The sequence below is a fragment of the Spea bombifrons genome, chromosome 3 (assembly GCF_027358695.1).
Source record: "Spea bombifrons isolate aSpeBom1 chromosome 3, aSpeBom1.2.pri, whole genome shotgun sequence".
NCBI lineage: Eukaryota > Metazoa > Chordata > Amphibia > Anura > Pelobatidae > Spea > Spea bombifrons.
In genome coordinates this window covers 61,856,081-61,928,169 of record NC_071089.1, presented here as the reverse complement: position 1 = coordinate 61,928,169, position 72,089 = coordinate 61,856,081, and the positions used below count along the sequence as shown (strand labels likewise).

At 37.4% G+C, this 72,089-nt stretch overlaps 2 protein-coding genes across 2 annotated transcripts in view; both read right to left on the bottom strand.

The window, feature by feature from the left end:
- TUBE1 (tubulin epsilon 1) overlaps window positions 1–3,427 on the bottom strand; it is a 7,219-nt gene extending 3,792 nt beyond the window's left edge. Inside the window, exons 1-6 of the mRNA XM_053459931.1 lie at window positions 3,276–3,427; window positions 2,715–2,788; window positions 2,050–2,102; window positions 1,435–1,492; window positions 523–638; window positions 1–81 (exon numbers count right to left, since the gene is read on the bottom strand). The exon at window positions 1–81 is cut by the window's left edge and continues 41 nt beyond it. Of these exons, the coding sequence (XP_053315906.1) occupies window positions 1–81; window positions 523–638; window positions 1,435–1,492; window positions 2,050–2,102; window positions 2,715–2,788; window positions 3,276–3,300 (407 nt within the window). The 5' untranslated portion in view covers window positions 3,301–3,427. The remainder of the gene's footprint in view (window positions 82–522; window positions 639–1,434; window positions 1,493–2,049; window positions 2,103–2,714; window positions 2,789–3,275) is intronic.
- Window positions 3,428–13,831: 10,404 nt separating this feature from the next.
- Window positions 13,832–65,221, bottom strand: LAMA4 (laminin subunit alpha 4). Its single transcript, XM_053459014.1, has 40 exons — window positions 64,782–65,221; window positions 56,701–56,802; window positions 49,841–49,968; window positions 47,683–47,763; window positions 47,026–47,240; window positions 45,783–45,883; window positions 43,497–43,677; window positions 42,578–42,670; window positions 41,669–41,820; window positions 40,980–41,090; window positions 40,257–40,368; window positions 38,260–38,427; window positions 37,223–37,419; window positions 36,141–36,257; window positions 35,183–35,331; window positions 34,710–34,851; window positions 33,031–33,127; window positions 32,398–32,514; window positions 31,659–31,844; window positions 30,548–30,687; window positions 28,889–29,053; window positions 27,687–27,832; window positions 26,646–26,808; window positions 25,404–25,537; window positions 23,893–24,064; window positions 23,616–23,747; window positions 22,528–22,667; window positions 21,835–21,970; window positions 20,574–20,711; window positions 20,348–20,481; window positions 19,709–19,867; window positions 19,018–19,174; window positions 18,668–18,861; window positions 17,625–17,814; window positions 16,994–17,149; window positions 16,425–16,584; window positions 15,865–15,995; window positions 15,668–15,761; window positions 15,006–15,125; window positions 13,832–14,027 (listed from the first exon to the last, which is right to left on the bottom strand). Exons 1-40 carry the CDS (start codon window positions 64,977–64,979, stop codon window positions 13,882–13,884), a joined length of 5,754 nt encoding a protein of 1,917 aa, XP_053314989.1. The 5' UTR covers window positions 64,980–65,221; the 3' UTR covers window positions 13,832–13,881.
- Between the last annotated feature and the right edge of the window lie 6,868 nt (window positions 65,222–72,089).

Sequence of the window (72,089 nt, the reverse complement as noted above, 5' to 3'; positions counted from 1 at the left end):
TCACACTGTTCTGCGGTTCTTCTTAAATTTTCCACTATCTGCTCACGGTACAGACTGCCATAAAGTCTGTTGCCTACCGCCCTGGACAAAAGAGGTAGGCTTTAAATGTTACACATGTTAACATACAAAAAATGTAAATACAGTCTATATCTATTTACCAATGGTATGCAAAGCAGTTGGAAGATAAATTTAAAAGCATGATAAGAGAACAAGCACAATTACTTTTTGCTGGTCAGTCATGGACAGCAAGAGAAGAAACCACGCAAAGAGAGATAGGTTTAGAACATTTAGACAAAACTAAGTTTATTTAGCAGGTACTTCACCACATGACATTGTGCATAAACCTTATCAAAGGCATATGTGATAATAAGCAAACGAGACTAAACGTTAATAGTACTACCCATAACTGCTTCTGAACAGACTTAACCAGGTGTCAACATTTAGTATAATACATGATGGTATTAGCATATAGGGATTGCTTTCTAGATGCTCTGATTTAAAGGGTTATAACGGTTTAGTTACCAATTGTTTCCTGAGCCTGAAACATCCGTGATAAATTGCTTAGTATCAAACAAATCTCGGAGTGGTCCCTGCAGCATCTCTTTTACTACTCCTTCTTCCATATCGATCAGAACAGCCTGGTAAAAGGGTTATATTTTATTGTACGTGAAGCAAAAACAACTGGGGTAAAACATAAGAATGGCGTTATCAACAATATCTTAACTATTATTTTTTTAATAAACATAACATTAAATGCTTATATAAAGAAACCATCAAAAATAAAGACAAGCATTAATTTTTTGTGGGGTACTTAAGTAATACTGTTACTACTGCCATGTACATTACCTCATTGACAATTACCCCATAACATATCTATAACAAGATTAAATATAAAAAATGAATGATGGACACCACTTTCCTCTCTATGTGGTTTACTGGGTAAGGACAGAATTGGCCAAAAAGTAGCTCACAGATGGAAATTTGGGGGTATTGGTTTAATTGTTTATAGAGCCAATCTGGTCCTCATGGAGGGGTTCATGTTATGTATATTTATTTGTGCCATTTAAATAGAAATCCATGTAAACATTTCAATGTTTGGAACCTGGTACTGGTGGAAAAATCACATTTTATTTTCACTCCAACATGCTAAATTACTAATAAATAAATAATTCGGAAGATTTACTTCCACATGAGAAAGAAACTTTATTCTTAATGTCTTTATTTCAAGACTGGGAAAAAAATGCTGATAACTTTCAACTGTGTTGCTAGATTATTGTAAAGTATAAATTATTGCAAGTATTGAAAGTCTTCATTAAATACTAATCAGTATGACACCGATTTTGTTCATGTATATCCTCAATTCAAAAGCGACAGCAATGTCTAGGTAGTGGAGACTAGAAACCACACTACAATGCAATCAATGTTATTTCTTACTCTTGCTTTAAGGGAACAAATTTTGCCTTTCTGAATCTCTGCTCCACCAGATCCGGCTCTGAAAACCAAAAACAGTGGAAAGGGAATTAAGGTATTAGTGTATAAGAATTTAAAATTATGTAGATGGAAGCTAACACCAATATGTCTAATCTTCAATGTTGAAGAGAGGGCTGTGAGCAATTCAATAATTAAAGTAACCTAAGATTGTATTCCTATACAATTCCTGTCTCCAATGTAGACAAACTGCAATCTATACACAAATTTCATTAGAAAATCAGGCGTGGGTTTTCACCTTAAAGATACTGTAACAAAATATTAATTGAACTCTCTAGCGTGTAAAGCAAATAGACCACAACAGATTTGCCATTGTATTCTTTCTTCTGACTTTTTAATCACATACAACCAACACAGAAAACGTTCCTAACTTTAAGTGTCATTGCAAGCAATCCTTGGCCAATTCTACATTGATAGAAAAACCTGTTCCTATGATGAAATTGTGTATTCATCAGTAGTATGAATGATCCTACATTTAGTTGCAGTAGTAACAAGGAATGCCACTTTTAATATAAGCTTATACGGTGTTACTATTTGAACAAAATCAAAATTAGACCTTACCTTGTATCAACATTTCTAAAGAAGCTGCAAAGCGCATCATCATAAATTCCTTTCTGCAAAAGCAAACCATTTTATCTGAGTAAGTAACTTTCATCCAAGTGACAGCTGAAAACTACATATGAAGTATGAAGTGTTTCAATTAGGATGAAATACACTAGTAAATATTTAAAGTGTACCATAATTATTAAAGGTGGTTCTCAAATACATTTCAGGTGCTGTTCAACATCCTTAAATGAATATAAAATCACTAGGGAATCTGTCTCCAACAATACATATGTTAATCAATACAAGCTAATAAAGCTGTAAGAAAGGAAGGGACAGGTTAGCTGAATTTTGGGATATATCAGCCACAAAAGTGACATGAAACCAAAATGTTTTTCTTCTCAGCTAGGCAGGGTAAGACCAATTAGCTTGTGTGTTCCTCTTGCATGAAAAGCTTGGTTGGCCCTGTCTAATGCATAGGTAAAAAGTGTGCTTTCACCTTATTGATAACCTGCTTATTATGCAAGGCCAGCTTAGCCCTTCATGCAAAAGACATTCACTGGGGTTGGCCCTTCATAACGCAAAGCAAGGTCAATACTTTCATTCAAATTCCACTGTAAACCTCTGCCTGAATGACTAAACTCCATATACATCTATGTGCATATTATGGGTAGATTACTTACCTTGTTGACAGAGGCATGTTCTCTTAAGGCCAGATCCCAGAACCTACAGCCAATCTGGTTGCCACATTGACCGACTGCAACAAAATCAATCACATTAACAGATTACAATATATGTTTCACATTCAAGAACATAGAATATACATTTATCTATACACCCTTATGACTTTTATCATTATATTGTGAATTAGAACCTTTATGAGATGGGGCAGTTGTAGGTCTTGGAGATGCTAAGTTGAAATAAAAATAAGTCAGTTACAGTCATAAGAATGCTTTCTGCAAGTGACCATGACCACATCTATCATACCCAAGATGCTGTAGTGTTTGCTTAGTTTATTACCACAAGGGACACGCATCTTTTCCCTCATTGTTTGTAAAGAAACAAAATAATAAAAAAATGAAAGCATTTCATTTACTGCTTTAAGAATTAGCTATAGCTAAACCTAGAGCAAGCTTGTAGTGCTACTGTCTAACAAATATACCTACATTTTAAACTTACAAATTAAGGACTCTAAACTTTCTGCTCTGTTATTTTTCAAAGCAATGTCAATGTTGTTTTCTCACCTTGCACTACAATGGACTGCGTCATGTCGCCGTTATATTCAAACTATGAAACTGTTAGCTGCCAAGACACTAAACTGCAACCGGAACCTTTGTAATAGCTCCGAAGCAAACGCACGGAGCAAATTCATTAGTCGAACCAATAGACACTGAAAACATTACTCCCTAGTTCCCGCTTCCTCTTTCGTCGCGCGGCAACGCTGACTGACAGGGCTGTAAACACCAGAAACACAACACGGTTTTCCAATAATATCATCAAATCATGGAATCATCTTGTTTTACACAAAGGAAATTTACTTAGTTGAATATTAGTCGCCGGACAAATGGTGGTTAACTTAGATATCTGCCTGGCGATTGAATCAGTTCTATTTATGACAAAAGTTTTTTGGCAGTTGAGGAGTTATTGTTTAGAACTCAGTTTACCGTTTCGCAGCCGAAGAGCGGCGTAACTGTGTTCTCTCTCTCTCTATTATTAATGCACTATATATATATATATATATATATATATATATATATGAACACACATACATATATATATATATATATATACACATATATATATATATATATATATATATATTTGTATGTATGTATATATGTATATACACTGCTCAAAATAATAAAGGGAACACTAAGATTACACATCCTAGATCTGAATGAATAAACTAATCGTATGACATACGTTCTTCTTTACATAGTTGAATGTGCTGACAACAAAATCACACAAAAATTCTCAATGGAATTCAAATTTATCAACCCATGGAGGTCTGGATATGGAGTCACACTCAAAATCAAAATGGAAAACCACACTACAGGCTGATCCAACTTTGATGTAATGTCCTTAAAACAAGTCACAATGAGGCTCAGTAGTGTGTGTGGCCTCCACGTGCCCGTATGACCTCCCTACAACGCCTGGGCATGCTCCTGGTGAGGTTGCGGATGGTCTCCTGAGGGATGTCCTCCCAGACCTGGACTAAAGCATCCGCCAACTCCTGGACAGTCTGTGGTGCAACGTGGCGTTGGTGGATGGAGCAAAGCATGATGTCCCTGATGTGCTCAATCGGATTAAGGTCTGGGGAACAGATGGGCCAGTCCATAGCATCAATGCCTTCCTCTTGCAGGAACTGCTGATACACTCCAGCCACATGAGGTCTAGCATTGTCTTGCATTAGGAGGAACCCAGGGTCAACCACACCAGCATATGGTCTCACAATGGGTCTGAGGATCTCATTTCGGTACCTAATGGCAGTCAGGCTACCTCTGGGAAGCACATGGAGGGCTGTGCGGCCCCCAAAGAAATGCCACCCCACACCACACCACCAAACCGTCAAATCGTCCATGCTGGAGGATGTTGCAGGCAGCAGAATGTTCTCCACGGCGTCTCCAGACTGTCACGTCTGTCACATGTGCTCAGTGTGAACCTGCTTTCATCTGTGAAGAGCACAGGGCGCCAGTGGCGAATATGCCAATCCTGGTGTTCTCTGGCAAATGCCAAACGTCCTGCATGGTGTTGAGCTGTAAGCACAACCCCCACCTGTGGACGTCGGGCCCTCATACCACCCTCATGGAGTCTGTTTCTGACCGTTTGAGTGGACACATGCACATTTGTAGTCTGCTGGAGGTCATTGTGCAGGGCTCTGGCAGTGCTCCTCCTGCTCCTCCTTGCACAAAGGCGGAGGTAGCGGTCCTGCTGCTGGGTTGTTGCCCTCCTACGGCCTCCTCCACGTCTCCTGATGTACTGGCCTGTCTCCTGGTAGCGCCTCCATGCTCTGGACACTACGCTGACAGACACAGCAAACCTTCTTGCCACAGCTCGCATTGATGTGCCATCCTGGATGAGCTGCACTACCTGAGCCACTTGTGTGGGTTGTACACTCCGTCTCATGCTACCACTAGAGTGAAAGCACCGCCAGCATTCAAAGGTGACCAAAACATCAGCCAGGAAGCATAGGAACTGAGAAGTGGTCTGTGGTCACCACCTGCAGAACCACTCCTTTATTGGGGGTGTCTTGCTAATTGCCTATCATTTCCACCTGTTGTCTGTTCCATTTGCACAACAGCATGTGAAATTGATTGTCCATCAATGTTGCTTCCTGAGTGGACAGTGTGATTTTACAGATGTGTGATTGACTTCGAGTTACATTGTGTTGTTTAAGTTTTCCCTTTATTATTTTGAGCAGTGTATATATATATATATGTATGTATGTATATATATACATATATACATACATATATATATATATATACATATATATACATATATATACATATGTATATATACACATATGTATATATATATATATATATATATATATACATATATATATATATATATATATATATATATATATATATATATATACATAGACACACATATATATTGCATACAAGTATTCACTGGGTTTTTGTTTTTGCTGTCACTTTTTTAGAGACACAAGCAATGTGCTAATTCAGTGGGTTGACCACATTTCATTTTGTGGTAACAGTAGGTAGGGTAGCCATTTATTGTAATTGAGATTCAGGTCCTTAAAATAACTGATTTGTTGTTCACCCCTCCCAAAACTGGTGGGAATCATGTTCACACTTTCTGTGTTTTGTTTTTGTGCATGTTTGATTTTATTTTGATACAGAATTTTCTGATATTGTTTATGCACTGACAACAACACAATGCCTTGAAGCTCAGCTGTTTGGTGTTTGAAGAAGAGCACTTGTTCACTTCCACACTAACAATGGGAAGCACAAATACCTCTGGCTTCAACAAAAAAGAAAAAAAAACATTTTCATCCAGCAATCTCATCCGCTTCATAGTGTATTGTATTTATCAGTGATATATTTGGCATATCACTAGGGAAGCACATTGAAAAGTGAAGCAAGCTGCGCACAAAACGCTGCCCAAGAGGCAGCAGAGATCTATTCCGCTCCAACATAGATTAGGGAACCATGATAGAATATCAACAACAAACCAGTTTGTCAAACTTGCTAAGGTGCCCTGGTCAACTGTGCTGTTATTGTAAACCTGAAACGTCTACAACAGCTCATTTGTGAAGTGGTAGGGACACAAGTTAAGAGAATGGAGCCACAGAGTGCAGAAGTGTAAAGTGTGTGTATATGGTTGCATTGATGCCATTGAATTTCACGCTACCTCTGGAAGAAACATCAGTACAAGATGCGTTTTTTGGGAACTTCATGAAATGGGTTTATGTGGCTGATCAGCTGTGCATAAGCATATCACTATCTCTGTCATCCATCATGCTTCACTATATGGCAATCTGATGGATGACCGTGGCTTTGGCGGATTCCTGGAGAACACTGTTTTATTGTATAGTACTAACTGTAAAGTTTGGTGAACGAGAAATAATGATCTTAGCTCCTGGCACATGTTAATGCTACAGCATACAGTGAAAAGAGGATATATTCTATGCCTCTAACTTTGTGGCAATAGTTTCTAAATGCCCTTTCCTGTCTCAGCATGACAATTCTCCCCATGCATAAAAAGAGGTCATCACAGAATTAGGATTAGTGTAGAAGAATAGGTCTCTCCTGTGTTTTGTCCACAACCCCATCAAACAGCTTTGGGATTAACTGGAAAGTCGCAATGACAAGCCAGGTTTAATTGCCCAATGTTGGCACCTGACCTTGCTATGCTCTTATGCCTGAATGGAAGTAAATGCCCACAGCACTGTGGACTGTCACAAATGGAGCTTAAAAAAGAAGCCTTACAATAGCACCCCTTTTGAATATATTATATTGTCCCTTTGCCTTGCTTTATTTGCCAATTGCACTTATGCAAAAGTTACTTGGTGACAAAAAACATGTGCATGAGTACCCCATTGGTGATAGGTGTACCAATGGACCTACTCAGGGGATATAGAGGAAGTCAAAAGAACCATGCAAAAGTTGCGTCCCACTATGTGTGACCTAAACGCTGCCCCAAATCTTCTTACACTTGTGCTCAAAAGTTTGCATACCCTGGCAGAAGTTGTGAAATGTTGGCATTGATTTTGAAAATATGACTGATCATGCAAAAAAACTTTTATTTTTATCTTTTAGGTTAGTGATCATATGAAGCCATTTATCATCACATTTAAATCATAATGATAACAGATATCACCCAAATGGCCCTGATCAAAAGTTTACATCCCCTTGAATGTTTGGTCTTGTTACAGATACACAAGGTGACGTACAAAGGTTGTGGCCACACTTGTTGCTTTTTAAATTGCAGTTGGTGTCAAAAGACCTATGTAACAAGGCAATGGAACTTTATAAAGATGGAAAAGGATATAAAAACATATCCAAAGCCTTGAAAATGCCAGTCAGTACTATTCAATCACTTATTAAGAAGTGGGAAGTTTGAGGAGCTCTTGGTACCAGGCCAAGGTCAGGTAGACCAAGAAAGATTTCAGCCACAACTGCCAGAAGAATTGTTCAGGATACAAAAAAAAATCTACAGGTAACCTCAGGAGAAATACAGGCTGCCCTGGAAAAAGACGTTATGCTTGTTTCAAGCAGCACAATACAGCGATACTTGAACAAATATGAGCTGCATTGTGGAGTTGCCAGAAAGAAGCCTTTACTGCACCAACGTCACAAAAATTGCACATTGTAATTTGGAGTGACGAGACCAAAATAGAGCTTTATGGTCACAATGTTTTGAGAGGGGGTCAACAAGCGAATAGAATACCATTCCCACTGTGAAGCATGGTGGTGGCTCACTGATGTTTTGGCGGTGTGTGAGCTCTAAAGGCACAGGGAATCTTGTGAACATTGAAGGCAAGATGAATGCAGCATGGTATCGGAAAATACTGGCAGGCAATTTGCATTCTTCCGCACGAAAGCTGCGCATGGGATCCTCTTGGACTTTACAGCACGACAGTGACCTTAAGCACTCTCTGGTGGTTACAGCAGAAAAAAGTGAAGGTTCTGGAGTGGCTATCACAGTCTCCTGACCTTAATATCATCAAGCCACTCTGGGGAGATCTGAAACATGCGGTTCTTGCAAGAAAACCAAAGAATTTGCATGACCTGGAGGGATTTTGCTATGACAAATGGGCAGCTATACAACCTGTCTTATAGGCAACTATTACAAAAGACTGCATGCTGTCATTGTTGCTAAAGGTGGCAATACACAGTATAGAAAACTAAGGGTATGCAGACTTTTGAACTGGGGTCATTTTATTTTTTTCCTTGTCATTTTTTGTTTTATGATGCCATTTTATTATAACCTACAGTTGAATATGAATCCCATAATGTGTTTTGCCTGCTCAAAATGGTACATCACCAATTCTTCAAGGGTATGCAAACTTTTGATCAGAACTGTATATCGACATGCACTTAAGCACTTTCCTCAGCCCTCGCAAAAATACTGCAAACTTCCTGGATCCTCTAAAGAAGGAGTAGTAAAACCCCTCATAAAGAAACCTCAATTAGACCCAGACTGTATGGAAATTACAAATCATTGAAAAAGTAGTGTCAACTCAACTGGAGGCCCATCTGTCAAGCTATAACATCTTTGATCCTTTCTAGTCGGGTTTCTGATGCCGCCACAGCACAGAAACAGCAATGGTCTGCATGCTAAATGATCTCCATATGCTGAGACACAAAAGTGATTACTCTAGCTTAATCCTCATGGATATCTCTGACACTATTGACCACTATAGCACATCTTTAAAACATATCGCCTACAGGCAGTACAAAATGCAGCAGCCAGACTACTGACCAAACTCTCCGTGTCACATAACATCTTTTATCCAATCTCCGCATTGGCTTCCAATCAAACGACGAACATTTTAAAATTGGCCTGCTGACCTACAAAGCCTTAAAAGAGCGCCAGACACCCCATATTTCATCTCGATCACTTCTTTAAGCCAACGTTTTCCTCTTGTCAATGCCCAGAATAAAGACAAACTCTGGTTCCCAGGCATTGAGCCACGCTGACCATATACCGTATTTTCCGGCGTATAAGACGACTTTTTAGCCCATGAAAATCTTCCCAAAAGTCGGGGGTCGTCTTATACGCCGGGTGCTGAAACTTACCGAGCCGGAGAATCACGATTCCCCACGAAGCCACGTATCTCTAGGGGAGGGGCGAGCTGAGAAGCCGCCTCCCCTGGGCCGGTCTTCAGGGCTGCGCCGAGGTAGGTGCAAGATCGTGATCTCCCCAACTAGCCCTGATCAGCGGGCGCCCGATGAGCAGGGATGGTTGGGGAGATCACGACCTCCCTCTAACTAACCCAACATTAGGGAGCTCGAGGTCTGGCACTTCAGACCTCGGCTTCCGTGCTCCCTAATCACTATGCGCCGGCTATTGATGCCGAGCGCGGGGATGGCGTCATATCCCGGTGCTCGGCATCAATTGCCGGCACGTAGTGATGAGGGAGCAGTAAAGCAGAGGTCTGAAATGACAGACCTCACGCTCCCACAACTGGATGGAAGATAGAAGATGAGAAAGGTAAGAGATGGGCAGAAAGGGGTGTAAGTGCAGTGTATGTGTATATATGTGTGTGTGTAAGGTCAGTGTATGTGTATGGTCAGGTGTGTGTAAGAGCAGTGTAGGTATTTGTGTGTTTGTAAGCTGGTGTGTATATATATATATATATATGTGTGTGTGTGTAAAGGCAGGGGTGTGGGCAGTGTATAAATGTGTATGTATGGACAGGCGTATGTTAGTACGTGTAGATATATATATATATATATATGTGTGTGTGTGTGTGTAAGGGCAGTGTATGTATGTATATGTCTGTGTATGGGCAGTGTATGTGTATGGACAGCTGTGTGTAAGGGCAGTGTATGTGTATATGTGTGTTTGTAAGCTGTGTACGTGTATATGTGTGTAAAGGAATGGATGTGTGAGGGCAGTGTATGTCTATACATGTGTGTGTGGACAGGCATATGTTAGGGAGAGCTGACCCACCCAATCCAAGCAGGCTTTGTATACAACAACCAGCCAATCACCGGTAAGGTACATCGGTTGCCGTGATTGGCTGGTTGTTGTATACTGGGTAGAGGGGTAGTCTTATACGGCGAGTATAGCCCAAACTCTAACTGGATTTTAACTGGAAAAGTTGGGGGTCGTCTTATACGCCCAGTCGTCTTATACGCCGGAAAACACGGCACATTCTGGAACTCTTTAGTATCATAGGGAGCAAAGATTTCTAAAAATTTGCAAAAAATAAAAATGATAATAATAAGTATTATTATATTACTCAGAAAACCCTAAACACCTCAGACTTTAAACTATTTCCAGCCCCATAATCAGACCAAACATTCCCCCTTCTCACAAGTACTTACCTATTCTTTAATAAGGATCCAATATGCCAGCTTAAGTCCTAAATAAACAAAATGTTACTCCACCTTTGGAGTGCTCGATCAATGGGACTCAGTTACCTAAACAATGTAGCACCAGCTAACACCAGTAAAAAAGTAACTAAACTTTACTGCAGTTCGTAGACCAAAACAAAAACATCATAAGACAGGCAGCACACGGACGATGTGTTTGGCACAAAAATGTCCTTATTCGTAAGAAGCCCAGTTGAAGTACAACCATTCACCCTATTTAAAGGCAATAGTCAAAACTGAAAATCAATCAATTAAGACATAAATGTGCGTTGGAGGAAGGGAGAAAGCAAGGAACTCAGAGGTAGTATAACAACTCCATCAGAAACTACTTGATAAGTCTCTCCCTCTGACACAAAAAATATATCCACATCATAGAGGATGCCCTCTCTTTCCCCCTTTTTTGGCGTGTGTGTGAAAGAATTACACCTTGGCGAAAACCCAGATTTGAAAAGCCTCATTTTTTATATATTTAAAATATTTTTTTTTTTAAAATTAAAAGATATATTTATTTATAACTACTTGATTGATTTTTGAGCTTTGATTTATTGATATACATTTTTTATTTATTGGTCATTTATGGATTAAGTATTGATATTTATTTCAGGAGGAATTTTTGACCATTTCTCCTTATAGAACTGCTTAAGCTCAGCCATATTCTTAAAATGTCTGATGTGAATGGCTCTTTTGCTTATGCAAATAAACAATCTTAAATGTCTTCTGAGATTTCCTTTTTGTAAAGCAAGTGATTAGCCTAGAGGTTCACATACTTTTTCCAACTCACACTGTGAATGTTTGAATGATCTATTTAATATGGACAAGAACAATCCAAAAATGTGTGCATTATTGGTTAAAACAGATTGTGATTGTTCATTATTGTAACTTAGATGAAGATCATATATTTATTTAAACATTTTAAGGCACATTTATACATAAATGCTGGTAATTCCAAATGGGTTAACTTACTTTTTCTTGCCACACTATATAATTTTGCATTTCTTTTTATAATTGCATGTGTATTATTGTTATTCTTAGGGATTATTATATCCCCTATGATTATATTTTTTGTATAAGAGACAGGGACTTGAGTAATCACGTGTTGAGTTGTTATACTGAGTTTCATACTTTCTCCCTTCCCCCCAACTATTTTGACTATTGCCTTTAAATAGGATGTATTATTGTACTTCAACTGGGCTGCTTAGGAATAAGCACATTTCTGTACAAAATGTGTCAAGCGCCTAGTCTAGGGTCTTTGTGCCGACTCTCTGTCTCTCGATGCTTTTATTTTAGTCTATGGACTGCAATAAAGTTTGTTACTCTTTTACCTGGATGTCCCCTTGTGTGCTTCTTGTGTCAGCTGGCATAACAAGCGATCGGCCAGCAGGAAGCCAATGATGCTGGCTTCTGCAGACAAGGGGGAGTCTAGGCTGTCAAATGAACATGTTCAAATAAGGCCTTTATTGAATGCTTTTTTAGGATGTACATGTACTTCTGCAGGGGACTGAAGAGGTTCAGTTGGCTTTCCGACGGTGAATCCCTACATGGGAAGCCCTCAGGTTTTAGCTCGCTTGTGATATTACAAAGGATCAACATATCAGTCTGATTCAGCAGGCAAAGTTCCTCTCACTAAGGGAAGCAACAACCCAAAAAGTAATTTTCAGTCAGACTACTCTGATATGCTGATGGAGTTTTTTTTCTGTAATGGCAAGCATGAGCTAAAATTCGAGACTCTCCTTAGCAAAGACTCGCTGTAGGACAGGTTATGTAGGGCTGAACTACTCTCATGCCTTTATATATATATGTTCTCCCTTTAAGGAATCTCTGATGGGTCTTCTCAAGTGTAAAGGTGAATCTAGATATGGACCTTCTTGTTTAATGTGCCTAGAGGGATACCACCTTCATCTTTGATATTTTCAATAGTAAAAAAAATGATCAATATTCAGCATGACAAGCATTTAACAAAGAGTGAGATTATGGGTGTAGATGAGCTGGAACAAGAGGAGGTGCCATTGTAAAGTCACCAAGTGAATTGCAGATTACACTGCAATTGAAGACTGAAGCAATGCAGATTTCAGGAGACTGTGCCCATAGAAGACTATTTGGTTTTGGAAATTTGCCTGAAACATTTGAGGTTGTGGTTGTTTTCACGGCAAGCATAGAGTCTTACAATGATTTGTTACGGTTTAACATTTCCCCATTTGACTCAGAAGTAATCTGGTACTCTTATTTCGAATCTTCATAGCAGGGACAATTAGGGACACAAAACACTTCATCTTTTTTCTCAATGTACTTCTCTTCTAGGAATGTTTAGTAATGAATGCATCACAAAGTTGTACAACATAAGAAGTCATAATAATGTCATTATAATGTGTATATAAGCAGCAAAAAGTAATTGACATTGTGTGGATAACTTAATTTTTACCTTACTTAGTTATGTCAGTAGCTACCACAAGGTCACATACAAAGTCTTGGTAAACTTCTGTTAATAGTCATTAATCGCACCTCTTTGTTTTTAAAAAGTTGGGACTCTTAAAGTTCAGAACTCAGGTAGCGACAGATACCATTTTTAACAGTAACCTTGAAATACTTAAAAAATGGATTGACAAACTGGGACCAAATGAAAGTAATTGTTTAGGTAGGGAACTAACACAGTGATTTGCATAATGGCATCTTTTTTATTGTTAATTGTTTTTATTGTGAATGCATATATGGAACTTGAGAGAAATGTGTTAAGACATGTTTTGTCTTCTGACTATAAAATATTTTGAAATCTTCACAGCTTTGGATAAAATCAAAGGAAACAAAATAAAAAGTACTTGCTTTTTTTAGTATACTCCATGAATAACTATATGTTTATGGAACCATATGGACGAACATAGATCTGTATTAAGATCTCTATTTACCCTGCTTGCATGTGCCAACAATGTACATATATGTGACAATGAGCATACCCAAGTACACAGATTGTTTATTAGAGATTATACAACACAGAAAGCCTTTATTTCTGTTTGATCTGTTGAATTGCTCTATGTATTGACATTTAAAACCACTATAGTTTATATGACTGTGAGAAATACTCACAGATTGTACAGCAATTATTAATTGATAAATGGAGCCTTGTTGCTCTGCCTCAGGTTGTGTACGTGTTGATAGAATTAATCCATTCAGAAAGCACTGCATTGAGTCTCACATATATCTCACATACATAGACATTGAAACCAATAATGTTAAGTACATTTTATATTTATTGTAAGATTGTGCAGTACACTGTGGACATTTACGCTGCAGGGCAGGTATTGATGCTGACTGCCCCACTGACGAGGGATGCTTTGCTGAATCTTACAGGCCGGCGGTCTATGACGAAATTGCGCAGGCATCCAGTAAAGGAGTTGCGCAGAGTCAGGCTTGGAGGAAGTAAAGAATCTAATATTGGAAGAAAAATAAAAATGTGTGACTATTTAAATACCATATATTAAAACTAAAGAAGCTATGAAATATGAGAAGTATAAACTTATTTTTATGAGATATAAAATGGCATTTGATCACCCCTTGGGTTTTATCAGAATAAAATCTCATTGGCAGAAGGTTATTGCCTTCTTAAAGCATGTTCTTAAAGCATAGAAAAATAAAATGAAAAAATATCATCATAATAATGTTTTCAGATTACCTTTTAGAATTATACATTATGAATTTAAAATCTGAAATACCAAAATTGATTCCTTTGCTTTTTATTTTTTCAAGTGACAATATACTTGCACATAAAATACATATTTAAAAAAGATCTTTATACGCACCCTCACCCCACATCTATCTATACTGTGTATATATATATATATATATATATATATATATATATATATATATACACAACTCAGATTTACAAATTTTAGATTTACAGATTTTATTGTTACTATTGTTTAAAAAATAAACTACGGTTTGGTTTTCGTCGCACAGAAGTGAAAGAATGCTTTTTTTAAATTAGCATATATGAGCATAATTTGAAGGTGCAGTTCCTAAAACCTTGCCATAAGTGATTATTTTGCAAAAATGTTTACATTATTCAGAATATTTGCAAGGAACATCTAATTGCCACGTGGCACAATTGATATAGGTTGTTACTACCTATTCTGAAAATTATCGCTAAATGTTTTAGTGTTGTTTTTATGTTATTAAACCGTAAGAAGAATAAAACAGCACAGAAGAGCTATGTTTATTTTTGCAACACACTAGAGAATATGATTTTATTTAAGTGGAATAGTATCTCTATGGTGAGCACGGATACATCTTTGTTTGTAAAAGCTTTATCTTGCTACAAAAATACTTTCTTACATGTTTCTTTTGTATAGTTTATTTATGTAGCTCTGTTCAAATAAAGTATGACATTATGTAACTAGCCCTTACCTGGCACACCTCCAACAAACACAGGTTCTTTTAGGTCAAGGCCTTTGCTGTTAAGAGGACCCACCACATGGTTTATCTCAGAATCTACACCCAGCTGCACAACATTGGAATCTCTTATCACTGAAACAATAAGACATTGGATAATACAAAATGAAAACATGCTAGAACATAAATGAATAAATCAAGGATTAGAACAAATAGAGAGCTAATAATGAACCCAAAGTATGAAAATAGGGAGAGGCAACTTAAGAGTGGTACAATGGATGCATAGTTTTTGTATGAAGCTGGAGAGTTTGAGCAAGGGACATTTTGATGGCTCCTCTACTCGAATGTTTTTTTGTTCTTCAAGCTTTCCAGTTTCAAAAGAAATACTAATGATTTTTAATTGAACAGTAAAAACATGAATATTTTTAAGTGAAAATCTTTAAAAAATAATCAAAACTGGAGATTACAGTAAATCTGGAACAGTCACTCTTTCTTGCCAAAAGCAAAAATATTTCTTACCCTTACCAACCTGTCCTGAATTTCTTCTGGAAAACTACATATGCAAGTGTTGATAAGGAAACCCATATACATAAAAAAAAACTATATTTGTGTGTAACAACAAATACCATGTATGTATGTATTATAGACAAATTATGACATTGTAGGTATTTACACACCAGAAATCCGATGCCATTGTCCATCACACAGACCCTGTTTAGGTATGACATTGGTAGAGAACTCATAATCTGAATTTTTCACCTTCACAAAGACCTGCATGAAAACATGAGAAATATGTCACTGACAGCAATATCTCTATACATTCTGAAGACTTTCATTTCATTAGCATAGGGATTACGTATTTTGTATAAAATACCTGTCCTTGCTTCATATGCACATTTAGATAATCTCCATTGCCATTTTGGATGTGAATCAGAACTCCAGAGCTGCTTCTGGGACGCACTTCAAATACTAGGTCAAACTTCACCCCTGTGTTGAAAGACTCATCTGCAAACACACAGGAATTATGAAGTACACGACATTGACAGTTGCTATTGACTGAGAAACTGGAAATGAATACTGTCATTTACATGTATAAACCTCTCAGTGAAGTAGTACTTTAGATAGCTGAATGTTTCTAATGATGATATTATCATATAACCATATCATATCAACCCAATATACTAAAGAGTAAAAACATTGGAACGGTATCTATAGCCTATACTTTTCATTTTGTGTATGTATGGTGTTTTGACCAAAACTGAATTCCTCTATGGTTTTTCTGGACCCTTTCCCCTTGAATGGATCATACATCAAAACAGCAAGTCATTTTGTTCTGCTGTGTACACTATGTTTCTGTAAAAGATATGCTTTTGCTCAAGCATTTATGGCAAGGCCACAGACATAATACAATGTTTTCATTCTGTAGCTAATTACCAAGAATGATGTAACCTCCTTCCGATGAAATGTAGGTTCCGGATTCCATGGGACCTTCAAAACAAGGAGTCACACTGAATGATTGAGACGGGGAGGTTACAGTGTGTCCATTCAGACGCAAGTTGCTCAGGCAGCCATTGAAACTGTACACAGAGTTGATCTAAGGAAATGAAATATTTTTTTAATAAAATAAGCATGTTTGAGAGAAGAAGGATCAGTTCCAAGACCCAAGCTTGTTTGAAATTTTGGAGTCCCTAAGACATAACCCTAAGACATGGTCCCAAGTTCTTCTAACAGAACACATAGCAGAAAAGAAACCTTAGTGCCTGAGGGCAGGCCCATTTGTAAGAGGTCAGGATAGATCATTCGTAAACCTCTTCTCCAGAAGATATACTTAAAGGTATGAGGAAGCAGGAGGGGAAGAGAGAGGAAGAAAAAAAATCTTAATTCTAATACCAAATTTTATATGTCTACAACTCTATGTCTGTTATCTTGAGTTACTCTGATAATGGTAATAATATAGTATAATGCAACATTGATGACTTTCTTAAGAGTTAAAAGTTGATTACCTGTATATTCTTTATTGCTTTTCCAGGTGCCACTCCTCCTACGTAAAGAGGGGCCTCTACTTTCCACTGTGCATCAGTTGCAAAACCACTGTCTTGTAATACTCGAATGCCATTAATTATTAGTCTACCCTTGTTATTTTCACGGGTGCATATAATCTGAGGAAGAAACAAATGGTATAAAATCACTAGAAGGAACAAGCTATGTATATATATTCATGTCACATTTAGTACTTGGATTCTACGTTTTGATGTCAGGTCAAATGAAAGAGTAAAGGTTTACCAAATTCTATATCAAAATGGTTTATTCCAGATATCACATCACATTTTTTTTGAATATCAAAACATTTTGCACAATTAAGAAGATGCTTGCACCTTTGTTGGCCAAATCTATCGCTACACATATTTCAAGTAATCACCTTGTATTATTATTATTATTATTTATTATCTTTTAAGTATATATCACCAACAATTCATGCAGCGCTTAATACATTACATATATTCAAGGGGTATGACAAGACTAAGACAAACCGATGCCTTAGGTAGAGAGGGCCCAGCTCGCAAGCTTTCAATCTTGTACTTAAAAAAATCCTATTAGATCTTCACACCAGTTAAAAAAAGTAATTGAACTTACATTGTGCCACATGCCATTGTCATATTTTTCCTGGCTTGTGATTCTTAGCTTTTGCTGCCCATTGTTGAACATGTACACAAGATGGCCATCAGAGAGAAACAAACTCATAAAGTCATTCTCTTCTTTATCAGATATATAGAAAATCATTCCGTGGGATGAATATGTTTTTAAACCAAGAGACAATTCTGACCTGCAAAACATAATTAGCCATGCGGATAATCAGAATACATACATTTGACAATCGCAGATCAAAAATATATTATACAGACAAAAAAAAGGAAAATTGCTTAGGACATGAGGACTATTTTTATTTGCATAGTTTACTACAATGAAAAACTCCTTTATGACAAAACCTTTACTAATTTTTCATCAATTATAGCATATGTGGTGCTTAAACCATATCAATTTAAATACTATTTTCAAGTTTGTGACATATCTTAGTAGACCGAATAAGGTAATAAAGTAAGAAATTCTTCAGATTTAAGGGACCTATGAGTTCTAAATTGTAAAAATCCTATGAGGAATCAACTAAAATATAAAAGAGATATATTAATAGGAACTGTTGCTGACAGGAGTTTGTAAGAAATAGGAATATTTAGTAAATATTAGTAAATGATAAAGATGAAACCATATGAGAGCGATGGGCTCATTCACTTATCAACATCACAGCCTAGTTATGTAATAATAATACATTTTGTATTAATAATAATAATACATTTTAATCTATCGCACTCATATTATTGTAGTTTTGGGCACCACTAAAAGAGCTTTCAAAGAGATTTAACATATTTCTGTACATATATTGTACAGTGCATGAAATCAGGAGGTAGTAAATGCTGAGAAAAATATTTATGTGTTTCCAAAATGTAAAAGCAAGTCTCACTTGTCCGCCTTAAATTAATTCACTGGATTCTGCTACTTTAAATAAATGCCCTTCTTGTAACGGAATAAAAAAAAATCCCACTGACTACAGAAACTGAGATTTACCATGCAAAATGCATTTTAGCTCATGTCATATAATCAAATCCTGTTACACCACTCACTTTTGGTAGAACCCTTTAGGAATCTGGTTGAATTCCTGGCGGCTATTTGCTATCCCGCCAAAATGATAAGCTCCCATAACTGAAGTTGGTCTTCTAGACAGAGAGCACTGAGCATTTTCCTCCACATTATGTTCTTCTTTCAATGCCTTGGAGTCAAATATGGGCATCGGTAGCACTGTTTTGTCTTTTCTTTGCTTTAAGAAACAAAAGCAAGCATGAAAAGTAGTTGGTATCAAATTCACATAAACTACAGTGTGTCAGTGTTTCTAAAATGTGTTTAATTGTTGCACTGTCCAAAATGCTTAACTAGTTGTTTTCATTTGAGGTGTTGCCAATTCAGTCTTACTTACTCTCTTTTTTTGTCTTTCCTTGGCTTTGGAGGAATTTTTGCCTCCTCTTTTGTGAAACAAGGCCATAGGTGGGGACTCAACAGGACAGCCATGAAGAGATGCTTGGATTTTCTCTGTGTATTTCTGGAAATCTTCCACTTCTACATCTCTGTCAACTCTTTAGAGTAAAGAAAACATGGCAATCAGTAATGACTTTTACCATGAAATGGTGCTATGCATCTTCTCCTTGAAAATGCTTTGCTGGTAATATATTTGTTTTTGCCAACCATTAAGCACCATCAACATGAAATACACTTATGCCAATATGGGCATGCTTAAAAATAATTATAAAGGGTTGTCATCTTTTGATCCTTTGCTCATTGTTACCAAAAACCATAAAAGCAAAGTTCTTGTGGACATCTCAGTTTTGGGTTTCAAGACTTGGTGACCCAGAGCTACTTTGTTACACGCAACAGAGGTCACGCCATTTAACTGCTGGCCCAACAGTGTACATCTACAGAGTCTGACCGTTCCAGTTCTGTGACGACTGGATATGAATGTGCAAGTGACATCATATATTTACCCAGCTATTCAAAAGCTATGAATTTAATGTTATCAAAGAAAATATGTATATAGCATTTGGAGTACATTTAACATTATCAACACTGCTTTTAACATCTCCTCATCCAATAAGACAGCAGGGACAACATACCTGGCAAAATATGCATTACTGATACACCCTGTTAAGTTGGCCTGTGACATATCAGGAGGGGAACCACCAAAATAGAATTTTCTTGCCATGGGAGACTTGGCATCTGTTTTTTCCCTTTCTTGAAAGCTTGCATCATTCTCATCCACCATCAGTTGATACCTGCGAGCATAATACATCTCATTTTCACTTTCATACAAAGGTGACTAGCCACATGTCATGCTAACAGACAAGAACATTAAGAAACAAAAGTGTTAAGAAAGAACTCTATAGCAGTTATACTTATAGATTATTTAACTGCAACTCTGTCTCCGTCCTACCTTAATTCATTTTTTTATGGTTTTTTAATGTAACATCAGATTTGGCAGACTAATATGCCAGAAAGTGCTTGTGCTTCTGGTCTGAAGGCGTTTTTTACCTCAGTCTCCGGTGTCAAAAATATTCGTAAAACTTTCTTGTCTAAAATGGAGGCATTCTTGCACTTTGATGGGTTTATGTAGAAAAAGTGATTCAAGAGACAAGCTTTTTAAAAGTGGTTTTACCATAAAAACAAAGGGTTTCAAATTCCCATAAAACTATTTAGGAGGTTTAAATGCTACTTTCTAACCATCAATGTGTTTTGCAAGTTTTTGCAAGATTTACCTTGTTGGTGAGATCGTTGCAACAAGAAAATGACTTTGTCCATCATTGTATTGTTTATTTTTGGATTTAACTTTGATGTCTTTTATTTGTAAGACCACCGAGCCTTTATCCATGGACACAGAAAACACATCATTCTAGAACAAACATAGAAAGAATTTATATCACAATGTAATCCCCAGCATGAAGACTGCACTTTAACCATCTGCAAAATGAAAAATGTTCTTACCCCATCCAAGTGATAGAGCAGCAGGCCACTGGGCTGTAATGTCTTGAAACTAAAACCACCTTCAAAAGCATCAAAGGGAGCCAACTTATGACTGGAAGCAATGAAGCTCTGTCCATTAAAATAAGCTTTCCGGGACATCTGTAGTGACATTAAAAAGCGTATTAGTAGTTTCCAATAGAGTCTTGGAGTGCGTTTCTTAAAGGGACACTCCAGCCACACATGTGCATATGACAGCTGAGTGTAACTTAGAATCAACATTTCTTTCCCTTGCAAATGCATGTTTTCCTCAACCTTAGTCCTTGTCTTGCAGATTATGTATTTGGCTTGCATGAGAGTTCCAGTAAGCGGGGCCAGACTGATAATGACGAGGTGGCCCGGGCACTTTAAGGCCAGCGGCCACCTGGTGATGTAAGTGCAGCCGCCGGCTGCATATGATAGGTGGCATGATATGTTTTTATGCTCCCATAGTGTGCGGCTGGAAATATCCAGCCACTGGTCGCACGCTACAGCACCCGATCTGCCAGCTGTATGGTGCTGTCCGGCCTGCCATTAGGTCTAACAGGACTCCATTGTACATTTGCATAAGGCACTTCAAGCAGCCAAAACTGTAACCAAACAGACAGTGGAGGAGACCTTAAAGTACTTACAATAAAACGATAATATGGCTTTTTAATTGGTGCATTGGTGTGTCCCTTTAATACAAAACATAACCCTCTATCGTGCAGAATACTGTTATTTTGGTAAGAATTATAGTAACAACAAAGTTCAAACCATATTTTCATTTCTGTATATTTGGTTCCACATTAAAGCATTAACAAAGGTTCTGGAGAGATGTTATTTATATAGAGATATTAGCTTTGATTTACAGGACTGTATACACAACATGACAATCCATTCTGGAAATATGTACGCCAAATAAAAAAAAAAAATGGTATGATTAACTCTCACATTTTAAGTGATTTGTTACAATGATCAATATACATATGGTTAAAGATCTCAGAATGGTTTTAAATAAATCCTCATGCTCCATGTGTCCCTGTTTCATTTGTGTATCAAACAATTATTTGGTAAACATGTAGACAATTTAACTTATTGGAAATATACACTCATCACATCCCTTCACTGCTATGGAATACCGGATATAAGAGAAGGTAGCAGAGCCTCATAGTTCCTGAGAGCTCCATCTCACTGCATTGCTAGGTTCCTAACAAGTTTCAGCTGAGACAGAACCGAGTGATTCACGGTGAAGCTGTGAACATACCAGTGATTCTTCAGGGCAGCCGTAACTAATGCCAATAGTTTCTGGCTCCTCCAGCAGATTGAAATCCTTTTTCTGAAACTGGAAACCTTTCATGCATCCCTTGTAGGAAATGTCAGCAGCCAGATGACTCCTCATACTGGAGAGGATAAAGGTCACATTATCTTGTGGGCACTATGTATATCAACAAGTTTATCATCTGCAACTTTCAGTGACTATTATAGTTTAATTCATTCTTTATGCAGAATGAATATTAATGACTTTTAGCATTCATTTTCCCCCCCCAAGGCCTGGTCAATGGAGCTGATACCGGGGAGAAGCGGACAAAGACAGAAGAAAAAGAAGAGGCAAGAGAAGAAGCCTGCATTAAAGCTGCGGAGCTGCATTAAAAGAGACAGGTACACGGAAGTGGTGGGTGGAGAAGGTAGGAAAACACTGAGAGAGGGTGTGTGTCAGGGATATTCGTGAATGCATTTTTCGAGAGGCTTGGGACCTTTGAGACAGCACAGGGGAGGTAAATTTGCACTGCTCACCATCCTGAATATCCAAACCTTGACTATAGGCCATTCCCCTAATTTGAAGATTTAAATTAGGGGAGAAAAGGGTGGCCTATAATTGGAGAATATGGTAATATAAAAAAGGAAAACATTACGACTTCATATGTGATTAAATGGTTGTGACTTGATGTAATCTTACTTTCGCAGAATCTGTGATGGAGCCCCTCCAATATATATGTCAGAGAAAGGAATTGATGTCCTGTCATTGTCCACACTTTTCACATGTCTTCTGTCAACGAGTAAGATCATCTTCTTGGAATTGTGATAAATAACAGAAATCTGAAAAAAAGGAAATTGTCTGTTTTCATGTAGAGAAGTTTGTTTACACAAAATGTTTAGTTCACTGTCAAGAGGTAGGAAATAATTTTAACATTTGTTGCTAGTGCAAATACAGAGATTGTATTTATTTAAAAATGTATGTATGATGAAGACTATTGTAGCAGTTTTGTTCTAGTAAGATACATTTTCATTTTTGCTATCATCATCATTTTATGTAAAATGGGACTATTTTGTACAAATTATATACACATACACACTATATGGACAAAATGAATGGGACACCTGACTATTACACCAACAATGACTGTAATGGAGCTATAACAGTTTCTTGGAAGACTTTCCACAATATTTCGGAGTGTTTCTGTGGGAATGTTTGCACATTCATCCAGTAGAGCATTTGTGAGGTCAGGCATTGATGTTGGACAAGAAGGCCTGGCTTGCAATCTCTGTTCCAATTTATCCTAAAGGTGTTTGATGAGGTTGAGGTCAGGGCTCTGTGCAGGCCAGTCAAGTTGTTCCATACCAGACTCATCCTACCATGTCTTTATGGACCTTGCTTTGTGCACTGGGGAACAGTCATGCTGGAATAGAAAATACTATGCTTCCCCTTTTGTGTTAACAGTTTGGGAAAGGTCCTTTCCTATTCCAGCATGACTGTGCCCACAAAGCAAGGTCCATAAAGAGTTTTAAACACTGAAATAGTTCTTTATTATACTAAATACATGACTGGATGCTTGGTATTTTTTTTTAATTATTAGATATGTATTAAAAGTGTCATTTTATAAAATCAACATGTCCACTGTCCTGTGATCCTAGTTAAAATAATAAGACTGTTTAATACCATTTATCTTTGTAATACATTATGTTTGGACAGGCTTAAAAACATTTGACCATAGTATAGTAAACTGCCCACGGTCCAACTCAGGGTTTGTTGAGTAATTACAGTACCTCATGGTATTTTGCATCGTTAATTTGGAATTTCTTCATAGAATCCTCCAGAACAATAGGCCCCTGATTGAATCCAAAGTCATACAGCAGTTTTAGGAAGCCATCCTGAATCTCCAGACTGAAGAACTTGGTCTAGAAAAACAAATGAGCATTTACAAAATTATTAGTGCCAATCAACAGACACAAACTGGATATTTGGTAGCTCCCTGTTTTACAACATATACATATTAACATATTGCTATGCTTAATTGTGCTGAAAGAAATTAACCATACTCACTCCATTCACCATCAGGAAGATAAGGGCATTATCAGCTGGTGTTCTAACTTCAATATCAAAGCGTGTGACTTGGGTGAACCGACCCCTCCTTTCTATGTTCCGCACAAGAGCATAGCCAGTGCCATCAAAGAAATAGCTTGCTGCACGACTTTGGGTGAAGGCCAGCTTATTCCTAAGGCAAAATGTATGCCCATTATTGAAGATGTAGAATATAACCATGTATTGAGTGAAATATAAAACTATGGCAAAAGACCACACTAAATAGCAATTTAGATAGATCTTTACCATATTTCCCATAGTCCTGACAAAGAAAAAGGACTGTCCTATATTGGGAAACCTGGTCTGGCTTTGGTCAGTACAGCTAAGGAGTTGGATATCGTCAATGAGGACAGAAATGTATTATTCTGAGCAAGGAAGGCAGGGCCATTTTTAACTTTATGTCCGAATGTGACAATAAAGCCACTGAATAAAGGATCCAATTTCATATGCAGTCTTGGATGGACAAGTCCGTAATGACCATATACCTAATACAGTTGTGCCAGAGCTAAAGTGGACCTACATATCAAAACATACAAAATAGCCCATATCTCCTGCTTGAATTTCACATTACATATTCCTGTATTTTTTAAGGCTTTGTTATAAATTGAATTAAATACACGTAATGCAGGGAAAACAGCCAGTTATAATAGGTAAAGTATTCATATATTTTCATTAACTTGTTTGAAATTTACCATGAAAGTCATGGTACATGTGCATGGTAATGCCACTGGGAAAGTAAGTAGGACTGTCTGTACATCACATATACAGTACATTGTGTTGATATGCAGCCTGTAACATGATGTTGGTTTTAGATCCTGAGACCAGGAGAAACTGGTTAACATCTCTAAACCTCAGAGAAACCATGTGATAATCATTACCATGCCAAAAAGCACTTTGGCCAAATTTGACTCAATCTTCATGGGGTAGTCTGCTAGTTTGACGGAACGTATGTAACATTACAAATCCAACCAAAATAAACCACTCTCTCAGCTAGGATGCAACAAGTTATCCATTAATTCCGAACTGTAGCCAAGCTGAACACTTATATTAGCTACTCAGTGAATAGTATAGGTGCTGAGTGCTACTCCTCATTGACTGTTATGAGTTTGTCAATTTCATTTATGTATTTATTTTTGGTTAGTTTTGTGACTTTTGTTACTAGAAACCATCTTAACCAACATCTCTATAACATAATGAAACATTGGACATTTTCAAGAATATATTTTGGAGTAAATGACAAAATTCATAAGGACATTCTATAATGCTTTATCCTCATCAACAAAAACAAAACGATGCTACCTGGGCATAAACTATCACCTATATAGATGTTATAGAGCGAAAGACTAGAGTCTGGTGGAGTCTGTTGTCGGCCACCATTTCCAGCGCTATCCGGATCTGGTTATTTATATATAAAAATAAAGAATAGATGTCATTACCCGTCATGTAAAATGGCTGCAGTGGATTCTCCTTACCTGACACAGGGTGGTGCTGTTACCGTGTTTATGTTGTAGATGTTGTGAAAATTGTATAAACTAATCACATCGTTGTTCAGAGACGCCAGCTCCAGACAGCCAACAAAGCCTGGTAGGTTTAAACTGGCAGGGAGCTGATGAAACATCACAAGCAAGCAGATGTAAATCACATATAAACAGTGTTTGACACACAGCCTAGCATGATCACATTATTTACTAATAAAATATGCCATATCGGCGTTAGCTGTGACCTATATAACAGCTTTGTTGCTAAGCTGGCATGAGATGCATCAGTAATAGTTGCAGTGCCAGCAACTGCACGATTTAAATGATGTTTTACCACTTAAAAACATTTACTTAGCTTGTAATTGTTTTATTATATAAAGAAATACCCTGGTATGTTTTTCTAAAGGCTGAAAGCAATTTACTGTAAATGATGCATCATGTATTTTAAACAGCATACAGCGGGATAGTAATTCTGGCTGTACATTTATACTACAGAATTCAGCGCATTATTTCAATCGTTTGCACATGTTCCCATTTTTATTTAGAAAGTCAATCAGGGGAACACTTATTTTCAAATTCCTGGAAATGGAGACTTACTGACTGTTTCTTGGAATTCTGGTGAGGAATTTCTAGTTATTTTTTTGTAATCAAACAAATAATTGAGAACAAAAGATTGTATTCACCCCCCAAAAAATAATCTAAGCATAAAAATACCAAAAATACTTTGGACGTTATGTACAAAAAAGGATTCTGGTGTATAGTTTTGAAAAGTGATTTTATCACTGTAGCTTCCAGTGAAGTGATCCAACCAAGGGCATTGCAAAGAAGGGACAATTATTTTAATATTCTGGTGTGGTATTAAGGTTTTATTTTGTGATGTAGTATTAAATACACAATTTCAAGGCAAGATGAACAAAGTTCCCTGTGGCCAGGCCAAAAGTCCAGAAGATATATTACTTAGGCCCTGTATAACGCTGATGTTAAAGATAAATGGGGTAGAATGATATCAACCCTTTGCTTTTGTTATAGCAATCTCCATAGCTTTGCCAAGTTATAGGTATTTATATAACCCTAGCTTTATGATCTTTAGAAGTTGTATATTGTTGAACTGGTAAAGACTCAGCTGTGCCAAAAATTTCAATAATGGGACTTTAATCACATGAAAGGTGGTTTCATTTAATTCATTAGTCCATTTAACAGATACTATTGTGGCTGTTTACACATTTGTACACTTACATTAAAATCCGCAGGCACTCCTCCAACTAGTAGCACGGTGTTGGCAGGGTCTAGGTCCAACAGAGAATCGCTTCCTGGAGCTTCACCCTTCTTAATGAATTTTTCCTCTGCTGTGCTACTTGGGCTAGGGACAGTTAAAAGCACCTTGCCGTGCCGTCCAAGCCTATGGACAGATTAGAGAGATTTAAAAACAAGTACTGAGCAACACCAAACAGTTGTGAAAAGTGAACCTTGACTAAAAACATCTATTGATTTATACATTATATACTTATTTGGCTGGCAGAAGGTACAGGTCAAATAATCTGCACTTTTTTTGTGGCAGCCGATGGCACTAAAGCTGCTTTTGGTTATAATTTGGTTGAGGTAGAGGATTAGTTAGACTAACAGATGTTGCTTATCTTTGGCATAAAGTTATACAGATTTTTGTAAAATGTTAATTTTGTACCTTGTCAGTGACATGGAGGTAAGTCCAAGCCATCACACCATGCCATGTATTTAAATATATTAGTGAATTATTACAAATATAGACTTATGTTCAGGCTCATATAAAATGACTCATTTATTAGTAATACCCATTCAGGAGATCTTCTGAATGAGAACATACTGTATAACATGGAGAAGCCCAATTGTATTGGTTAGGTCCAGTCTTGCTGCCTCATGCAGCCCTATGCCAGCAAGCATGCATAAGGAAAACACGCTAGAAAACCTAGCTCATCGGCTTTACACAAGGGTAGTGAAGAGCAGAGTGTACAGAGCACATGTGCACAGCTCCAGTCCCCAAGGGCGACACACAGGTCACAGTTTTGGAAATTACAACTTCAGCACAGATATTTCAATTAAAAATCAATTATACTTCTTGTTTTCAGGCTAGGATACACATAACTAAGAAAAACTAGAGTTGTGCATCCCTGATATAGCACCATTGGGTCCCTTTGGACCTGGATGTTGCACTGTATCCTATGTAGTTAGTTATCTGAGTACAAAGCATTTTCAAATATGCAGCGATCTTACATCATAAATGTTTTTGGCTCGATAAATTACCTTTCAAGCTTGATTAGACTAAAATAACTTGGCCAGGTGCTGACAGGCTTGGAGTCCAGGGGAATCTCAACATCTCCACTACCCAGGTTGTATATGTATACCAGATTGTTGCTTTTAATTGCAAGTCCCATGTAGTCGGATTTGCCCTGAAATAAGGAAACAGATGAATCTTACATTATCATGGGACATTCAGACTGCTAGCTACAGTTACATACTCAGCATATTAAAGATAAATATATCATCAATGCTTTCTTTAAAATAAAATTGACGAGTTGCATAACATCCTCTGCCTCTGGTGGAAATGCCCCAAACTAAAACAATTCTGCACACAAATAGATCATCTTCTCAAGAAGATTTTGCACCTGATTATCACTCCTGCGCTTGGTCTCTCAGGCGTTAACCTGGAGGAAGCTCCCCATAGGGTATCAAAGCTACTTGTTCATATTATGTTAACAGAAAAAAACTGCAATTACCAGAAAATGAGTAAATCTGGGTAACATGGCCTGTAAGCATCTAGAGGGGCACAATTTACAATACAGAATTTGAGTGACTAGAGAGCAAGACCTTTAATAGCAGAAGTAAAGGTGTATGCCGACTGTTTGCTTCTGTACGACAAATATCTTTCATATACTTTCAAACTTTGACTTCCTTTTTATGTTGAACATCGACATAATTGAATATTTTTTTTCTTTCTCATTTTTATTTAATTGTTTACGCCTATGTTCTGTTGTCATAGCACAGTGTAAACCTTTAGGTGATATGACTACGGTAGTTGTGACATACTCGTGTATAATTTAAACATTTAATAAAAATAATCTGTTTAGTTGTCTTAGATTACGCAGTATGTTTAATATTGCTGTATAGTGCTCTCTGGACTGTATATCCTTTTTCCTGTTTACATAATTGATTAACACTGTATGCCTGGCCATTTTTAAGAACATTAGAGCATAGGTAGAAAACATAACGTACTTGTTTCAATGTAAAAAACTGACTTAGCTTATATCTCCTTTCCTGGAAGCTAACCCAACCTAAATGTACCTTTTAGAATATAGGTATATAGAGCAGAGTATTAAGGTTTAAACATCTGATCGCCTAATTGAGCATGTTTATGTGGCCTTGCTTAATTACCTCCCAACTGTTCACCAAGGCAGCAGAGAAACATTATCAGAGTAAAGTTTTCATTACACATACTAGACACTTACGTTTTTATTTCCTAAATACATGATAAATCTGTCTTGTGGCTGGTTCTGGTGTGCAGCTGGGTTAATGTACAAGCTTATTGATGAATATGCCTTGAGATCAGCCATATCTGTTTTCAGATTCACATCCACAGCTGAATTCCCTGCGAACTTCATAGACACTTGGACCTGGTGGTGAAATACAAACAAAAGTCGACTTGGTTCTCATATGTAGTCAAATTCTATGTCCTATCAGAAACATGCTGAAAAATGTCAAATTCAGTTGTTCACAGAACATAGGCTCATATTACATGCATGTAGTGAAAATAATATAATTGTGATGTATTCATTTTGATATTGGTTTGCACTAATATAATACTGTGCAATCAATGCTTTCTTTCTATTTTTATATGAGCAAATACACATGCTCTATGTTTAATTCTCTTATTTCCATTGTTTTATACGTAAAATTGATTTCATACATTTATTTGATGTATTTCTTCTTTTTTGGTGTCACCGGATAGGCATCGTTAACAGGAATACACATAACAGGTAATAAACAAAAATATACATCATTGCACAGTGTGACAGCTTGTATGGATTGAGTAACACGAGCAATGAGACAGGGTCATCTTTGGAGATGGTAAGGTTATAACAGCACATGTTACTTCTCAGTCATCATCATGACATGTGCCATGCAGAATAACAATGACTATAACAACAGAATAATAATAAAAACATCATATAGTTTGCTGGCTGGTTAGCTCGTCACACTTTGCAGTTAAAATACAAGGAAGACTGATCAGTGTAAAGAATATTCTACAGGGACTCCCTATCGTATTCGTTAAGAATTGCCCGATTATGAGATGACCCTCCAAACCTTGGATCTTAATGAAAGAAAAAAGAAAAAGCCTGAATATAAGATGACCCTATTGGAAATAAGATTAAAACCACTCACTTATATGCACACTTACACTCCTCCACACACCCGTACTGTATGTATACTTACACATACACACATTTGTGTAAGCAAAGGATGTGCAGGAGTGGTGATAATAAAGTTCTTGTAAGAGCTAGGAAGCAGCTATTGACGGCGGTACCCTCTCGGGGTACAGGGCGTTCCATCAAAGCTCAGTCATAGGAGCCCTGGCGAAAGCGTCGGGTAGCAGGAGAGGTTGTCTATGCGCATTGCGCGATATAGGGTGTATAAGGAATATCAGGGTGCAGAGTGGCAAATAGGGGGTATAAGGCATACCAGGGGGGGGCAGAATGGCAAATAGGGGGTATAAGGCATTTCTGGGGGGCAGAGTGGCAAACAGGGGGGTATGAGGCATATCTGGGGGGCAGAGTAGCAAGCCGTGGGGCAGATGTGCATGACTGGGGGCAGATGTGCATAACTGGGGGGGGCAGGTTGGAAAATAAAAGTAAATAAAAACAAGAAATGCATTTTTCTCAATCATAATTACTAGTTAACCTTTTTTTCCTAAAGGGTAGTCTTATATTCAGGCTTTTTCTTTTTCCTAAATTAATATTCACATTTTGGGGGGGGTCGTCTTATAATCAGGGTCATCTTATAACCAAGCAAATACGGTACATCTGTACAATCTAAACTGTGGAATTAGACTGAAATAACCCCTAAGTTAATTACTTATTTGCATAGAATAATTTCGATATCTTCCTTACCTTACTGGCCACACTTCTTGTCTGTGCAATCAGCTCCCGGATGCGACTTATACTAGATGAAATGTTGTTTGAAGGCCATTTGTATTCCACAGTGCGCAGCTTATTCAGCAACAAGGGGACCACTTGTGTTAGGTTCTTCACTGAAATATGAATTAAAAGGAAATAGTTTTATCACTCTGCAGGGTATTCAGCTAATCATTATTCTATACGACACATTTTATTGGAGTCTGCTGCAGCAACAGCTTAAAATCTATATCAAAAGAGCAGCAACAGCAACAATATTTTATAAAGACTGTGTATGTAAGCTCATAAGCTTTATTATTAACATCAACAATAAAAGAAAGTTGTTACATCTGTAAATGCTTTGAAGGAGATTTAACAATATGGCGAGTCATTGGGAATATATCTAGAAGTTGATTAAGAATTAAATAAGATTTACAATTTAATGAGGACCTAAAGTCTCCCTGATGCTGTGAACAACCACAAATGTGCTTGTCCAAGCAGTAGTGGTACTCAACATGAGGTAATCAAGACATATATCAGTTGAATTAAAAAAAAAAGTTATAGAAGTCCCACTTGTGTTTCAAAACGGTTAGAGGGACACATACTTTAGGGCAGGGCCGGCCGAAGACTTAACGCCGCCTGGGGCGAAGTTTAAAACGCCGCCCCCCCCCCCCCCGCCGACGTCGGGGGGGGGCATTTTAAACTTCGCCGACGCCATAATCTACGATTCCCCCCCCCGGTACTTACCTTTAAACAGTCCTGCGGCGAGTCTCCCTGCTCTGCCACGGTGCCGGCTTGTAATGCTGAGCGCCGGAAATTGACGTCACTTCCGGCGCTCTGCATTACAAGCCGGCACCGGGACCGAACAGGGAGACTCGCCGCAGAGGAGAGAGAGAGAGGGGCGCCGAGCGGGTAAGCGAAAACCACTCGGTGCCCCTCTCTCTCTCCTCCGCTTCAAAAGTGCCGCCCCTTCTAAAGTGCTGCCTGGGGCAATTGCGGTAAGGGATACAAATACCACCCAGTTTTTGAATGACTCCCATGAAAAAGCAGACCCAAGTGGATGGAGTTTGCATTGCATCCTCCATTTAGTTGAATGGAAGGTACTTACCAGCTTCTCCTGCTGAGTTTACAACTGTGTTGTATGCAGAAGTATCATAGTCCGAAGTGTTAAGATTTTGTGCCCAAATATGTGCATATTGTGACATTGGACCAGTCACTTTAGACACCATATCAGTGATGTTCAAAGCTTCTTCTGCCATTAGTTTAGACATTTCTAACCTCTTTCTGGTGGCATCTGTCAAACACATTAAAAGTAGTGTAAATATACCTTTCAGCGCTATGAACATTTATTAAGCATGAAGCAATCAGAGAATGAAAATATATCTATGCATAGTGTATAAGTTGGAGTATAAGTCAGTCAAGACTGCAGGTTCTTCTCAGGTATGGGGCTGTACACATTTACTAATAGTCTGCTGGCAAGTCCTGTATTATTATTATTGGGGAGGCTGTGCGGTTTGCAGGCAAGTGCGTACAAGAAGGGACATTTATAGACTAGGGTACTGGACACCTTAGTGTAGGCCCTGGAGCACAGAGAAAAATGTTGGGTGGCACTGGATCAGGGGGCACTCCGTACACAGCCCCTGCGGGTTGTCAATACTTTACTTTATACATATCATTTTTACATCTGATATGAACTTTACTGTCCATGACTGTTACATTTGTTTCACTCTTAGAATATCTTAGTGTGTTTTGAATAATGGTATTAATAAAACACGTTCTGGTGTGTAGAGAACGAAAATTCCCAGTACTAAAACAAATAATAAAATAAAAAAGCAATATCTACTTACCATCTTCTGCCTTTTCAAGCTGATTAATAGCATTGGCCAATTTTTCATTTAAAGCATTTTTCCTGTACATGGCAGCATCAACACGCTGCTTGGTCTCGGTTACACCTAATTCACTGCCTTTGAACAAATGAAAACAGGATATTATCATTCGATACATGCTGTTTTAAAGGGGTGATTGAGCAGTTTATCAAAGTGGGGAATGTGGCACCCCTGCATTAATGTTAAATTCCTTCCTTGTGTTGGAACCTACATTACGTCAATGCACCAAATTCTAAATTTATTCTTGGCCTGACAATCAGTTTTGATTATTTGATGCAATTAGGGATGAATTTTACATAAGTCCTTTTTTTCTGCAGGGGCATTTGTAAAGTAAAGCCAGGCATTGGCTTGAGTGTGACCCTACTGAGTCAACAGTTGAATTTGATGGGATGTAAGAGTAGCTGGGACCCTACTAACTCAAGCGCAACTGAAAACGAACACAACCGAAAGCAATGGGGAGTTCAACAAAGCTGGCCTCTGGTTGACCCAAGTTTTAGTCTACCCTACTCATTAGCCACAATTTGTTAAAAAAAGAACGATGCATTTAAAAGGCACGGAAAATTGCAAGACTGAGGAAAGGAGACACCAACTTACTCATTTTAGAAGATAGTTGCAACTCCTTTGCTTGTGAGAGGAGTCGATCACTCCCAACTTTATGGTAATTTATCTGGTTGTCAATTCCATCCACGGCCTTCAAACATAATCAATGAAGATACATTAACCACGAAATATCCAATAGTTTTGTGATATGTCTGTTACATGGAAGCACTGGAATTTACTACTTGCTTTACACGAATACAATTACATTGTAAAAAATATTGAAAGCCACACATCACAATCCCATTGAATGCTATGATTTCAACACTGCAAGTGAATAGATGAAGTAGCACCTGGATAAAATGATTTGTTAAAAACATTTATCCTGTGTGCATTTACCTTTGCACCAAATAACGCAGTGTTATTTATTGTAGGTTGATGAAACAGATATTAAGGGAAAAATCAACCTCTCCCTACATATTTCCATTTCTATAAGAAAATTCTACCATGCAGAGACACATGCAGGTTGCACTGTATTCACTTCCAACATGGGATGCAAAACTTCTTGAGAGATGGACCCTATTCCAGTGATGGTTTATAACAGATTGGTTGATACGCGATAGTAAGAGTGGGCTTGGTTTCTATATGTATTGTCAGTATTGCATTTCCACTAATTATAACTCTAATGATGTTATGTACTGACTCAAGCAATGTGTTCCATTGTTACTCTGTCTAAATAAATAATGGAATAAGCAAAATAGAAGAACTGAACGGCCAATAATTGCCAGGGAATACATCTCTCACCCCAATTGGATTATTATTGTGTGCTGAAGGGTATAATGTGTACTGCTCTCATTACATTATTAAGACTTGGGTACGATCTACGAAGGGAAATGAGCTGTTCGGTCTCTTGGCCTAATAACAACACAACATGACCTAAGGTTAGTATACTGGGCCTAATCCCGTGCACTCACATGATCCAAAAGATTGAAACAGATTGTCAACAGATACAATTTGTGTTAATACATTCTAACATGTTGTTCTTAGTAGCCACATACAAAGCAACAAACATGTGGAAAGAGGGGGCTCATATGAAACTGGGTGAGAAAACTAAAGGTGTTCTTATTTGTATATGTTTGCCAAACACTACTGTTTATTATTTAATATTTTATATGATAAAAAGGCTGTAAATCTTCAACTGCAAAAATGTAGGCCACGTAACACAGGAGCTAATGCTGGGTCACATAACTTGTGAACCATAAGCTCACAGGAGCGAGGCTAACTCTTGACTACTGCTGGGCTTCATGTGTGTAATCCACAAGAGAGGAAGGGGCTCAGAGGAGTGTGACAGAGGCACAGGAACAGGGGAATAGAGTAGAGGCATCAGGGATGGTGGGACGGTAGATACATCAGGAAAAGGGTAGAAGAGCAGAGACACTGGGACAGAGGAGACAGGGGAGAGGCACTGGAACAGAGTAGTGGGGAAGATACACAGAGATAGGGGAGACAAGAGGAAGAGGGCCAATGGACACAAAGACCAGAGATAAAGGGAGAATTAAGTGATTTGGAAACAAACAATGCAACCCTGTGTATTTCCCAACTGCTTCCTTATTAATGGAATCATACAGATCAATGTGCCCTTTATTCTGAAAAAATATGGTACATGTCTAAATATGTCTAGCAGAGATGCCTCATTGTAATTTGATCTGATTATATAGAAGAACATTGTGACTTACATCATTAACTCTTTCAGCAATATTCAGAGCCATTGCCGCTGTCTCATTGGCATCTTCAACAAAATTTACAATCCTTTCATACACATTGGAGGCATTAATGGCTTTTTGAACTAGACCGTTTGTGTCAACATCGTTTAAATTGCTGCAAACAAATCATGAAGATGCAAACATTAGGGCACAAGAAACGAAGGATCTTTACCTCTTTAACATAATGGGACATAAGCAATTAAGGTATATATGTCTTAATACATTTGTGGTCATTTAAGTTGGCTGTAAAATCAATTTCTATGTTTCTATGAGCAGTTTCTCATTTAATGATATCTGAGCATCCAATCTGTGGCTTTTTGCACTTGTATATCACATCTGGTATGCCTTTCCATTTTTTCTTGTCTATTTTGTTGACATAAATGAATGGAAAATAATTAAAAGGAATATGGACATGACACTGAATGAAATAATCTAACAAAGTTTACCTTGTAAGTCCATCTGCTTCCCTTTGAAGTTGAAGTGCATGGTTGACTGCCTGCTGAACAATATCGGAAACATCCTTACTTAAATTTGCAAGTTTCTCTTGGAGCCCTTTGTTCGCACCATCTATTTCTGCATGGTGTCCAGACATGTTCTAGAGTTAAAAAATCAAAATCAAGAGGTTTACAGTGTGGAATACAGACATACTACAAACAATCACCTAAGCACAAAGATTGTTCTTTGTAGTAACGTAACATTTTTGCTTATAGAATCAAACCCAAATGAAACACAAATCAGTCTATTAGTAGGGACTTGTGAAGCTTCAATTTTGGACCATCACTACGTCTCCATCTGTAGTTCTGTGGTATACTAAAATGCAAGAGGTGTAACTATGGAGCCACAGAAGGGAACTGGCACTGGAGTCAGAAGGGGCTCCTTCTACCAATGTTCCTCTTTCTTGGTGGTCTAGCGCTATGACTCCCAACCAAGCCCTCCAAGGCACACAAACAGGGCAGAGTTTATTTATTAGCACTATTTTAACTCCAATAGGGGGATTCATAAAATCTGAACTGTAGATGTGCCTTGAGGACTAGATCTCCTGCTTTATAGGAGATCTGGCCTTGCCCAGACCCTCATTTCTGGTACATGAAGCCACAGGAGAAAGAAGTATCTGTGTAATTTTTAAGGAATGCAGATGCACCACCGCCACTGGCATAAAAACAAAGGTGATGGCAAAAATCAGTGGGCAGTTCCTTGTAAATCTGTCCCTTCAATGCTTTATTCTGCTACTGCCATCTATAAACTAACACGTCCTTAAAATATAATATCTGAACACTCCAAAAATGTAAGTGTATATGACCACATCATCAACAAAATACAGATTTGGCAAAGACTCAGTAATAATGTGCAATCATGGAATTTTACTTGGCTTAAATGGTTTTAATTCTCTTTGGTTAAAATTACCTTAATCATATCCTGAATATCTGCAATAGTTATGTATGAATCATCCAAGATCATTCTACCCTCTCTTAGTGTGGAATTAGTAGATTCTGCAGCTTCATTCACATTCTGTAACTGAACCTAGGTGGAGAAAAAAGGATTTATCCAATGAGATATTCGCACAAGATATAAAGTATACAGTAATTGTATTATCCCTACCACTAGACATTCACAAAGCTTTAACTCTCTATAACCTCAAAAGCAATCTACAGGAACACCTTTGAAACTACCTGTTAAATTTAGTTGTGTTCCAGTTATTGCAATCCAATGTCTTGAGTATGGCCAGGGTCTTATCATACAATGAATGCTATATAAAAAATGTCCACGAAATGTTCCCTATGTGTCACACATCCCATAAACATAATAGTGATTCTTAAATAAAAAACAAAACAAATGCAATTCAATGTTTTACTTTTTGTGTTTTCTTTTTTGATGCCTGGAAATAAACATACTGCTCCATTATCCAATTTTATATAGTTTAAGGACAAATACGAAAAAAGAAAATTTCTAGCTAAATATCCAATCTTTCTAGATAACTAGATGTGAATAAACAGAAATCTGCCGAGATCTGACAATGAATATGATTGCACTAAATTACGTCTATATTCTCTAGGTTCCTTTCAGCTAGAACATAATGTCCCGATTTTACTTCATTCGATGACGGGCACTGAACAAAGTTTCACTAAATGGAATCAAACAAGTTGGAAGCTTTAATAATCTTTTTGTGAATCAGTAATTGCAGCCCAATTGCTGAATGAGGATTTCAAAAACTTAGGTAAAGAAATAGTCTTGAGATTTTCAAATATAAAATAATAATAAGAAGAATAACAAATAGATATAGTGTTATATATGTGTTCATTTACTAGAGTTTGCTGTATATAAACTCCTGTATGGTTCAAATAGTCATAAAAAAGTGTCTCATGTTTGTTTAATCACACAAAACGTTTGTTACACAGCTATATCTTCTAACAATGCAATAGATTTTCTGAAGCCTTGTTAGAATATATGCAACCTTAATTTGTAGAAAAAAACGGAATATATCTTACAGCATATGTTTGGAGCCTAGCGATATTTTCTGTGTTAGCGTCTGTTGTTTTTCCAACATGCTCCCGAGCTTTGTCCAGTGCTTCTTGGAGATCTTGAATCTTTTCGTTATATCTTGCAATAGGCTCCAGTATGTCAGGAAACAGAGCCAGTGTATTGTTTTGTACTTGCTGCCAGTCTTCCAGAACTTCACTTAATACTGAAACATCAGGACATCACCATTAAAATTATGCTGATTGCAACAAACAACCAAGCTGCAGATTTTAAATATGGTCAAATCGCCTTCCTTGTGCAAGCAGGTTATTTACTACATTCCGCTGCTTCCATAGATATCATTTTGCCATACATCTACAATAGAGTTGTCTAATTGGCGACATGCACCTGTTGTGGACCCTATACAGCTTTCTGTATAGCCATTATAAACACTCATAGGCTCTACTGCATTATAAAACCAATGCGTTTTAATGATACAAGGGTATGAATATGGAGTTTCACTAGGTGAATTGTTATTTCATGGCAGACTCCATATAAAAGTGCTGAGTTTTCTATCCCCCAAAAAGGTGGCAGCAATAAGTCACAACAGACAAAAAAGCATATGATATTTACAAAGAAAACATCCAAACCTGTAAACAGTAATTATTGAGAACAGACAAATATTATTGTAAAGATTAAATACCTTTTAAATGAGAATTTTATTTAGCAATTAAATGTTTACGCTAGCCTTTATGAAAAAGTCAAAGGCAACAATCCCAATATACAACTTACTGCATCAAAGCTGTGGCCATAAACTGGCCCTATTATTATTTATTGATTTATATAGCGCCATCAAATTCCGTAGTGCTGTACAACGGGTAGACAGGACATAACAAGTAGTATGTAACATAAATTAATAAATAAACAGAGACAACAGGTGAGGAGGGCCCTGCTCAAACGAGTTTACAGTCTAAAGAGTTTCTTTTAATAAAATTCCCTCCTCAGTATTTCCTTGTTGCCATTTATATTATATCTCGATGTAAAAATCAAAATCAAGAGAACTCACAATCGTTGGCTTTATCTGTCTCCTCTTGAACCAGAGTGTGGTGTCGGCTGAAGTTAATAATTGCAATGTCCTCTAGCATCTGCTCTGCTTTACGCAGGTTTTTGGCACGATCTGTGACACTCACTTCCCCTTGAAGGGATTCATAGTATATCATCTTATCAAGCACCTCTGTTAACAAAATGAAATTGCATATATTGATGAAAAATCTAATGACATGCCGTTTTTTAAACTGTAAAAAAGTACTGTAACCATGGCCTGAGATTAATTTAATAGCATACTTAATTTGTTAAGGCGGATGCATGATGCTGTAGATCAATGGTAAGAAAATGGGATAGACGGGAGCATAGGGACGGACCTTTTGGAGACACTTTGACGCGGATGGGGTGAGGTGTATGGAGACACGTGTTTTGGTCCCCGGGGCAGAGCACTACATTATAATATGATGCACTTATTCCCGGTGTGCATGTATTTAAACCATTGTTTCCCAGGGGCTGTCTATCGAGAAACCATCTATTTTAAAAACTAAATGGGAACAATAGAGACTGACTGTTTGGGAGATGCATTGGATCCTCCATATACTTTGATGTGGCCCATTCAAGACTAGGAAGGATGCAATGCATCTTCCAATCAATGGGGGCTGCTAGTGCAGGGGAGTATATAAATACATTCTCCATATTTCAACCTTCTGCCATTGGGCTTCGGTGGACTAGTGTTACTTTTTTCAGCAGAGGTTTTTCAATTTTGCATCTGGATTTTTTTCTTTAAAAAAAAAAGAAATCAGGAAGCTCTTTCCTTGGGATGGATCACCAAATAATCGGTGGATAGGCCCTGTCTTTTTTTCACTTTTCCACAGGCAATATAAATTGGATTTTGTTGGACTGTACTTGAGCTATGATGAAGTGCCAGATTATTTTGATGCAGAATAGATGTGGCAAATTGGAGAAACAGGGAAGGGTCAAACCAACAGCTATAAATGTGACAGAGACTGAAATTGTGGGACAGTGGAAAATCAGCTAAATCACAGGATGTTCAGAAGTGACTGCAGATGTGATAAACCCCAGTTCCAAATTAGCATAGATGTTTGAGTCATTTCGATGGGTTGATGAAAGGACAGTTGAGCCTGGTAAATATTCTCCATGGGATTAATAATTCAATATATACCAACAAGCACGGTTCATTTATATCAGACCAACAAGTTGTCTGATTGACCCCAAATATTGGTGACCGGTGAATGTTTTTATCATGAAGGATCACATACATGAAACATGCTTTTACAAATATAATGTCAATGGCACGTGCTAATGGTATGTATGTTGTGACTATAGTGTATTTTCTTGTGTCTTTTATACAGTGTATCTGTCTGTTTGTTTTTCATCAATACTTGTGCTACCTAACCCACATGATGTCCAAATTAGTGGTCTCCTAAATAAATGCCTTCTACAGCTGATAATGTTAGTCATTATGAAAACAAAAAAATGTTTGTGTTCCCAAACAAGAGTCAGTTATATATAATGTTTTTCTGGTTTTATGTTTGAAAAGTGGCCTTCAACAATTTATTAGCTGAAATAAAAATGGCTATGATAAGTAAAAATAATAATCAGCCCAAGACCAAAGCCATGCAATCACTATAAAAGCCTACTAATACTGGGGTGTCAAACTTAATTCTCAGGGGTGGAATAAGGCCCCAACTCATTTTATAAGTTCCCCAGTTGGCTTTACGGATGGGGGTAGTCACTGCCCTCTGTCAGTACTATTTAAAATGCATATCTGGTGTATCTTTAAGACTATTGATTATCCCTGTTCCGAACCAGCAGATTTCTTTGAGTGTCTGAGCATTATTCTACGCACGTGTATATAATAAGAAATGCAGAGACATAAGTGGACTAAAAACAGCGATATGAGGGCAAGGGATGAGGCATGACATAATGACAATTAGATGCTAAAACCTAAGCTAGAATTATTAAAATAGTAAAGGCAGAAAAAACATATATCTATACCTTGTATGCCATCCTTTATATCATTAGCTTGTTGTGCAATAAGATGAGCTCGCTTGCTTGTGTCCATGGTTTCCTTGTGTATCTCAGAGCCTTTGATCTCTGCTAGATTTCCCTAGAAATAGCCAATATCAACACAAGTTTAGAATGTTGTGGTCAGCGTTTATACACCAAGTTTATTTACTGTGCAATGCAGAACATTCCAAACACAGTGTGAAAACTGATCTGATATTATAGACCACATGTTAAAACAATGCAGATTTATACTATTGAGCTTAAAGGCATGGTAGTTTATACAGTGCACATTTTTATTTCAACAGGACATATGTTGTTTATTTATACATACTAACGTACTAGATAGCAACCAAACTTAACAAATTGTTCCTAATTTCTAAATGTTTGACTGAGGCACACTGAGGTCCCGAAATGGACATTTGGCTTGTTATCAGAAATATTCTGCTCCCCGAAAAACACATACTGATTTGATAGATAGCCTGACATTTGGCCATCCACTACAGTTCCAAAACAAATTCTAAACATAGCAAGGTAATACTTGTTGCTTCTTATACTGATAAGAAAAGAAAATTCTGCACACCATATGTTGAATCCCGCAGTTTAATTAACGTATCAACCATGTCACACCAGACCTTTAACGAACCTTAACTTAAAAAAAACCTACATCTTAATAAATAAGCACATCAACATGTACTATTTAAATATACCAACCTTCGTTGCTAATTCATTCACTTCTGCCTGAAGAATGTCAGCTTCAGTTTCAACACTGTCAATCTGGAGGTTTGTACGTATGGACTCGCTTTCTTTGTCTGCCAAACTCCCCTGAGTTAAGGTAAAGAGAATTGTGTCACTCGGTACAACACAATCCTATACAACACATATACCAGTAGCTTATATTACTTGTATTACCAAGACCTAGGATTTCCCTCAGTAACAAACACATTACTTTGTGTATCGTAGACAATTGTGGTTACAAACAGCACAGAAGCTTTTGAAAACTTATTCTTCTGTTGTAATTCTTCTGTTCTTAACTGTACCTTCCATTAAGAAGCACTTCTACCTATTGTTAATGAACTGGGGTTGTATATGTATAAAATGTTTTTTTTTTTTAAAATAAATAAAAAGATCTCTCATCTTCGTAGCAACCAAATGTTCCTGCTATTCATTTCATGGATTGATATTGTACATTAAAATCACTATTTCAAACTTTGCATGAGAATCGATTTTATACTTAACCTCTATTACAGATGCCTTTTTAATTTTTGAGTTACCTAAGTTTAACTCCCAGGTTCCTTTTTTTTCCAGTTTATCATAATGTTAAAAGAGAGGAAGCATTATGATCTTGGGACTTGTTTGTGTAAACAGGGACAAGGAAATACAGATTTTACAGATTTTGTTACCTTAAGGTGGAAAATAGTAGAATTAATTTTGGTGAGGTATTTTTGGGCGGCAGCACCAGTTGATATGCTCAGTATAGTTGCCCTTGTTCCATTGACTAACAATGATGTTCGTCGGAGGTCATCAATCAGGTCCCAGATACATTTATCACAATCTAGTAAAACCAAAACACAATCAATAGAGAAATGCTAACTTTGCTTAGGCATCAAAATGTTTAGAATTCAAAATTTTGATTTGTTCCTGGATTTCTGAAGCACTGTGCCAGGGCTAAAGTTAATAAAACTAATAATAAAACCTACTACAAAGCAGAGAATGACAAGTACAATTTTGCTAATTCTGTGGTTTCCACTCTACACTAGCTTTAACCAGAATGAATTAAAAAATAAAAGATGCAAAAAAATAAACATAGACGAGGCCATCATGGAGCAAGGGAACAGCTTGTATGTTCTTTAAAGAATGTTTGTTTTTGAAGAATACAGTACTACAATATGTTGTTGGCAGGGATTGGTTCAGTTATGAGAACCTGTGAGGGCTGCCTGAAAATTACTCGACGGTCTCTAATTTAGGAAGTGTATCCCACGTCCTGCATTGTTGTGATAAGGGCAGTTCAGATGTCCCTCTTTGCAGCTCCATCCTAAGTGTACACAGTGATGCAGCCAGTCTGAAGGAAGGAGTCAACGCTCAACAGGATCATGTGTGGGGTTAGCCAATTTGTGGGCGCCTGTATCACTATTTTTACCCAAAGGTGTAAGCCATTTTAAACATTATGCATTAATGTATGAAGCATTAACTGGCTGGCCTACTGTCTAGCCTTGACCTTCTGTTTGGAAGAACATGTAGAGGAAAATGACTTACAACACAGATTGTAATTATGAAAATATTTTTTTTTAAAAGAAAACTGTAAAACTTACCGAATGAACAGTCTGAACTAATTGGTGAATCAGGATCTTCTAATAAACACTCTCCAGTTTTATTGTTACATGGCCCTCCTCCACAGTTACATTCTAAGGGGACAGAAGAAACTATTATATATCTGTATTCTTAAAAATCAGCGAGACAATATGTGAACGGCGGTATATTTCTGGCTTGGGAGCATCTCAAATACTACCTCTTATGTGCTATTACAAAGGAAAAATATCTCAGTGTGATCTTGCCAGAAGGGCAGTCCAGAACATAAATGTGAGGCGAATTTCCTCTGGACGAGGGAACCAACAATCCAGATAAGGACATTTCGGCCTTCAGGGGCCTCATCAGTGGAGTCTAGTTGGCATCCATCTAGGTACATTAGATGAAGGATATCAATGTCTGGACCCACCGTTCCACTTGGGGTGGGTCCCAAGAGTTCCCGAAGGGAAAATAGCATAGAAAAACTTAATAGCCTGTCCTATGGTGCATTCCCGGCTTGGAAGCATCTCCATCAACATACCAGTCTGATCCTGTGGAAGGGCAGTCCAGAATCTAAATCCCCTGCACAAGGCAACTATGAAACCCAGACGTCAGTGGGGTCCGGTTGGACAGGCTATTAGGCGGCTGTCCATCCTTGTGGAAAGGTGAGTCCAGACATGAATAACCTTGCTCTCTTGTGCCTAGAGGGATACCCACCAGGCACAACTGACAAGACTCATGAAGGCCGAAACGTACGTATGATGTAGCTGGTTCCCTTGTGCAGAGAAAATTAGCCTTGTATTTCGGTTCTGGACTGCCCTTGCATCAGGATCAGACTGATATGTTGTTGGAGATTTTTCCTCTGTAATGGCACACATCATTTTTACAGACTGCAAGATATTTAGTTTTCAGTATGTGCACAGTGTTGTATCTGTCAGCACTTACTCTGACAGCCAGATGGACTGTAATTCCAGTACCCAGGCCTGCACCTCTCACATCTCAGACCTCCTGTACCATCTCTGCATTTACACTGTTGAGTTACAGGATCACAATAGTTATCCAGAGCCGCAACGCTGCACTCACACTTCTGACAGCCCAAGCAACTGTCATATCCATAGTATCCAGCCTGGGAAACAAAACATAGGGCATAATCAGGCATTATCCTATTCCATACATACAGTAACTTACACTACAACAGATGTTGCAGCTGGCAGCCTGGCTGGCAAGAGTTACATTTTTTTGTGAATGGAAAGAATTCCCAGGATTAGTTTAGGTTCTGTGAATTGTTGAATTACACGCTGTATTACAAACTGACCTTTTTCCTGGTCCCAGTGAAAAGGCTAAGTGGATATAGTTACACAATAAGTAAAAAAAATATGTGAAACCTTATCTAGTTACAAAAATATATGTGCAATTGTATTGTGTAAGATAAGACTACTGCTTTTTCCTGTTGTTTCCCGCAGTCAGTGGAGATTAACAGGAAATAGGCAGATCACTATTAAATAGCGTCATGTCAAAGTTACCTTATCCCTCGTCTCTGTAATGAAAGCATCCAGAAAGGCATATTATGTCATATAATCGACAGGATACTACTTCCCTAAAAAGGTTATTAATATTGTGAGAAAACTGCAATATAAACAGTTAGGCCTGGAAATATTTTTACACTGACGCAATTTTCATAATTTTTGGCTCTTTACGCCACCACAGTGGATTTAAAATGAAACAATCGAGATGTAATTGAAGTGCAGACTTTCAGCTATAATACAAGGGGTTGAAGAAAAATATTGTATGAAACATTCAGGAATTGCAACCATTTTCATACACGGTCCCCTTACTTCAAGAGCTCAAATGTAATTGGATAAATCAACACAATTACGATTATCATTTTTAATACTTTGTCGAAAATCCATTGCAGGCAATGACTGCTGGAACCCTGGAACGCATGCCCATGCCATCACACTGCCTCTACCATGTTTTACAGGTGATGTGGTATGCTTTGGATCATGAGCCGTTCCAAGCCTTCTCCATATTTTTTTCTTCTCATCATTCTGATACAGGTTGATCTTAGTTTCATCTGTCCAAAGAATGTTGTTCCAGAACTGGGCTGGATTTTTTAGATTTTTTGGCAAGTCCAATCATGGCCTTTCTGTTCTTGAGGCTTGAGAATAGTTTGCACCTTGTATTTGCTCTCATGAAGTATTTATGGTAGTCTTGTATAATGATATGCCTACCTCCTGGAGAGTGTTTTTCAATTTGCTGGAAGTTGTTAAAGGTTTTTTTTGTTTAACCAATTTAAAGGATCCTACAATCATCCACCAATGTTGTCTTTCATGGATGCCTATTTTGAATGCACCAAACTGTTGATGTGGCCACTAATAACTTTCCTGCTATTTCTCTGATGGATTTTTTTTGTAGAGTTTTTTGCACTGAGAGCTCCTTGTTGTGGGTTGCCAGCAACAGCTTCCAAATGAGAATGGCACACCTCGAATCTCGTCCTTTTAACTGCTTTATTGATGAGGAAATAACGAAGGAATAGCCCACACCTGTCCATAAAACAGCTTTTGAGTCAACTGCCTAATTAATTTCCGTCCTTTGAAAAAGAGGGAGCTACATATTAAAGACCTGTAATTCCTAGACCCTTCCTCTAATTTGGATGGGAATACCCTCAAATTAAAGCCGAGAGACTGCACTTTAAGCACATATTCATTATTCAACTGCAACTTAAATTTATTTTTGTAAACAGACAAAAGAACAAAGCTTATGTCAGCGTCCAAATATTTCCGGACCTAACTGTATATATATATATATATATATATATATATATATATATATATATATATATATGGGCATGGAGTACATGAAGGAGAGATTAGCAGGATGTACTTGTTGGCAGGATGTACTTGGGGGATGTAGACTTCCTTTCATTTACAAAGATCCTCATGTTTTTTAGATCATGGGAAAATGTTTTACTATCCTGCTATCTTCTGGTCAAGGGGGAAAACTAATGAAGAAAATAAAAAACAGGCTTTAGCATAGCCAATCAACATCTATAAACCACTTACTTTGTCTGAATCCTTATTCAAATTGGGATTATATTGCATGCTGATTGTGCATACTTTAATATCATGATTTTTATGTCAAATACACACAATATCCCTATCTCACCAGAGAATCTTACTACATTATGTTTTTTCTATGCATTTTTACAAGAATTATGCATACTGTACTCACCTGACAGCGATCACAACTAGCTCCTATGACACCTGGTTTGCAGTGACATTGTCCGGTAACATCATGGCAGAATGTGGTACCACACTTTGAACACTGACACTCTAGAAGTATAATTAATATATATTAACCCCAGCATACATGATCAACTAATCATATGGCCGATTGCATTATAGGTATCACACCATTGAGCTAATATTACACTATGAGTAAATAATATTATCTTTCTCAAATATGTAACTCCTCTGAAATGAATTCAAGTAATTATATCATGCATATATATCTACCAAGAAAAGTATTTCTGACTGTAAGAATGAATAGTGGATGGTTTAACGCTTTATCAAACAAAGCTGATATGGCAAATGTACAACTGAAACAGTACTCTAGTACTAGGAAGAGCTTGGCAGGCTTTTTATAAATCATATTCAAATCGGTGAGATTTCTTTAGTCACATTACAGAATAAGCCATGTATTATGCACGATGCCCTTCTTGCAGGAGCCAACTTGCCAGAGTTGTGCGTACTAGTTAGCAGGCAATGGAGAAAAAAATGTTCTTAACTGCTTAAACAGATAAATAAATCCCCAATATCTATGCCTTACATATGTGTTTTTTGAATGCTAGTTGCTGGGTATACACTGATTCCTTGCTCTAAAAGAAAAGAAATGCAAATTTATAGAAAAAAAGCTTTTCTGGAGGCAGAGCGGCATAAAGGGGGTTAAAAGGCATATCATGGGGCACTCTGCCTCGAGCAGCAGACGTTCGCCGGCTGTCAGAGACGAGAATTCCCTGCAGCACTGTGGGAAGGTCTGCGCGATGCCCTTAGACAACCTCCGCTGCCCGTGCTTTCGCCGGCGCTCGGTGGAAGTGCCGACAGCAGCTGAGCTTACCAGACAGGAGGATCCGAGTCCCCTGCAGTGCTGCGGGGGATCTGGATGTTAGTGTCATAGACAGACCTCTATTTGAGGTCTGATTATAAGACGACCTCGATTATAAGACGAGGGGTATTTTTCAGAGCATTTGCTCTGAAAAAAACCTTGTTTTATAATCTAGCAAATACGGTAAGTAATTTCTTTGTGTATAGGGCTGCTTTTAATATTTCTAAATCTAGCCAGAGCCACAATGAGTTTATGTACATTATACCAGCTCGTGATTCAATGTTAACAATATGTAGTTTTATTACAGCTTACAAACATATGATAACATGTCAGTTACTAACACAAACTTTTATATATATATATATAATACCTGTGCAGTTTTTTGCTATTCTGGCATCTCCATAATAGCCGTTTGCACACCGTTCACAGTTAAATCCAGAGGTATTGCGCATACAATTATTACATTGTCCAGTCAGCTCATTGCAATCCTCAAATATCAGATTAGGATCTGAATTCCCACTACAGTCACATTTTTTACAAGTGCTTCCTTTCAATAAAGGGTTTCCATAGTAGCCTGGGGCACATCTTCAAAAAGAAAAGAGGAAAAATAACACATTTAGACCTGCACTTAATTAAAATAAACTATTTTGTAAATCACGTCGTAAATAGCTAAAGCTGAAGCAAATGAATCATGGTTTACATCAAAACCTTTGGGATACAGCTCTCATTTTTTTTAATCTTAAGGTGCTTACAGCTGTTTGCATAAGATATACTCTCCTACTTCATTACTATGTTTCCTAAGCAGGGACCTGTAAGTCCTAACATTTTTATGTTATAATATTATACAAGTTAAATCTCTCTTCATTTTGATGAACATCTGGATACTACTAAAATACTGCTAGCAGCATTTCCATCTCACTTGGACGCCCACAGCAGAATTTAATAAAAACATTTTTTTACAGTACTATTTTGCATAATGGCAGAGATCCTTTGGGTTGTTCACCAGAAATCTCAGCTGTGTTTATACCTTTCACATTTGGGACCAGCATAGTTTTCCCTGCAAAGGCAACGCATTGAGCCACGCTTCATTCCACAAGAAAGAGCAAAACTGCAAAATAAAATTAAAATATAGTTAAAAGTGTACCAAAAAAGGCTCACGTTCAACCAGACAATACTAAGGATGATTACAGCTCCTTTGCGACTTGGACAAAGCAAAAACTACAACTGCACATAACTATTCATCCATAATGTATGCTTCAGATCTTAATTATACCTCTGAACTCTGGTAAATCAAGATTATTGATAGTCTCAACAGCTGGTTAAATTTATCTAAGTAATAGGCCAGCTTTAAAGTTATGGTGGTGCTTGGGCCGAGCTTGAAATGCTGATTGTCCTTTTCAGTTACCAAACCCATATGAAGAAAAATATGAAATATAAGTAAAGTTCACAACATCTGAAAAATACTCGATCAAAGTTTTTTTATTACCAAAAAGAAATTCACAGAAAGTGGCATTGGTGCAAAGTGTGAACATCTAGAGGAAAGTTGCAGCGCAGATGCCACCAGTCAACCAGGGGACATTATAGTTTACAATAGTAACTGATCTTGTACCATGCTGTTTGTAATGCATTCTGTTCTAGTATACCCTTTAAAAACGTACTCTCCAATATCTTGGTCTAATTGACTCCTCTGTGGCTTTTCTGTACGGATATTTTTCATTTAAATAGAAAGAAAACAGCCAACATAAGGAAGATATCCTACACAACATTTAATAGGGTTCCAAAATTACGACAAACCCTTCTCTGTGTCTTCCAATAATCAGACAGTGAAACTTTAAGAACACTTTTGGGACTGTACAAAGAGAAGAGACATCTGGCGCTATCTAGAGAGTTTCCTGCATTTGCCTCTTCGCTACATTCATACGAGCTAGTAATTCAGTTCATGGGAACTACAGAGAAGCAAATGTTCCCATCAGAGTTATGATGAGATCATGTGTTCTGCTTCGTATCCTCTCCCTCTGGAGACACAAACCAAATTCTCAAGCATTTCACATTCTTTAAGAATGAAAGTCATAATCAAAACTTTTATTTTGAGCATGTTTACAGTAAATTCTAAGAAAACATAAGTATGATTAATTTAATACACTCTTCTATGTTCTATTAAATGAACTGGGATATTGTACGATGAGTCACTTAAGTACATATGTAGAAAGGTACAGAAAACATGAGCTAACATGTAAATAAGTACAGGCAGAATCAACTGAACATTACATTAAGCAGATTTAAAATCTAGCTTGTTATATGTACTACTATGATGTCATTTATTATGACATAAATCACAGCTAGGTTTATCTCTTTGATATTTGTTAATTACTTTCAAGACACACCTAGGCAGAACCATATTTAATGAACCACACTCATTTACAAAGAAAACATGGGAAATGTAAAAAAATCAAAAGCTATATAAAACAACATGAATAGTGTATTACTAAAGTTACTTTAATTTTTTTAGACAGTTTTCCGTTTGGTAAATCAAGAATTCTGGTTTTGGCAGCAAGTGGACAATGAACTGTGCATTGTCATCAAATCCAGTGTAAGTATTAGATTTACTCACAAGTCATGTACTTAAATGGTTCTTAATGTGTGTTAAAAACAGAACCATTTCATTTTACAGATAATAAAACAGGGCCCTGCACTGCAGCTACATACTGTTCTATGATCTATCTAGGTTTAAGTAAAGTGGAGTTCTGAGGTATGATGTCATGTCACTGCATTCCACTTCTCTTAGACCCACAGAGCAGTAAGTAGCGCCAGTGAAGGGCCCTCCTGATTTGGACTTGGGACAGGATAAGGAGGGTTCTTCTCCATGGTGGAAACCCCACTTGCTCCTTTCTATGGGCAAAAAGGCCATACAAAGCATTTTTACTCTGGGCCCTACAAACTCTGAAGGCAGTTCTTCCTTAGTAGTACCTTCTTCAGGTGTAAACATTAATAATTACATCAGAAGAATTGATCTTTGATATCTTGAAAGCTTACAGTAACTCTACCTCAGACTCTATGAACACTGTCTTCTAAAAAAGTGTCACAATCCTGAAAAATGGTGACTAGTGACACACTCGCTTGCTCAAATGTGCTGATAATGTTTTTTTTAAAAATCTGATAGCACGTTTCCCCCATTCATTACATACTTGTTGGAGCTGGTTGGCAGTGGGCATGGACAAGCGAGGCAGTTTCTCAAAACGCCGTGAATCAAATCTTCCATGTATCCAGGTGGGCATTTATCACAGCGTTCACCTGTAGTGTTTCGTTGGCAGTCCTGTATTAAACAAGTACAGGCATTTTTATTATTATGTTTTCAATATTAATTGCGCATTAGTATTATTACAGTATCATTAAATGCAATAATATTCCTCTACGAGCGAATACATTTGGATAATGCTTATGATGTATTCAAAATTAAAAAATACCAGAACCGATAGCTTTATTTTTAAACAAAAGGAGAATCCTGTTAACAATGTTAATCCTGTTAAAGCCGAATGTGAATTGTACTGGAGTTGTGCAGGACAATAGCAGTAAATGGTCTATGTTATCACCAAATGAGATGGGGTAACATCCCATACAATACTAATATTGTGTATAGAGCATAAAAGATAATCTGTACATTATAACGAAGAACCCTATGTGAATTGAGTACTGCAATTGAGAATGGTTACTTTGCTTATGGTGTCACATGTTAATGTCATAAAAGTAGGAACAGATCCAGTAAACCTATATTGTTTTCTTCCGGGTGGTTCTACACATCTGTTTGCAGAAAGATACAGAGCTTGACCCTACGTTCAACATTAACAGTGCAAATCCTGTTTAGGAGACAGATTCCCTTTAATACACACATTGAAAAAGCGGTTAAACACATGCTCACAACCTTGCAGCCCTTGAGATATACTGTAGGCTGTAGGGGAATGCATTTTTTCTTATAACACCCGCTGTTATGGCACACTTGTATATGACCCTAGAATCTTGCAAATTCCCAAAGGGACACCACTAGAACAACAATATGGCTAACATTATATGGTACACATTACTGTGGTTAGAAGACTTGTGTGGACGTTACCACAGAACTATGGATACATCACAGCTTTCAAGGTTTACAGTACTTGGACTCATGTGCATTGGACGTTGTTGTTCAAAGCTGCTACTCTATGTATATACAATAACAAAAAGCATCTGTGATTGGGAAACCTTTTTAAAAACATTGTGTTTGGCCATAAGCCAAAAGTGTGGCAGATGAAGGACTAAAGCACTAAAGGACTAAAGCACAGTAAATATGGTTCCAAACTTCATCAGGGGAAAGGATAACATTTACAAATAACATATTTGGTGATATAAGAAAGTAAACCAAAGTAGCTAACTGCATACCTAGGAGCCAATGAATGCTTTAAGCAGCTCTTATTGTTAAAGGAAGGCACTAAGTAATAATAGTACTTTTAAGAAGTACTGTAGAACCCACTCACTATTGATAGAAAACAAAATTCAAGGGCGCTGATGTTTACTGGAGTGGTCAATATATGATTTTTCGAAGTATTCTTTATTAAAAGTTCTGTTTTATACTCCAATTGGATTTCTTGTTTGTGATTAATGCTGACCTGATTGCTATGTAGTTTTCTGTTTTATGCTTTATTCTTTTTCCATCCAATTAGTGTGTGGACAATTTATACAGTACCCTATGGCTCCAATGATGCCCATCCCATATACTGTAGGGCAGCACTTCACATGTGTATATGTATCAATTGGCCAATGGGGTCACCCTAACACCATTGTGCTTCAGAGAATAAAGCAAAGGCAAGTTTCCGGTGTTTAATCACGGTGACAGGTCCTGTGTACAAGGTAGTATTCTTTCTATGAACATCAGAACCAGTACCTTTTACATAAAACAAGTGTTTGCATTGTTATCTTGGAAAAGTGAGTTCCAGTGGTCAAACAGGTTCCGGAAGAAGCCACACACATTTATACCTGGACAGGGCCATGTACTGCCCTTGGAATAAAACCCGCATTCACATGTGGAAATGTTAGAATGTTGATGTTAAAATCAATATACTGTATAAATGCTATCTAATTAAATAACATCATCCTACAGTTAGATTATAGCAATAAAAATAAACATCAAAACACATAAACATCAAAATGCATTTCAAAACAGGGAAGTCTATGCATTTGATGAAAGATAAATAGACTTCTTGTAGCCTTGACCTTCCTATTGCAAAAAATGCCATTTGTCTTCCTTCTTCATAGCACTTAACAGTGACTCGTTTTGTTTTGTCATATTATATCTTTTGAACTTTCCTGTTTGGAATAAATCATTGCTTAAATAGAGAATACATATTGAGTTGAGAGGAAGGATTGTCATGGTAAATTCTTCTCTTAACTATTCCATATGTGATAACATTGGTTTGACAGTGGAGGAAACATAGGACACAAGGGACATTTGTCAAACGATTTGTTATGAAATCCAGGGTATTTTTTTTCTAAAAAAATAGTTCAGTGAGGACTTTTGTTTCTCCCATCTCAATTTTACAATTCATTCCTGAACCTGCTTTCAGGTTTTGATGGTTCAGTTGGTTTAATGATTATAATATAACATTTTAATGGCTTGATAAATTGGGTAGCAGCAGACATTTAAACAACAACCACAATGCATACAATGATCACTCATCACTACAAATGCCTTTTTTTACTGCACTAAATGTTTGAAAATTGCCTCTTGAAGATTATTTTCCATAAAGCTCTAAACATCAGTTTCCAAAAACCACTAAACTGATGGACTTAGCAAACTCTAGATATGGCATTTAATTTCCATCCATCTTCCCACAGAGCAGTCAGGTTTTAATAGGGCCTTTTATCTTCTGGAAACACAACTCAGATGAATCAATGAATTATCCTAACGGTTCTTAGCTGTGTTTTTAGGATCAGGACACTGTAAAATATGGGTAATTTTGAAACAAGGACTGATATTGGTCCCTGAAATTTGCTTTTGTGGATTTTGGGGATGAATTTTATAATTTCTTTATCCATAAACTTAGTGTATATGTATGTATATGTATAGATATATGACAGATATATAGATTGTTGGTAAAATGTTTTCACCTAGACAACCTAACATCACTTAATGGCTTAAAGTAATAAGGTATGCTTACTAATATCTAGATCACCCACAGGCAGAAGTAGGCAGCAATAAACATCTCATGTGCATCTTATTGTTATAACAAATTTGGTCATGGACACTAATGTCTGTTTAAGACACTTTGTGTATCCTTGGCTCTAGATTCCAGCAATTATGGAAATTTCTTCCTTAGTTACATGCTTTTTATTTCATTTTGTTGTAAAGTTTCAAATATACTACTTCAAACATTTGGGGTCACATAGCTGCGTTAACATAATTGGTTTTCTAATGATCAATCAGCCTTTTAAAATTAAACTTGGATTAGCTAAAACAGCGTGCCATTGGAACACAGGAGTGATGGTTGCTGATAAAGTGCCTCTGTATGCCTATGAAGTTATTCCATTTCAAATAAAAATAAAAGATATAAAAAATTGTTTACAGCTACAACAGTCATTTACAACACCACCAAGTCTACACTGTATTTCTGAACCATTTAATGTTATTTTACTGGACTAAACCTGCCTTTCTTTCAAAAACAAGGACATTTCTAAGTGACCTCAAACTTTTGAACAGTAGTGTATATTAGAATTTAAACTGACATGCAAACATCAAACATTTAGTCACAATCTAAGATTATCTATAGTAGACTTTGGGGAGATCATGAAAAATTCAAGTAAAACCACAAAACACAATATAATGGCACCAACAGCACATTTTAAACATGCATGGAAAGACAGTGTCATAGACCCAAAAGCTTTCCATGGCATATAAACATTTGTTCTCATTATGTCTCCAACCATCTTGATTTTGGCAGTTCTACCCAGAACTGGAGCCAGACTGATGCTATTTCTGGCTTGTAAACTTGTGCCCCTTTTTTCCTGATAAAAAAAAAAATGTTGTGTTTTTTTGTATTATTTTCAAATTAACATAATGATATTCTGTTCTGTTTGGTGACCTATTTCCCTCTGGGGACATATGTATTTTTTTATTTAACCCTTTAATGACAAGACTGTTTTTACTTGTAGTATACTTTGGGACAAAGGCTGTTTTAACATTTTTGCGGTGTTGCTGTTTAGCTGTAAATTTTCTTCTGACTTCTGGCACCCATATACTTTATATATTGTTTTGGTTTTTAGGACAAGCAGGACTTTCTTTAGATAACATTATTTTTTACCATATAGTCTAATTTACTATAAAAAAATATAAAATATGGTGATTTTTTTATTTTTAAAAATGACTCTCACTTTTATTTGAAAAATCTTTTACTCAACTGAAAAAACTATCGAAAATACCTGCTAAATAGATTCTAATATTTGTCCTGAGTTTAGAAATACTTAATGTTTTTCTTTATTTATTTATTTTTGCTGTTTTACATGTTATAGGGTAATAAGTACAAGTAGCTTATTGCTATTTCATTTTTTTAAATATGGTCACACTACCCCCATGTCCTATTTGGGGTAACATTGAAGCTGGCCACTTCAATTTACCAAATCAAACCATATATGTTTGAAAACGGGACACCCCAGGATATTTCAAATACCAGTATTTTAACTCATCCCATGCACTAATTCTACCATCAAACTTTACTTCAGATATAAATTTACAGCTCCTGGTTTATGCCACTGTCAAACAACACCTCGATATGTATTCAGCAACATCTCCTCAACACAGTGATACCACATACATGGGTTTGTTGGGTTGTTTGGGGACTAATAGGTCACATTTGGTACATGCCCAATTCAGTTTTTTAACTTGGAATATTGACATGTTGAAAATTCTACCCCATGTCCAATTTGGGACATCTTTGAAGCCATTTGAATTTACCCCATCAAACCATATACGTTTGAAAACATCCCAGGATATGTCTAATGCTAGTATTTTATCTCTTTCCAAGCATAATTCTAACACCAGCCTTTGTCAAACTTTATGGTAGTGAATTTATTGGTGTGTCAGTTGGCGCCGCCATCTTGTGATAGGCAGCAATGTCACTCACTGATGACGTCAGGTGTTCGGAGTAGGGGGGTTATGTTGCTGAATCGAGGCATGTCAGCAATATCAATAACACTAAGGAAGTAAATTAATTATAATTAATTTACTTTAAAAACACAGACTTATACTAGTATATACAGTGACAACACTCTGCTACAATGTAAAGTAGTGGGTGTACAGCCTGTGTAACAGTGTAAATTTGCTGTCCCCTCAAATATAACTCAACACACAGCCATTAGTGTCTAAACCTTGGCAACAAAAGTGAGTACACCCCTAAGCAAATTTACACTGTTATACAGGCGGTACACTCACTACTTTACATTGTAGCAGAGTGTCATTTCTTCATATGAAAAGATATAATAAAATATTGACAACAATGTGAGGGGTGTACTCACTTTTGTGAGATACTGTACATATCATCCTGCATTGTTGCTGGCCCCAGAGTATAATGCATATTTTGAAAAATGTAGAACAGTTCAAGAATACCGTATTTATCGGCGTATAACACGCACTTTTTTAACTAAAATTTGAAGCTGAAATCCTACCTGCGTGTTATACGCCGATAAATCCTAGAGCCAGTGGCGGAACTACCGGGGTCGCAACTGCGACCGGGCCCTGGAGTTCTGCCAGTCAGGGGGGGCCCAAGGGGTGCCGAGCGGTTGCTGAAGACGACCGCTCGGCAACTCTCGGGCCCCCCTGACTGACAGAAATCCAGGACTCCTCTGCTGGCGGCCGCCGCCGCCTGCCTCAGCCTCAGCCGCCTGCCTCAGCCGCCGCCGCCCGCCGCCCGCCGCCTGCCTCAGCCTCCGCCGCCTGCCTCAGCCTCCGCCGCCTGCCGCCTGCCTCCGCCGCCTGCCGCCTGCCGCCTGCCTCCGCCGCCGCCGCCTGTCTCAGCGCTTCAACTCTTGTGTTGGAAGCGTGAGGCGTTTGTCTCGGGTGCCGGCGCTCAGCAGTGAAGCGCCGGCACCCGAGACAAACGCCTCACGCTTCCAACACAGGAGTTGAAGGTAAGTGACCGGGGTGGGGTTAGGGAGAGAGAGGGGAGATCCTGAGAAGGGGGGTTAGGGTGTGTGTGTCTGAGTGTGTGTGTGTCTTACTGTGTGTGTCTTAGCGTGTGTGTCTTACTGTGTGTGTGTCTGAGTGTGTGTCTGAGTGTGTGTGTGTCTGAGTGTGTGTGTGTCTTACTGTGTGTGTGTCTTACTGTGTGTGTCTTACTGTGTGTGTGTGGTTTCCCAGATAGCAGTGATTCTGATGAAGTTTTTTTTGTTCAGTTTTTTTGTTCAAAAATGGGGGTGCGTGTTATACACCAGTGCGTGTTATACGCCGATAAATACGGTAATTATAAGAAAACTCGTGTATCGCTTACAGTGAAAGCACATTTATTTTTCAAATATGTATTCTTGCGTTCGCCAATATAGAAGAATGTCTCCCATTGAATCATATAATGGATTCTTGTTTTTGATGCCATTATGAAAAACTGAAATACTTCTTGCAAATTCCACTTGTGAAAACTATTCAAGGAGATTATCCTGTGATAATCAGGTTACAGTTGTTTTACTAACAACTCTCTGTATGCTGTTGTCTTCTTAATCCAGGAACAAATTATCGTCCTTAAACCTATCTCTTATAATTTGTGCAGTGAAATTCTCTGAACCACCAAATCAAATGCTGTATCTCAATGGTTCATATCTAATTACACATCATGATCCACATTTCTCTTCCCTACTTAGTGCAAAGAATGCACATTTGTTTGACATGATCTGCCCTCTGTAAACCACACTAGCTTCCACAGATAATACTATTGATCAATGCCTAACTATATTAAGTTTTAATGTCCTTGTAGCTATATTCCATATAAAAAATGTTAAATTTTATTTTTATTTCACCTAAAAGGGATCTTACCACACAAGTTCCAGAACCATCCAAGCACTTCTGCGAGTTTCCATTGCATTTACAAGGTAGGCACTCTCCAGAAACTGAGTAGTAGAATCCCACCTGACACCTCTGTTGAAGAAAAGGAACATAATATTAGATGTTTCTTTTTCACATGAATGTAAGTTGAAGGATTTGCCACATTTTGTCCTTTGCATAAAATTTGAAACAGAAAGAGAAAGACTTATAAGAGCAACCCTCTACAAATTTGCACTGATACATTTAAAAGTTCACCCATGACACGATCACACACATACACTGAGATTTATGCATAAGCTGATTCTAATCAGACCTCCATTGACTTTATAGCTCCCTGGGCTAGTCAGGGGAAATCAATAGATCTCCACAACTGGCCCATAATCCCCACAGTCTGGAAAAGTGAGACAGTGGAGCTGATCAGAAAAGTTCCTTACAATTGAGACTGTCCCAGAAAAACAGAACTGCTGGGAGATATGCACTGCTTACTTTTAATTGCAGGAATGGAACTTTATAATGGTGAGGGAAGGATTAACAGATCTGTACCATCATGACATGTTCATGCCTAATTATAGTGCTGCAAAGTCTATAGGCCCTACATATACTCAATATTATAGTACAGTACTACTGTCCCCACTAGGACGGACTCAAAGCTCAAGACAAAAACCATTACCTGCACAGATCATATACTCCCTCTACATGATCACAGCAACAATGCAGTTCTGAATTTTCCCATGGACCGCATGGGTCACAGAGCCCTAAGGTCGGATTTGTTTTCTAAATTCACTGGATTGAATAAAATTTTATTGGCACAAGCCCCTAGCAGACTTCTTCAAAACAACACGGTAATGTTTCACTTTATATAAATTAATGTTTCAAAAGAAAGAAGAAAAAATTAGTTAGTTACAATTGATACTATCAAGCAAAATTTACTATAAAAGCAAATAAGCTATAATGATCACATGCTATGAAGCAATTTAATACATAAAACAATATATGAATACATATATATCTTGATTTAAAAAATGCAGCATATTAGCATGTGGTGGTAATATATATGTATTTACGTCCATGCTGATATGCTGCATATAAATAAATATAGCAGCTAATTTTCCATAAACAGTGGGCCAAAAATTCAATTTGGAAGCCATCTGTGTGAGGAATGGCACAGAGAAAGTGTGGAATGTGGTGCTGAGGGCTTTATCTATAAGACAGCTTAGTGTATGGACAGATGTACTTCACACTTACACTATGAGAGAACACTTGGTAGTTAACCCTAAAATTGCTATGTGTGTCATTGATATTTAACAACTTGTATGGCCGTATCTGTTTTTGTTACAGATATTACTGTGTGCCTGATAGTTACAATCCATTGGCTTTAATAACACTCAAGCTATATAAATGGAACCTGGGAGAACAAGAAGTGAGTTGAGAAAAAAGGAAAATTGTAATATTGTTTTAATAACAGCACAGTTGAAGACAATACTTATTACATATTTAAAATCAAATGATTTAGTTCCAAGACAGCATAGACAAACTTTAAGAAGATTCTTAATACAAATGTAGCTTTTTTGGACCAGTTAAGCGCAGTCTTTACAGTTTAAAGTGAACAAGACACACAACCTATTCCAATGTAAACTTGTTGAGAGTAAAAGCAGAATTGGCTGTTCGCCAGTGATGTATTTAGCCTTGTGAACATCAGCAGCAAAGGTAACGCTTAAGTAACTTTACATCTTCTTCTTTGTTGGTGGCATTAAAGGATTCAACTTTGATTTATATTTACAACTCTGCAATTCTTTATAAGTAAAATATGGCTTATCAACTACAGAAATATAAATATACTAGGGATGGAATGTAAATGATGTTATCAACAGAAGAATTGGATGTAGATTGTATCACCTGGAGTAACATAACAATCCCCAAAGGATTCGACTAACTATGAAAGTCCACAAGATATATAAAGAAATGGGTGTAACGGTAAAAAGAGTCTGATGCTACTTTGTGGATGACTTGTAGGGCCTCAACTAAAACAAGGTTTTGTAGACCTTATCTTCAGAAGCACATTCATACATACCATTGAAAGAAATACTACAATGAGATCAGGGACAATGGTACATTTCTACAATGTACAAATATATATGAGGATACAAAAAGTAGGTTCTCTTACCTACTGTTAAAAAAAATATATAGTATGTATGGCAATACATTACAATAAGGTTTACTTCTATCTCTGAAAACCACACATTGCGAGAATGATTTCCTTTGTTTAGCTCTTAGCGACTGTTGCCTTTTTTGGCCACAGTTACAAGGCCCACAGATAAAAGGAGTCCTTAAGTGGATGTTTACCTACAAGATGAATGGGCGGACACAGTCGAATTTTCCAAGGTCGAAGGATAGCTAGAACAAGAGGTCTCGTTGTAAAGAACTGTAGGAAAGGCAATGATGTATTGGCAACACTAGGAAACACACTTGATAGGAGTGGTGCAGATACATATCATGGGAAATCACTGATCTGTTGGACAGGCACAGCTAGACAACTCCCCGTGAAGAAACTGACCCTGTGTTCAACATGGCAAGCTTCCAGCTATGCACATATGCGTATCCTGAGCAAAAAATCAAGGCTGTGGTTTACAGAAAATGAGCAGGCTGTATTAATAATATATAATTATAAAGGAAATATAATCCTCCATAATACATTAAAAAATATATAAATTTAGATTTAATAATATGCAGTTTATGTCCTAACCAAAGTCGTCACTGATAGAAATGGAGCATGCATCCGTGCATATGCAGCCGTTGGACGCACTTACATCTTCAAGTGGTCGCTGGCTTTAATGTTCCAAGGCGGCCCTGTAATCACGGTAATACCCTGGCTGGGTATATATAAAGTAACCTATAGCCAACTATAGACATAACTGTGCTATCATTGAGTTGAATGTATATTTAGATTATTCACAATTTTGAAACAACTGTATGGCTTTATACGATGGGATTCTCATGATTGCACAGCATGACCTAAGTTAAGCCCTATGCCTTTGGCTTTGTTTTTATTAATCAAGAATAGAATTGAAATACTTTCAGGGATACTGTATAGTCATACTCTATATTACCCATCTCTTATGTACAAAGTTTAATTACATTAAATGAGATTAAATAGATATTTTTAAAGCTCAACTCACAATACCTCAACCAACTCCTTTTTTATTTCAGTGAGGAAGTAGTGTTTTTTAAAGCTCAAAAGTAACTTGAATTGAAGAGAGTATCCAAGAAACCATGTGCCAATTAACTGATGCATATGAATTTCCCACAATAATTAGATGCTTTTAGTTCTGTAACAGCAAATTGAATTATTTGTCTCATTGGGAACAAAATAAGCCTCAAATCTCTGTAACAAGCCCAAATACTAGTCTCCCAAGTCTACAGATTTTTACGTTAGGTACTCCACCAATTCACTAGCTGCCAGTCTTAAAATAAGAATATACGTTCTACTGAGTTGTAAGGTTGTTTATTAGCACAGTAGCTTCAAAGCTCTGATCACTATAGATTTAGCACAAAATCATATAGACATCTGCTTATCAAAAGACCATGCCAACCTCAGCTGTTGAGGATTTAGAGGCAAGATTTTTTTGTGGGTCTTTTTTTTTTACTGTCTAACTTCACAATGTCTAACTTCACAATTTGGATCAAATCATATATGAAATATAGGATTTGTTAATTCTGCAATGTTAGACAAGTTTTTCATTAGCAGTCACTTTTATTGTCTAAGAATTTCATATGCTATTGGCTAAAGTACAAAAATAATGTTCTGGTGGACAACATATAACATCAATATGGCTCTCATGAAAATGGAAAACAATTGTCAACATGGACTTGTCATATGTGTGTCTTTAGTCAGTGGATGTTTTACCCCCAAAATGCAACTAAATATTTACTGAATCAAAAAGAAAATGTGTGATAAAAACAAGTGACACTGTGTAGCATTATTCATTGTAGCCTTATATAATATGCCTCATACAGCCTGACCTTGAGAACTGTTTGATGTCACAGCTGAATTTAGCAGGGTGGGTGTATTTAATAGAGGGGCGCCGAACACCCCAAGGGCAATAATGTAGACAGTTATCCATTTATTCTGTAAATTAATATGCCCAGTGTTATCCTAAATACATAATGTGTCATCTCCGTGAACTGCTTAATATCTTCTACATTTGATCTGGTACATGTGGCTACTAATTGCTGTGTTGCATGAATGGAAATTCTACCATGTGGACAAGCCATAATGAACTGTCACACCCTCCATCTCTGTGTTGGTATGCAATCCAAACAGGAGGCTGTGCATAAACCCTTCTCGTTTACTGAGTGATTGCTGTGGCGTACTCGGATTCCAGCATATGATTTTAATTAAGATCTCCATGAGAAACTAAAACACTTCAATATGAAACATATGTGGCTTAAATTTCTGCGGATTTGAGCATCTCTAAATTTAACTCTTAAATTTCCACAAAAAAAAAAGAGTGTGACTAATCTCAAGGGTTCATTTTCACAGCATAGGTAATATAACATATTTGCCCCATCTGACCTAAACACTTGCTTGCACCGCACATGGCAAACTTTCTCATGTTGAGTAGAAGTGTCTACAACGTAAAATAAACAATGTGCACAGCAGCTACAAGTAGATGATTAGCCTGAAAGTAGGACTGATCTGAAAAGTTACCACCATACGCTTTCTTTTGAAAAATGTTTTATCACTAAATACAAATACTAACAAAAAAATGTTTTTAGTGAGTATCACTGATGTGACATATAAATTATTATTACAAATACTAAAAAAAATGTTTTCTAATTAGTGGGTATCTAGGATATGGATTTGTGTATTTACATAAATGCAAAGGGGATTCGGTGCAGGACAACCTGAAGAACCTGGGAGCATCCCTATGCTGGTTCTGCTTAACTAGAAAGACGGTAAATACGAATCTCAAACTGCTATATGAATTAGTTCATGAACATGGCCTCCCAAATAAGAAGTATTAGTTATATCTGTGAATAGTCAATCTAATAGATTTCAATTTTCTAGAGCAAATTATATTACTGCAACCTGTTTTAAAAATATGGAGTATTATTTAGAGACACCTTAGCACTAAATGCATTCATCTGTCCACATTTCTGAATTCCTGGGTTAAATCAAATTGGTTCAGATCATTGCTAGTCTTGTTTTTTTTGCATGACTAATTTAACGTTCTGCACAATACTTATTCACAGTTGGATAGCACACATAATTTTGACCTGCATACGCTAAGTCAGAGTATCTACAAACTATGAGCAGATGGTAGAACTCATAACAGTTCATGCTTGGAGAAACTGTAGTTTTTGTATGTTTTATACAAAACAACATTAGCCTCTATATAGCCATAAAGAAGTAATTTGAGTTCAAATACACAATAAACTCACGCTTTACAACAGGAAAGGGATGTTAAGGAAAACCCCCTCACAAGAATTGTACAAGGTTAACAAAAGGCCAAAATAAGGCTGAGGTATAGCTAAGCAGTAGTTTTCTAGAAGATATATTTAGGACTTGTTCATGGCTAGAGTGAAAATTTGGTATTTGAAACCACATCTTATGCCCAGTGTAGGTCAATCTTTTACAGAGAATACAGCTATTCTAATAGTTTGATAATATGACACATGTTTTACACTACTTTGCCCTACTGTAATTAACAAGGGAGGAAGAGGAAAAGTGTATACATCAGTATATATGGCAGCTGGTAAAAGAGTGGGATATTATCTCATATGTTTATATCATGTGCTAGTTAAGAGAGCATTAGACAGAAGTCCCCAAGTACTATAGTCATTGCATACTGGGGTCCATTCTGTATGAGTGGCAGTAAAGCACTCCTAATTAGGAAAGTGCAGAGCCAGAGCTGCCACTGACTGATGGGAAGTATATCCTGTGGTGTGTTTACCTTTGGTGCTGTCCTAACCCACACCACCATGGTTGCTGCCCCCTTAGCACCATTGTCCTTTATAGGCTCCGGGATATGATGCCATCTTCCTGCACTCCACTATTAAATGGAGCGTGATGGCTCAGCACAGCCCTCCTGCATGGAAAATAGCTGAAGGGCAGCAAAAGTGGAAAAATGCTTATGGGGAGATTTTGCAGGTTAGCCCTCAGATATCTTAGACTTGTACGGGAGTGGGGAATTGGGTGGAAATAAGCATGTCCAAACACCGCTTCTGCACCCCACAGAAAGAGCAGAGTGACCCAGTGACCCGAGAAAAGTCACATGCAACTCTGTTTTAATAAAAGATACCGTCCCACCAAGATTTAAACTGTAAGCTAAGTAAATGTTGCTTTTACCCCACTTACAACTGTTTGTGTTCATTCTGTGGACATTCCTAATTTGTTTGTTCAATACCAGTGGCACATTCCGGCCTAGGCCAACTAAGCCTATGGTGGCAGCTGTATTGAGCTGTGGTCTCACTAGGAACAGGACAGCATCGTGTGTAGGCCTCCAGGAGTGCCTCCCACACTACTATAAATCACTTAAAACTATATGTAATTTTGAATGTTTAACCCACTGCAGCAACTACATCAATGCAGCAAATGTGATTTTCATACCACAGAACAAGAAAAACATTGTCATGCTAGGAAACACCAATCCTTGTGGCAATTTTACATGCCACTGTTCATTCATATGAAAGGAATATGTCCGGCTCTAAAATCTACTTATTAGTTTAGTTGAAATAATGTAGAGTCCGTGGTAATAAAAGTATTATTTTGCAAAGAAGAAAACAGTAGGATATTATTTTAAAGAAATAGTAAATATTCAGTGTAGCAGAACAGTGTGCCATTGACAAAGTCTGTGGCTTCATTTTAGTAACTAAAAAGCATTATGTGAATTTTTCACAGAATTACCCAGCATAGCTACACTGTATACTTCTATAGGTTCTTCTACACTAATCCTCTGCAACTACACACTCAGAAAGTCAAGAGAAAAATAACACTCCCCCAAACTCAAGGTTTCATGGTGACAAGTATGTGCAAATAGGATGATGTAAGCGTCTGTGGTTCTATTTTTGTGTCTAGAAATAACTGTCACTGGACACCTAGTAAGTTTAATTCATGCATTCCATTATTTTTGCTTAATATAGAAACTTTACTATAGAATTGTCACCAGTGAAATTTTAAGTTTTAGCGTCAGGGACATCTTTAAGGCTTTTGCAACTAACACAAAGGGCTAAGATGGCTTTAGGAGACCCTTTAGGGGGTGAGAACCACCATGAAGAACTTTGCCAGGACCTCTTCAACATTAAAGATGGCCCCAGTTACAACTTACAAAACTGATACACTTTTTTAATTCCAGATTGTTCAGCAGTTAACACTATTGTTGTGCAGATAATTACAAAAATGCATAGAGTACAAAGAACATACATGAAGTTGAGCTTTGTTTGTGTCTTTAATTTCGTAGCTAAAAGTCTGCAGCCACCCATGAGCTCTAGAGTGGTTGAAGACAAAAAACCCTCTGAGACTCCATCAGAAGGCAACAATATCCACTCTAAATCACCTAAAACCCATTCAATTCACTTGTCTAATGTTTAACCTGCAAATATCATGTCATTGACCTATGCTTGTTGAAACTAGCTGTATGTTAACTGTAGTCAAATGTGGACCTTAGAACCCCTATGTACCCTATAGAGGGGAGTTGATGGAACTCAGTGCAACCACAAGTTGACTGCCCCTGCTATAGTATCATTAACTATTTCTGTAGTGCTCCCAGTAGCAGATCCAAACCAATTTCAGATTAGAAAGATTAGGCTCCTTGTGCATTGTACTCTGTGAATCTGAACTCAATCCCTTGTTGCACTCCAACACCAGATTATGTCACCATGCAAAACTAAGATCCAAGGACAGGTAACCCATACATTAGATTACTACTATCATTCTGCTCAGTTAAACTAAACCTGTGAATTACACTTGGACTATATATATATATATATATATATATATAGTTATAGTTATAACGCCCAGCATAATCAGTAGATTCTTTAATAACTACAGCATTGATGTTGGGGATATTTACCTGTGAGATGGGCACCAGTCTTGCAGGAATGGAGGCATGCTGTATGTCTATTACTCTGGACTCTAGTCTGCTGGGATTTGATGAAGTGCTGCCTTCAGATTCCAAAGCACTGCCTTCAAAGGCTGCACTGCAATGGCAGATATATGTCCAAAGTGATATTAACAGGCAAAAACATTGCCACTGAAACCCAGAAGCCATTCTTCAACTTGCATCCAAACGTGTTGCTCCCAGGTTAACAAATGCTGGTGCTCTGGTGTTCTCTGAAGCAGGCACACACACCCTCTTCTCTCCACTGGTGCCTCTTACATTGAAGCTCTGCTGTGATTTTACTTTCCAGATGTTTAGCTGAAGAGGGGCTGTGCACAGTCTAGTTGCTTTTCCTCTTCACACACACACACACACACAAGCAGTCTCCTTCTCTGCTAATGCCAGTTGTTCTGATCCCCTCTGGGGACTACAGAAGGATATACTAAAAGAGGGCAGTGCTTTCAGAAAGCAGTCTGTAAAAAATACACCACTTGTCCCCTAGCCACCTTATCTTCTGCTTGTCTGGACACAGCCAGTGTACAGTTGTGTTCCAGGGTCTGCAAGCACATTTACCTTAAGTATTAGTACCTCCCTCTATTTAAGGAAAACGTGGTCTCAAACTGTTTTTATTGGAAAACATCATATGAACACTTAACGTACTGTACTACTACTGTACTCGACATGTAACATTAACTCTGAGATGTTTTCTTCCTGATAGCTAAGTGTCAGGTAACTAAACCTGTCAAATTGCCTGTCATTCACACATATCAGACATGAGTGTAAATGACATGGCATTCATGTTATCTAGTTGCATGGAAGCAAACTGACACACTGAATGTCACATCTATGAAATGTGCAAGATATACACATTCTTTATTTATTGTGCAGGTTTTTTTAAAAAAATATTATTCTATGTCGATTTTTTTAGTTATTGGAGTTCAGATTGTATCGAGATTCGAGGTAACCGTTGATATATTATGGCATAATCCATATCGTGCCAAGAGGAGGAATTTTCTCAGACACTGCCGCACGGTTTATGGCTATAAATATCCGAAAAAATGCATTTATTTATTCTGTAAAGTTTTTTTTTCTTCTTCTCATCAGACTTCATTATAGCACTGCTTGTTCAGTTCATAATTGTCTTGTAAGCTGATGAGTCCTTAAATGTTACTTTATCGGTTCAGGGATGGGAAGCTTCATTTACAAAGAGTGTTCTGTATTACCCTTAAAGGAGTGCTTTGTGAAGCACCAGAAACAAGGCTGGTAGTGTACGAGGACAGAGTGAACTGCCTAAAGCTGACCAGCGCTTTCCACTGTAGGCCCATAAAACACATGGAATGTAACCTTTACGTCATTTTTCTGAGCTGAGTCATAATGGAATACTAAATAATCTTTATAACATTAACTTTTTCGCTTGTGAGAACAATTTACAGGCCAGGGAAAGATAGGAAGAAGAATAAGATTGAAAAATGTTTTCAATGAAAAGGAAGTACACGCTCAGTATCCATGGTGGTTTAGTTTCAAATAGTTACAGGTGGAGAAAGCTTTAGAACTTTTTTAATTGATCTATAATAAAAACAGTATTTCCAAGTAATTATAAACATAAGGGGCTAGATTCAATCTAAAATTTAGACTTTCGCTGAAAATGAAAATCACACGCTAAAATCATACTGCCAACTTACAAGGTACAAAAATGGATACCAGCTCCTTGGTTTTGGACAACGGGCTTTATGGAGGGGGGGTTCTGGGGGGTTAATTCACAGATTTTTTTTTTTAGTTCAAATTTGATGAAAACGAGGAGGAAGCTGTATAAAACAAACAAAATTAAACTGATTAGTTTCAATAGGAACTCTTTCTACATCTTGTTAGATCCCCAGAACCTTTCCCAAGCCAGCATTGGAGGTGGCTGGCGGTGAGTATACCACATGGGAGCAAGAAGCAATGGGTGTGTTTGGCTGAATGCATCTCCTACAAGCAAACAAGCTTAAACGCGGAGTAAGAGATTGGAAATGAGAGGCTTCTACAGAATGCCCCATTCATTTTCCATGGAGGAGGGACGTCTGTGTTGGATGTGTAAAGAACATGTTAATTTAGTAAAGGTAGTGTAAGAAGTACCCGTGGGTATTGAAAGAGAATGGCACATTGTCTAACACCAAACCCTATTATTTCTATTCAAAAAGACACAGAATTTGAAGTATACTTAGATATCCTTCACTCCTCATATGAACAATAACATTTTCAGCATTCCTTGCTACTAGAAGTCATTAGCAATACCATCCTGTTTCTCATATTTACTGAACTATGCTATTGTTTTTCTTTAAAGCATAGGAAACCGTTGCTTAAAACCCCCAAAGAAAATTAATCTATTCATTGTTTCACGTTTTCATGTCCTTTTAATGTACAATAAAATATATGATAGAATTATAATTCCAAGTGGAATCCAGTATTCATTGTGAAAACACTCCTGACATGCATTTGAGGGCCAGGGAATAGTATAAATAAAGACAATGTTTACTAGTTTAACATAATATTGTTAGTTTTGTAGTCATCCAGTAAACAGTACAGACGGGATCAGAAGACTATCGTGTGCATGGGAAACCAACTACCCTTATAAGCATTTAGTGACCACCACTACTGTATGGTTTTTCAAGGTTGATTTTCTATGCTGTGCTGCGGCTGGGTGAAGAGAATGTCACTGGTAGAAACACAAGGGGAAGAGTGATACTGGTGCACAAAATGGGGACATGTAGTGCAACTGCACAGCAAAAAGCACTGACTAGTGGTGTATTCAACTCTGATCCAAGCGGTTTCTTTTTTCCCTGGACAGACAAGACATTACTTATCTGTGCTCAATCCCTACCGACTCCCTTCCCACTTCTCCTTTGCTCCCCACATATTAAAGACTACTATAACTACAATGTATAGTTACAGCATTCAGCTAAACTCACTCAGCTAAATTTCCCAGGTATGCACTTCATTGACTAGTAGCACCTGGGTATCCATAGACCCAGTAAGATCTAAGAATCAATTTATGCGGTTGCTTGTAATCCTTGTTGAATGTATAAACACGGAATGTTGTATCTTTTTTTTTTTATTATACTGTATAAAATACATTTTGAACCAGAAAAAGGCACTGAATATATATAAAAAAAGATGAAAAGGTATTCATTCACAGATGGTGTTCTAGGGGCCCCGTAAAGAATCATCTCCTCACCTGGGGTCAGTCTTGAGGCTGGCCATCAGATTATATTTTATATATATATTAAGACTGTACCGCAGACATGAAACAAGAAGACATAAGAAAGAAGCCAAAGGAACAAAAAAAGGCAAGAGAAGTGGAGCTGTAGTAAAGTAGACATGGAAGCAGTTGGCAGAGACCAATGAAAGGGGGGGAGTAAGAGAGTCTGAGAGAGAGAATGAAAGCGTGTAAGAGAGTGCGTGAAAGTATGAGAGAGTGTAAGTAAGAGTGACTGAGAGTGTAAGAGAGGGTTAGCAAAAGTGAGAGAGCATGAGAGAGAATGGCAGTATGAAAGTGTGTGAGTAAAAGCGAGTTAGAGCGAAAAAGCAACAAAATGAAAATGAAAATGATGATGATGAGACATGGGGGTTATGTTATATCACTGTCAATGTCTTGCTCACTATATAATGATAGGAGTCATGCTGTACCACCATTTGTGTCTGGATCACTATATAATGATAGGAGTCATGCTGTTACACTGTCTGTGTCTGGATCCATATATAATGATAGGAGTCATGCTATACCACTGTCTGTGTCTGGCTCCATGATATACATGATAGGAGTCATGGTGTATGTTTTTTCTTATACATTTCTGATGAAGTGGCCCACTACATAAAAAAAACCTGGATACCCCTGTCTTACATATTTACATAGTAAGGCTGAAATAAAATATAACTCCATCGAGTTTAACCTATGCAAGTTATCCTATGTCATTGATTCACATGAAGGCAATTTTGTCCACAAGAGGAAGAAAAACATTACTCCAGAGCTTTTTATCTCTTAAAGAATGCCCATTCTCTGTTTAAGATAAATCTGTGGTTCCTCTGCTTATAATACCTGGACACTTGTTATCTGCTCTGTCCAAATGAGGATGTCTCCTGTGAGGGTCTCATACAGACCTCTAATGTATTTGTACATTGTGATATGGTCACCACTTATGGGCCTTCCTTCAAAATCCAATTAAGCAAAATACTCTTTATAGCAGAACTCTGCTGTTTATTATTAATTTATAATTTATTTATTATTAACATATTTCTCATTCTTCTTATTGGTGCCCAAAATTAAACTTATAACACCAAATCAGACCTAATCACAGAGCCTAACTTTATAGAGGCATAATCACATACTACAAATCTGCATTGATGTCCATTTTAATGAATACTAATAATGTGTTATATCTTTCTCATATAATTCTTTTTACTTAAGGAGAACGCTGTTTTTAATTAATTTTGAGTGTGCCCAATTGAATTTTGCTTTGGAAACTTGATAACAACTGCTAAACATCTGAAACAATCCGCAGTTTTTTTAGGCACAGATTATGTACTTGATTTATCTATTGTTTTCTAAAAACACAGACTAAATTTGGCACACTTTTCCATGACGAGTTGATCATAGTTAAAGAAAAAAGCTAAATAAAAAAATAAACACAACAGAAATATTTTAATGTGAAACTAAATTATTTAAAATCATAATTTAAAAATCTTAGAAAACACACATACAACTCCACTACCATTGGTTATGATCAGCGATGTATCTTTTTCTGCTATTTTAATTTTCACTCTCGGCATTCTCTGTGTGCATGGTTTTACGACCTACTCTTAAAACAGTTAATATGTGTATTACAAAGTCTGGTGTGCCAAATCAAAACATATATAGGACCTCTCTGCTCTCAGGAGGTTCTCAGGAGGTTAATCAAGTAGTTCCCAGCCCACTCTTTCCATACACAGATTGGCTAGTACCCAATAAAAGACTCAAACCACGAACATCTCTGTAAAACATGGCCTGGTTTGTATTGAGTTCAATAGCTATGTTGTATCTATAAAAAGTTCAGTAAAAAAAATGAATATTAATGGTTTCCAATTCCTCAGATTACTGAAGGTACGTGTGTGTACAAAATTAATGATGCCCGCTGTTATGCAGTCAATGGTAAATCATTGACTACTTTCATTAGAAAACATTGCTTAGCTTTGTTTCTTTTATTAATCGCACTTGCAATCAGTCTTTACTTGAACATATTATCAAGACGTAAGCTCACCCACTTTCCAATGAAACCATGATTCTTACTGCTCTTGTAAATTTCTTAATATGCTTTCTGGTTCATGCCTAAACAATGAAATTATTATTTTTGTCTGATGTTTTCTCTACTAAAACTGAAAAAGGGAAAATCTGAGGTGTGTGAAGTAAGACGACAAAAAATGAATTTACAATCTGCCTCCCTGGATTTCTGGAGGCTTTTCAAAACCTCTGTGATAGGATCCGTGCCTATTTAGAGAAATAGATTGCAGACTCTCTGCAGAGGACGGCTGATAAACTTAAGGGCCCAATAGTGCATGAAAAGGTTATGAGGGCATGGACAGATAATTTCTTCCTATTACAAAGCATAGGAAGGAATAATTAGTACCCTGGTTCTGTAAGACCTTTAATGCACTGCAAGATGGTGCCATGTTACCCTCTTCTACTTTAGAAGCTAAAATTACCATTCTACCAAGAGGAAAAATCCAAACCACTTCTGGGAGTTAAAGCACGATTTCTCTCTTAAGTGTAGACCTGATGCACTTCTCAAAATATTGGCCTTGATTCCTGTATTTGTGCACAGGCACCAGGTGGGTTTTATCAACAAGAGGAAGGCTAGGCACAATACAAGCTGAACACTATACATATTATGGTAGAAGCCGCTGGGGTGGGGGCATTTAGTTATCTACAGATGCAGAAAAAGCATTTGATAGGGTGGCCCTACCTCTTGCATGTACTGTGGGAGTTGAGTTTGCGCCAATGTCCTGGGTTTCTAGTTTGTATTAAGTCCAATTGAGTAGGGTGAGGTGAAATGGGGTCTCAACAGGGGTTCCCTCTTTTTCCTTTGCTGTTTGTCCTCTCATTGGATCCTCTTCTCGAGTCAATAAGAAACAACTCAGATGTGGAGGGCATTGTGTCTCATGGGCATTGTCATTAAATTGCGGTGTACGTGGTTGACCTTCTGTTCTGTGAAACTAAGCCATGTGTCTCTCTCCCGGTAATTATGACCCCCAGATCTGATCTCTCTTATTCAAATAAACTTCTCTTTTTGCTTGTGTACTTTGAAAATCAAATATCTGGGGATGTAGTAATAAACCTTAATCAGCTTTATTCACTAAATTCCAAACCCCTGTTGGGTAAGCTTGATAGAGATTTGCATTCTTGGGAGCTCCTGCATTTCACTTGATTGGGAAGGGTAAGCCTTCTTAAAATTAATGTGCTCCTTAGGACACTTTATCGCCTGCAAATGATTCCAATATGTATCCAGTAGGCAGGGCCGGCCTTAGGGGTGTGCGGCCCCACAGGGTGCCATGGCAGCAGGGGCGCCATGCGGCACAGGCTGGGTGTTTATGGTACAAAAATGGCACAGGGCGGGCTGTTTGAGGACTAAGATGTCTTATGCTGGGCTGTTTGGGGACAAAGATGTCTTATGCTGGGCTGTTTGGGGACAAAAATGGCTCAGGCTGGGCTATTCAATGTATTTAAGGTACATTATTGTTACCAGTGTTTCCAGTTATATATTATTGTATTTGTTTGCACTTGCACATAAATAATCTCTAAATCAAACTAGTTGTTTGTTACAAGATTTTTTCCCTTTCTTTTTTGTCGAGGGGGGTGCCAGAGAAGTAGTCCGCACAGGACGCCTGAACATCTAAGGCAGGACCTGCCCGTAGGAAATCTTTATCAAAGTAGAATCCTATAAGCACTGAACCTACACAATTCAGTAATTTGTTCCCAAAAGGCAATATTAGGATTAAGGACATTCTAGGGGATTGGGGTCCTGAAATGTTTGACTTCTATAATTGGTGTAAGGGTACCTAACCAGGTAGAGAACTTTGTCAACAACCAAATTAAAAACTTCATCTTGAAACTCTGAAGGTTATGGGACCTGTCTTGTTTGTTCTCTGCTTTTGAACAGTTTGTTTAAATGGAGAATAGATAATCCCATTTGATTTCTGCTTCTTTTTATAGCAAATGTTAGGAGAAGGATATATATGTTACACTTACTAGGGAACAGGGACACAAGGTCT

Coding starts and splice junctions, on each gene's coding strand:
- LAMA4 (XM_053459014.1), bottom strand. CDS start 64,979: ATGGCTTCTGGGTTTCAGTGGCAATGTTTTTGCCTGTTAATATCACTT. Junction 49,969..56,700: donor ATGGTTCTGGAACTTGTGTG/GTAAGATCCCTT, acceptor TGTTTAATACAG/GACTGCCAACGAAACACTAC. Junction 41,091..41,668: donor CTACTATTTTCCACCTTAAG/GTAACAAAATCT, acceptor ACCTTAACTCAG/GGGAGTTTGGCAGACAAAGA.